This window comes from Tamandua tetradactyla, chromosome 25, assembly GCF_023851605.1.
Source record: "Tamandua tetradactyla isolate mTamTet1 chromosome 25, mTamTet1.pri, whole genome shotgun sequence".
NCBI classification, from domain to species: Eukaryota; Metazoa; Chordata; class Mammalia; order Pilosa; family Myrmecophagidae; genus Tamandua; species Tamandua tetradactyla.
Window position 1 is genome coordinate 41,535,466 of NC_135351.1, and position 72,089 is coordinate 41,607,554.

Genomic DNA, 72,089 nt, shown 5'->3' on the forward strand with positions numbered 1-72,089 from the left:
TTTTTTGAAATTCTTTTCACGGGAGATCTGTCTCTGGTCCCCTTTTCATTTATTTGTTCAATAACATATTAATATTAGTATGGGATCAGGTATATGTATTTTATATTTGGGATTATATAGAAAACATTTGTTTTTGCTCCTTTTGTTCCAGCTATTACCATTCGAAGATCTTTCAGTTAGTTCTTGAGTCATTTTGTTGTTTTGTCTATTGGGTATGATTTTATTAACACTTCCTGATTTTCTGGACTATAAGTTGCTTCTAGCTCATCTTGTTTATTTCCACCCAAGTCTTAGAGTCAACCATTTCTCCAAGGAGACCAGGATCCTTTTCTTAGAGAATGGCACTGGAAGCCAAGTTCTGGCCACTAGTTGTGTGTTCTTGCCTCTAGACACTTTTAGCTCACAGAGTAAGGAAATATGTTTGTATATGAATGCATACATTTATAATTATTTATAAATGTTTCCATATGTTATCTTAGTAATTATGTTAAGCTAAATAAACATGAGTTCATATTGATGTCTCAACATTACCAAATGGATCATTCTAGCCTCCTCTTGCTAACCCCACCTGAGTGATACCCATTATCCACCATCCATTTACTTAATTATTCCATTCTAGTACACATGTGTAGCAACATCTGAATTGTTAATCTGCAGCTTCATGGATAACAACTTTATCAAGTAGAGGATACTGCTTAAGTGCATTTCCTTTTTCCATTATTCTTACAGACTCCACTCATTTCCAAAGTTATGTATGCCAGTCTCTTTTTCATCACCCTCTTCAACAATGTTGTTATATACATTTGTAAGGTAGTTATAGTGCTTGCCAGAGTCTGCATTCCTCCCTGGGATCCTCCACTCTCTTAAGCTTAATATTTTAAAAATTTGCACACATTAAAGTTCAATTCCCCCTGTCTTGATTACTGTGGGTTTATACTAAATCTTGAAGTCGAGCAGTGCCAGTTATCCACTTTTTTCTCCTTCAGTATTCTGTTGATTCTTCTGGTCTTTCCTTTTAGAAGCAGTTTTTCAAAATTCTCAAAATAGCTTGCTGGGATTTTCATTAGGATTGTGTATAATCTATAGATCAAGATGGAAAGAATTATTATCTTAAAAAAGTATTGTGTCTTACAAACCACAAGTATTGACTATCTTTCCATTTATTAGTCCTTGATTTTTTCATCAGAGTTTTATAGTCTTCTACATATATTTCCTGTGTGTATTTTGTTAGATTTATATATAAGAATCTTATTTTTATATTATTGTAAATAGTATTGTGTTTTCAATTTAAAATTCAAATTGTTTATTGCTAATATATAGAAAAAGTAATTGGCATTTATATTAAGCTTATATCCTATATCCTTCTATGATCATTTATTAAGGATTTTATTGTCAATTCTCTTGGACTTTCTACACAGAATATCATGTCATCTGTGAACAAAGCCAGTTTAATTCCCTCTTCTCAATCTGCATCATTTTCACCCAAGATATTCATACGAAATTTTCAATTTATTAAATGATGTGCATCAAAATAAAGGATCAGAGCATATATAGATATATATGCTTATTGACGCAGGGTTTTTAAGTTTTTCTGTCTCTGATTTAGCTGCATGTAGTTTCTTGTGGTGGGGGAAGAGATCTCTCGTCACTTTAGTCCTTGGGTGCAGACATGGAGTGAAGGGAAAAATAAGAGAAGTCAAAGCAACAGCCTTGCAAAACCTCTGCGGACTCAGAACATTGAGACCTGTGCGTTTTGATGGAATGTTAACTTTACAACACTAAAGTTAGCCAAAGTTGAGAAGCATCCACTTGGCTATCATTCCAGTGAAGACAGAGCCAAAACATGTTCTTTGTCCCATATTACCCCAGTAATGAAGGAACAGGCACTCTCTCTGTCTGCACGTACTGTTAAAGAACAAACACAGACAAAAAGTAATTTCTGTGCACTCCCTGCTGCACTGAAAAAATAAATACGGTGCTGAGCAAGCGTTCAGGGCTGTTGTCCTTTGAGACATGAGTCCCCTGCTCTCATCTTAAAAGACCCTTCTGTGTGACTGTATTTTTCAGGTCCGTGGTGCCTTCCTCGGCCGTTTGTGCTGAGCTGGTCTCAGCAAGTGTCCCCCAACGTGGGGCTCAAAGAAGAAGATTCACAAGAGCAAAAATGGAAATTGTCTCATCACGAATTCCCGAGTGGATTTAGAGGCCTTTTGAGTCCGGGAAACAGAAACTAAAGGTACGGACACTCTCGGGTAAAACAAGCAGGGCAGTCACGGGGACTAGTGACAGCACTAGCGATATTTATCGCCCCTGTGTCTGTCTTCTGAAACATCTCCTCCAAGCAGGAAGAGCTAGGGCCAGTGAGCCCGATGGAACTTTTGTAACTTTGGAAAAGCATTATTCCTGGTTTCCAACATTGGGCAGTTTAAAATTAGGGGATTGAGAACGAGAGGGTAAAGACTTTAAATAGCTACATGTCCCACTCCCCGTCACTATCTGGCTGACCTGGACTAGTACTAAATCTGTTCTGAATCTTTGCAGACTGAGGAGGAGGAGAAGGAGAAAGGGAAAAAGGTATTTGATGAAGTTTGTCCTATTAAATCTTCTGAGGATTCTACTGCTGAAATTAACAGGGCAGGCCACGGTGACCCGGATTCGATTCCCGGTGCCTGCCCATGCAAAAATAATAATAATTTGCCCTCAGCCCCTACGTTAATTAATTTTGGAGAAGCTGATTTGCCTCCACCTCCTGCCCCAACCCCTCAACGGATGCCTGGAGATACCGGATACCCCAAATTTGTGGCTTCCCTTTGGTTTTATATTCCCTATTTTTAAATTGGAGAAGCTGTTTAATATTGAGAAACTTCTTGCTTGCAAGTTTTATCCTTACAGTTTTTCTTTACCTTTAAGTTGAAAAATCTGTTGACTTTCCATTATATAAATTGGGCATCAGTGAAAAATTACCTAAGGTTGAAACTTTAAATTTCAATAGCATCTTGTAATTAAGTTTGTTTTATAAAAGAAATATAATAAAAAAGTTTGAAAAAGTGAAAATTCTTGTTAAAAATTGTACGTTGATGTTTCAAATATGCATTGACTAAAGCATTTTAAGTATTTGACATTATTCTGACAATTTTAATTTTGGTGGTAATTGTATCAGTGAAATGTTTGCTTGAAGTAAAGACTTAAGTCTGAAGGATAGTGTGCTGGTTTGAAAGGAAGTATGCCCCCTAAGAAAAGCCATGTTTTGATATAAATCCCATTTCTAAAAGGTAGAATAATCTTTATTCAATACTGTATATTTGAAACTGTAATGAGATCATCTCCCTGGTTGATGTGATTTAGTTAAGAATGGTCGTTAAACTGGATTACGGGATGACATGTCTCCACCCATTTGAGTGGGTTTTGATTAGTTTCTGAAGTCCTATAAAAGAGGAAACATTTTGGAGATTCAGAGAGACTCAGAGAGAGCAGAATGATGAAGCCATGAGATGCAGAGAGTCCACAAGCCAGCAACCTTTGGAGATGAAGAAGGAAGACACCTCCCGGGGAGCTTCTTGAAATAGGAAGCCAGGAGAGAAAGCTAGCAGATGACGTTGTATTCGCCATGTGCCCTTCCAGCCAAGAGAGAATCTCTGACTGTGTTTGCCATGTGCTGTCTCACTTGAGAGAGAGACCCTGAACTTCATTGGCCTTCTTGAACCAAGGTATCTTTCCCTGGATGCCTTTGATTGGACATTACTATAGACTTGTTGTAATGGGGACATTTTCTCGGCCTTAGAACTGTAAACTAGCAACTCGTTAAATTCCCCTTTTTAAAAGCCATTCCATTTCTGGTATATTGCCTTCCAGCAGCTAGCAAACTAGAACAGATAGTAAGGATGTGTTTTTATTAGTAAGAAAGAAAGAGTAGTTTTTTGTCCTAAGATAAGATAAATGGCTGTTACGGAATGAGGAAAATGTAAGACAGAGCCTGAACAGATAAAGCAAGTTGCTGAAGGTTTGTAGAAATGGAAATTATGGTCCAAGTTAAGAAAGATTTAATGGGTCTATCTAATTTTTTTTAAGTTTAATATCAAATAATATAGCAATGCAAGACTAAAGTTTAGTTTTCTCTTTGTTAAAGTGACAAAGTTTTCTTGAACGGTTGGCCTGCTCTAGTGAAAAGTTATAGAAGTCTTTTCTAAGTAATCAGTGTAAAAAGCAGAGTCTGTGTTTTATCAAATGACTTCTTATGTTAACTTTATCATGTCCTTGACTACATAAGAAAAAAATAAATCATCACACTGTTTGAAAGGGATTTACTGGTTCATAAACAGTGGCCAGTGGATTAACTATTTGATTACCTATCTGGAAATAAAATAAGAAATGCATGGAAGGAAATTATGGGGAAAAAACATTATGGAAAAGGAAATATGGGGAATTGTTCGATGTGCTAATGTATCTGGTTTTCACGTAGATGCCTACTGCATCCTCAGTTCACCTGAACATGACTGCAATGCCACTGCAGGTGCCTGGGCAAAGGTTGCTGTGAATGCTGTCACTGAAGGGGACTCTGCTCCTCACGGTGGGCGCACCAGCAGCCTGGACATTAGGTGCACACGCTGTGTACAAGCAGGCACAAGCCAAAGGGATTAATTTACCGTTTTCTATTTTAATTCAAATTAAAAATCAGTGTGAAATAAAAAAAAAAAAGAGAGAGAGAGAGAGAGAGAGAGATGGCTTGGAAATAATACTGATAATAATAACAGGGGAATTGGCAAGAGGCCCTGCTCAAATGTGAAAATTAATTATATTGAACCATTGCTTCATAATAGAGAGTGTCAGTACATATACACCTGTATAGACACCTCCTCTGTAGGGCTTGTTACTTGTGCATACTAACGTGCCACCCATAGAAGTACTTGTAAAAATTTATATCTCCTTTTATAAATCCAAAGTGATAATGGTTCTCATTTTAAGAGTAATTAATAATTATTCCTTATAAAAGGGAAACTGAGAAAAGTTAAATCATGCTCCTAATGTAATGTGGATTTGGCTCCACTGATAAAAAAATTAGCTCTAAAGTCTGAATAAACAAACACACTCAAGACAGGTCAAGGGTCATTGAATAATAGCAGAGGGAAATAATAATACAATGGTAATGATCCATGCTAAAAAACAGAATGAATTAAAAATATTGCCTATTAATCAACTTTTTCTTCATGATGAAGTAGGTTACAGTATTCACAATCTTAAACTGGATGATTGCTAGAGAAATGACTGATAGTCTGACATATGGGCTCATACATATGCCCGAGTGCATGATATCTCTCACTGCTGAACCTGCACTGAATTCCCAGCTAACACAGCTGAAGGTTGTCCGGGACAAATAACATCAACCACTGAACAGAACTGGACTGGGCTAAGTCTGACAACTGCTCAAGGAAGAACTTATGCTGTTATGCATGCAAAATGTATAAATATATCCCAGATAATTAAGATTGAAAATACTTTACAAAAAATAGGTGAGGCAGTAAAAGTCATACACTCTTTCCCCAGGCCCTTCACACTCATAGTGGAACACCCTTACTGGTGCTCGGCATTCAATATTAATAACATTGACTGGTATAGTAGCGTCTCTGATTCTGCTCTGTTGTTTGTTGTTGTACTCTTTGGAAAATCTTTAAAGGGATTCTATTAATCTAGGATGCCATGGCAAGAAAATAGAAGGAAAGTTTAGGAAGAGTACTGTACTTGGTGTTTAGTGTACTTGGCTGGGTAATGCTTTATGTGTTTGTTTTTGTCCCAAACAAGGCTAGCTAGCATAAAAATACTGTACCGGCTGGGTAAAGTGTTTGTCTGTCTCTTAACATATTGTACTGTGTGCAAATCTGGGTAATATTTCTTTTGTATTTTATAAATGTTATACTGACTGGAAAATGTTTCTTTTCTTGCCCCAAACCAGGTGGCTCAATCTATTAATCTAAAGTAATATTGCTGTAAGTGGATCTGTTCTTAATGTATATTCTTGTTGTACTGGCTAAATGATGGTCAAATCATGTAAAGACCTAAGTTCCTTTAAGCCTGTATAAAAATATTTTAACATTTTGTCCTGTATTTATATACAAATATATGTATAAACTAAATTTACCCCCCAACATAACCCTGGCTTATGTCATGAACAGATCAGATTCTAAGGGGGAATGTAAGGGAAAGATACATTTGTGGAGTCTGTTCTGTTCACCTGACATTGCCATCACATGCAACTGATGTTATTGCATGACCTTGGTAAGAAGCAGTTAAAATGTGCACTCTTAGCTGGGAGGCCTGGCTATCCTCCTGGAAGGAAGTGTGCTGTGATAAAGTTATGTAGGTCCCAGGAAGCTCCTCTCAGTCCCTAGCCTGATCCTTCAAAAACAAAAAGGGGGAAATGAAGGGAAAAATAAGAAGTCAAAGCAGCAGCTTTGCAAAACCTCTGCGGACTCAGAACACTGAGACCTGTGGGTTATGATGGAAGGTAACTTTACAACACTAAAGTTAGCCAGAGTTGAGAAGCATCCACTTGGCTATCATTCCAGTGAAGACAGAGCAAAAAATATGTTCTTTGTCCCATAATCATTACCCCCATAATGAAGGAACAGGCACTCTCTCCGTCTGCACGTACTGTTAAAGAACAAACACAGACAAAAAGTTATTTCTGTGCACTCCCTGCTGTACTGAGAAAATAAATACGGTGCTGAGCAAGTGTTCAGGGCTCTTGTGCTTTGAGACATGAGTCCCCTGCTCTCATCTTAAAAGACCCTTCTGTGTGAGTGTCTTTATTTTTCAGATCCCTGGTGCCTTCCTCAACGCCTCGTGTTGAGCTGGTCTCAGCAATGGAGAGTCATTTTTCTCAAGAGTCTGCACCTGTGGAACTTACCTGCTGCACACCCACGTCTGGACCGGATGAGAAGGATGAGATCCCAGGCCTCAGAACAGATCTAGAAGTGGTAAGGCACAAGGCTTGAAGGGGCCTTGAGAAAAGATGAGGACCTGTTGAATGCATGAGGAATGTAATCATTTTGTGGTAGACTAGGGCAGATTAAATATGTCCACAACCAATTTGCCTCATCTCCATTGAGAGCTGAAGTCAATTTCCCCTGCCTAGAATAAGGGTTGGGCCTGTGAGTTGCTTTGACCAACAGAATGCAACAATGAGAGAGATAGTGTGTGACCTCCAAATCTAAGTCATAAGAAGCTTCCCATTTCCACTTGGATTTCTTTCTTATTTCCTCCTGGCGCACATGTTCTTGGGATGTGCCCTGCCAGAATCCAGAGGTCATACCGTAAGGAGTCCAAGCCATGTGGATTGACCTGTGGGTTGCTCCTGCCAGCAGCCGTGGCTGAACCTGCCAACAGTGGACAGAGTCAATGGCCAGCCATGAAGGGTGAGCCACCAGAGCCTTCAATTTCTTGCAGAGCCAGCCATACCTATATGAGACACCCGAAATTAGAGTCTACTCAACATGCAGACCCAACACACATAATAAATAAATTGAAGGGCTCAGCCTCATGGATATGGATGGTTTGCTAAGTGGTAATAGACAAGCCAACATCAGGCAAAGGTGCAGCAATCTTCTCATAAATATTTTATACTACTGCAATGGGAGAATCTTAAAATTGCCAGAGCAAGCAACGGAAATATAAGGGTGCTTGTAAGTGAATTTCTCTTTAATTTATTAAATGTTGTTCTCTTTAGAAGAAACATTTGTTCAGTTAGATTGTGGGCTAAGCTAAGAGTTCAGATTTCAAATTTATTAACATCTTGTTTCTACCACATAAAGCATTTTCTCACATACTGACTTGACTTATTTATGTATTTCTAAGGGAATTTACTATTTTCTTTTGAGATAAGAGAGAGAAAAAAATGTGCACTCTGAGCCCTTCAAGTTTCTCCAGATGTGGTAATGCCCTAGACAGGTCAGAAGTAATCAATCCCATATAATTTTTATTTCCATTCTAAAACATATTTAGGCTGACCCATAAAATTGTTTTTTTAACCAGGCAAATCTCTTACAGAACTCAGATCTCATCATTTTCTAAGCCACATAAAACCGGTTACCACTTTTTAAAATCACACGTATTTCTCCCTGGTAACAAAAGATATGTCTTCGAATTAGACAAGCTTGCAGTATAGACAAAGTGTACAACTTTTTGCTAAGTAATAAATACAAGTTAATTGAAACAAAGGGAGATAAGAGGAGGAGAGAGAATAAGCAGGCTACAGATACCGAAAGGGCGACAGATGTGTCCACAGCACCATAAGAAGCAGAGTACCTTCTTGTTTGAGATGAACAGAGCCTCTAATTGCCTGTTTTCTGCATATAAGCAACCATGCAGGATTAGGAATTGATAGGCTTGGTGCTATGACTTCAGCCACAGGTCTATATAAAATACCATTTGTTGAATCTCAGCAAAATGCATAATTGGTTGCATCAATTCCAGAACTGGGCAGAGACTGACACAGACAGTCTCCTGGGCACAGTATCTGGATGTTTCCTCACCTGGGGCTGCTCTTCATTCCAGTGGGCACAGATTATTTAACCTTTCTATTTCTTATTCTGGCTCATTTGAATTCCTGGTGGTATCCAAGAACGTGAACAACCCAGGACTCTACCGGGGGTTGAAAGACAGCAAGGCAGGGGTGCAGGCAGTGAGAGAAGCAACCTCTAAGCCTTTGATCCTCAACCTGACATACTTTTGAGCCATTATGAAACAGGTGACAGAAATGCCAGGAGAAGTCAGAGGTCTCAAGACAAACAGAAAACAGCAACAACAAAAACGAACACTTCAAAAGATAAAGACGGTTGGACGATATAATCAAAACCAGATTCCCACTAATTATCGTCACCAAACATGGGGAATAAAAATGGTGGCCCAATAAAAGCCAAATCAGATTCAGAACAAGGAAGAGACTCAAGAAAGAACTGAAGATAATCCAGAAAGAGAGTCATTGAGAGGCAACGCACCTGATCCAGGAATCTGAAGCTGGGTCTGAAATAGGAACAGAGGGTGTTTTGGTTTGCCAAAGCTGACAAAATACGTTAGAAGTGAACTAGCTTTTAACAAAGGGGATTTATTAGTTTACAAATTTACAATTCTAAGGCCATAAAAATGTCCAAATTAAGGCATCAACAGGATGATAACTTCTCAGAAGACCAGTTACCAATGAGTTTGAGCTCCTCTGACAGATAGCAAGGCACATGGCAACGTCTGCTGGTCCTTCTCTCCCAGGTTTCATTGTTTCCACCTTCTGGCTTCATGGCTTCCTCTCAGCTTCTCTGGGTGTTTTTCTCTATTTTCTGTGTCCTTTATCTTCTCATAAGTGGCTCCTGTAAGAAAATTAAGACCCAGCTTGAATGAGGCGAGATACTTCTCAGTTGAAATAACTTAACCAATAGGTTCCACCTACAATGGTTCCACACCCACAGGAATGGATTAACGGAATGTGGCCTTTTTGGGGGGTACATAACAGCTTCAAACCACCACAGAGGAGAAGGTCTCTGGTGTAAGGATGGACTCCATTCTCGGGGTTGAAGGATGTATAGGCAGGTGAAGAGGCTCACAAGTGCAGCCCTCTGCAGCAACCATATCTCAGGAGGAAAACCTCTTCTTTTTTCCCTCTTACTCTAGATGTAGGGTGTAGTGAGAAAACATCCAATACTGTCACTGAGGATGTCAGTTTTCTTTGTCAATATGCTTAGCCACTGTTTTCTAAGTCAGCTATATCAGGGTTGCTGGATGTTTAGATCACATCTGCCCAAACTAGCCATCTCAAGCCAATCCCGTGTCCTTTTGTGGGTCTTGTCTACCAGTTCAGGCCTTTCCATCCATGTTATTAAGTTCCTACTAGGACCCTTGATATCCATTTCTCCCCCTTTTCGTCCAGTGACTTGCCCAGTGCCACCCTTAACTTTTCAGTGTGAGGAATTGGGTATTTGGTTTCAATTTTTAACAAGTCCCTTGGCAACTAAACTTATACAAAATCTTCTATCCTCTGACGAGATAATCAGAACAGAATGTTTTTACAGAACATCACAGCAGGTCTTAATATATCAATCCCTCAAAGCAAGGGGAGTTTTGCTTGCCTTATATTTGCCTGGTGAGGTTCTTTAAAGTTATTTTATTCTCTGACAAGAAGATGTACATAACTTTCTTCCATGCAGTTTGGAAAATTGAGTGAATGATGAGAAATAAAACTATAAAGTTAGGCAGAGGCAAGATCATAAAGATTGTATTTATACTAGCAACAATAACAATGGCAATCAAATGATCATGAAAAATCTATATTAATTGTTACTCATAGCTGGATACTTAATACGTGACAAAAAAATGTACATGCATAGCCACAATTTTTCCTTACCATAAACCCATGAATTACAAACTTCTATTATGGTTCTTATCTTGTATTTCTGAAATAAAAGCCTCCAATATTAAATTCACGAAGTGACCAATTTGTTGTAGATCCAATTAACTAATGACCTATATGTAGAGTCCCAATTTGCTCAATTTGCCAAATTAAAACTTTTATCAGTTCACCAAAAAATTTTTAACAGAATTAACAGGAGAATAGCAAGTATATTAGATATGTAAAAGGTATAATATTTATTGTGAATACTAAAAATATCACATTTAAGATTTTTATTTATGATAAATATATTTCATTATTTTTAAAAAATCATCTGTAATGGTGGGAACATTTTTAATTAGTAAAATTTTTGATCATCTTTATCATTAGTCTTGCCAAACTTTTTTCACTCATCTTGGGTATTTTTAGAATGTTAAACATGCTTCTCATCCTTTTAAAAATGGTTTACTTACATTTAGATATATAAAATTTGAGGTACAAAAAATTTGAGGTACAAAATATATAGACCATTACATTTATATCAACATTCTTTACCTTACTTGCATTGATAGTTCTTTTTTTTCCTGCCAACTGTTTCCAAGTTGACTTATCCAACCGTTCTTTTACAGAGGAATGGCATTTCAATATATCTAATGTATCCCAGATATTTGTAAATTAAAATTTATTGTAATGGATATTTTTACTTCCCAGAAATAAAAATCAGGGATGATACTAAGTGCTTTACATTTGGAGAAAAAAAAACAAAAAAGAAAGTAATATTCAACCATTTTAGATTAATGATAAATAGATAAACCATTCTATTAAAGCTGGGTAAAATGCCCATTCAATGAATTACATTTTGGCAAATTGATTTTTCTTAAATGTATTTTAAAAAAGTGACTTTTCATAAAATTATATATTCAAGAATTGGCTTTCAGCAAATTTCTTTCAGTGAATTGGTTTGTTCCCATTACTGCACTCACTCTATGGACGTGAATGTTGAGACATGGCTTACAGTGGCTTGCCCAGGTTTCTCAACCAGTAAGGGGCAAATCTGGTTTTCAAATTTCTGTCTCTGATTTGGAGCTGTGCCCTTAATCACCACCCAGCCCCTCATATTTTGCAGTTTTGAAACTAATCCATTTCAGTTTTCATTTTATTGCTTAGACTTCAGGGACTTCAATAATGCCATCATAAAGTTTGAGAATATATTGCTTCCAACTGAAAAATTACTCCGTGACCTCCTGAGGATCGGGTAGAGGGGAGAGGTTCTGGCCTGAGCATCTGGGTAAATCGCATGGCTTTCCATCAAGATGGAAAATTGAGATGGAGTGACTTTGGGGAGATGATGAGGTCAGCTGTAATCTGTTAAGTCTGAGTGAGTCCTGGCTCATTCAGTGCAATGCTCAGTGGGTATCTTCATGTGTGTGAGAGAGAGAGAAGGGTCAGAGAGAAACTGAACTGGTCTCTAGAAATGTCTTGAATCACCAGCAAATATATGATAACTAAAGCCATGGATATGTTTGAGACTACAAAACAGAAAATCAAGAAAAGACATGAGTCAAAAATGCAACTTTGGCAAACTCCAATATTTAAAGCACAGTGGACCAAAAGGATCTTGAGACATTGAAATATGAACCGAAGGAGCAGAAGGAAATCTCTGAGATAGTGGTGACTTAGCATCAACTAGTAAGCAGAAGGTGCTGCTCAGTTAGGACAGCTCTGGCAGCAAAGGACAGAAATCCAAGCCAAACTGACTTCAGCAGAACCTGGGATCCATTGGCCCACTTGGTTATTGTTTCCCATAAAGATTGATTTGGGGGCTCGAATGATGTCATGCGGGTTAGTCTTCATGTCTTGGCTCAGCCTTCTGCTGTTAGGAGTAGTTCTTAGGTTTCAGCTGTGGAATGTGGCAGAGCAAAACTCAATATCCCACTGGATTTTGTTCAGGTTTCTCACACACATCTTGGATGTTGCTCTGATTGGATCACTGTGGCCTGGAGAATGGAATTCTACTATTGAAACAGGCCTGTCTTGTGCTCACCCCATCAGGACTGTGGGTGGAGAGGAAAGTCTGCCCTAGGACATCCCAAGCAGTCCTGCCAGCAAAACAGAGCAGAGATTCAGGAGAACAAAATTAGCAAATGTCCACTGCATAGTGAACAGCTATATCAATTGCTGCAGAAAAGTGAAATTCAAGGGACATGGAGAAAGGGTCATTGCCTTTCTAAGTAAACCACAGATACTCTTAGTGAGGGTAATTCCCACAGGAGGGTGGGACTAGCTGTGGACAACTAAGACAATCTCAGGCCCCTTCATTTCTTCTGGCTAAGAAGAAAGATATTATATATATCTTTGCAAGAAATTGCAATTAAAAATTTGGATAAGATGATACACAATGGGCAAGATACGTATCGGACACTTCAAAGTTACCATCTATTATTTTTGTCCCAGAATTTTAACCTTCAAAGTTATAATTTCCTGAGATGTAGAAAGTGAACCAAAAAAAATGACAATTAAAAATCAGGAAATTGTTCAATATGCAATAGGAAATTATTGGATTTTATAAATATATCTCATGGAAATTAAGATAGATTATTTAACTGCTGAGCAATTCATTTAATTAATAAGCATTTATATAGCTCTTATCATTAAAACACTTTATATGTATAATAAACATTCACTTATAGAAGACAGAAATTACTGTCTAAGTTTTCAATCAAAGGGAACTATAAAAAATTCATTGAGAAACACATACGCAATAAAGAAGCACAGTTATGATGTAATACTTTAAACCTTAATAGCAGAACAAGAATATCTTTTAAGTACACTGCAGAGAGATCTACCAATTTCATAATAGTAAAGTTGAGTTGAAATTTTAAAGCTTACCAGAAAAAAAGAGATGCTTTCTTCCACTTAAAGACATTAAGTTATCTTATTATATGACAGGCATTTATGTTAAGCATCAGTGGTTAGAAAGAAGAATTTAAAAAATTGTTCTATGCCTCTCCTCTTTATAAGTTTCATCAGTACGTTGAGGGGAAGGCAGGAAGACATTCAAATAATTATTGCTACTAGTGTGATTAGTGTATTAAAATGTAATCATCAATCGTATAATATTTTATTTTATATAACATATTTATTATCAAAACTAGTCTATGGTAGGCAAGCATTATATATGCTTAGAGATGAGGAAACTGAAGTTCAGGGTAGTCAAGTAGTTTCTCTGAGATTACCATACTAAAAATGGCATGGCCTGTATTTACCCAGGATCATCTGCCCCAAACCCAGTGCTCCTAACCTTCTATGTTGAAGACTGGGAGTATAGAAGGAACTAATGGCAAGCCTGAAACTCATACACCTTTAGGGGGGAACAGTTAATAAAAGGTCTGGATCAACCCCCTGCCCCCGCAAATGTCCTCTAACATGCTAACATAATAGAAAGCAGAGAGTTCCTACACGCAAAAGAATCCTACATGACATGTTTAGTCTGTTCAAATTATTTATTGTAAATAAGCCTGGAATCGGAATATATGGGGCATAGTTGGCTGGAGAGAACAGTTAGTCCTGCAAACATTTTTCTGCTGTGCAGTTTACAGCATGTAAGACAGAGGAGTGAAAGGATCAAATCAGCTCTGTATTGTGGCAATGTTTCCGCAGGCATTGCTCAAAATCTCAGCCTGCCTCTCATGCCAAACCTAAACCAGTCCCTCCAGTTTCCTTGAGGGCAAAGGGGTACATCTAAGGAACCGGGTCTAGTGGGTTGTACCCCTCAAAGAAAGGAAGTATCCTCTGTGGTTAATACTTGCCTGTAGTTTTTAAATCACTAGGAATTTTGGTGTGGGAAAGATCTGTGACTCTTGTGGTTGGATTTGACATCTCAGGTAGCCTTGGGTGCACACAAGATAGAGTAGCACCCTGCAGGAAGCAGAATTACCAAGACCCTGGCAGAGGAGACAACATGAATACAGTTTGCCAGCTAGGGAAGTGGGTATGGGGGCAGATGGCTGAAGAAAACCATGACAACTATCCCTTATTATTTGCAATGAAAGGCACCCCTGATAACCATATGTTTAATAATCTTTTTTCAAAGTCAAAGATATGTTTGTAATTGAAAAAGGCAGATTGTTTTCACAGACTGACATATTCATCCATGAATGACCTCAGCCTAAAAATAAAACAAAATCAAATTAATGGATGAACTTGAGAGCAATTATCATTCATCATCATTGTAATTACTATGTTATTATAACTTATATTAATTATTAGTCACTGTCTTAAGTGCTTAACATTGATTGCCTTTTATAATCATTGAAATATTTCTGTTTATTGTTACTACTCTTATACTTCATTTTACAGGTGAAATAAAAAAGCATTTTAAGAATCAAACACTCAAAGAAAAAAAATCTATTCTAACACAAAGAGAAGAAAATAATTTTCTCAAATAAATAAAGTCTATCTAAAATTTTTTTAAAAACCTTACAACTAACATCTTTAACATTTGTGGAACATGAAATCAATTTCCTTTAAAATTAGGAAAAGGAAAAGTATGTTGCTCTAACTGATTTCACCGAACTTCTCACAAGAAGCTTTAGTCAGTGCAATAAGTAACATACATATAAATATATACACATAAATAAACAAAATGCTAATAGAAGAAATAAAGCTTGTTTACATAATATTTGCATAATAATATTTGCATAATATGATTGGCCACATGAAAGGCCATAAATAATCTGTAGAAAAGTTATTAAAGACAAAAATGTTGTGTATAAGAGCAATTTTATGAAAGTCAACTGCAGTTATTTATAACAACATACAGCTAAATGGTGTAATTTTGAGGCCATTTACAATACAAACACAAAGAAAAAAGTCTTCAAGAATAAAAATATGTGTGTATGCATGTATTTAGGATCTGTTTAGAGATCGTGAAAAACTATACTGAAAAATGTCAAGGAAGATGTAGATAACGGGAACATTATACTATTTCTATAGGTAGTCTCAGAATCAACAGATCCCTATTTTACACTATTTATTTCTTTTCCAATAGATTAAGGTGAAGTTTCTTAGTAGAGGCATCATTGGCAATTTTGACCAAATAATTCCTTGTCCTGGGGATTGTCATCTGCATTGTCGGATGTTTAGCAGCGTTCCTGGCCTCTATCCAAGAGATGGTAGTAGAAACCGTCCCCAAGCCACATTTTAGTGGCCAAAAATGTCTCCAAACATTTGCAAATGAAAAGGAAAAAATTCATCCTCAGTTGAGAACAACTGAGTTTATAAATATGAATGACAAAATGTCTATAAAACATGAAGATACGATTGCTTTTTTATTTTTTCTTTTGTATGCTGTGTGGTGCAGGTCACATTTCATTCTTTTTCATGTGAATATCCCATTGTTGCAGCAGCAAATATATAATTAATTTTAAAGCCTTCATGTAAGCAAATATTTATAGCATAAACATAAAGAAAAGTATTGATAGATTAAGAAATTAATTTTATTAAATATACCATGAAGAAATTGTAGACAAAGCAGAAATCTAGAAAGTACTTGCAATTTATCTAAAGGGAAAGATTACTTTTTAAACTTTTTACCTTGAAATAAATTCAATCTTGCAAAAAAGTTGCAAAAAAAATACAAAAACAATACAAGATGGGCCATAATGACTTAGCAGGCAGAATTCTCGCCTGTCATGTCAGAGACGGGGTTCGATTCCCGGTGCCTGCCCATGCAAAAAAAAAGAAGAAAAAAAAAAACAATACTTAGAGCTCCAATATACCTCCTCACCCATATACCCAAATTTACCAACTTTTAGCATTTTATGACATTTATTATATCATTTTCCTTATCTATCTATCCATCCTTTTATCTATCTAAATATTTGTGAACAGGTTGCATACATCATGTTCCTCTAGCACTTAACACTTCAGCACATTTCTGAGGACAAGGACAGTGGCTGTGTAACCACATTAAATTCAATTATCATGTCCCAGGCATTTCACATTAGTGTAAAGCTTACACTCCATATTCCAGTTTTTCAGTTGTCCCAAATAATGTGTTTTTTTCTGATTCTTTGTAATTTTTATTTTATATATATATATATACACACAGACATATACACAACCTGAAATTTCCTCCTTTAGCTATAACCTGATATATAATTCAAAGGGGTTCATCGAATTCACAGCACTGTGCTCCCATCACTGCCACCCAGTACCAAAACTCTCCATCACTATGAACAGAAATTCTGTACCAATTAAGCTTTCACTCCCCATTCCTTATTCCCTCCCCAGCCCCTGGTAACCTGATTCTAGCTGATGACTCTATGAATTTTCTTATTCTATCTATTTCATATTGGTGCGAGCACATATTATAATATGTGTCCTTTTGTGTCTGGCTTATCTCAGTCAACATGATGGCTTCAAGGTTCAACCATGTTGTACTAAGTGTCAGCACTTGGTTCCTTTTCGCGGCGGCATAACATACGATTGTGTCATACATTTTTTTTATCCATTTATCTGTTGATGGACACTTGCATGGCTTCCATCTTTTGAAAATTGTGAGTAATGCTGCTATGAATATCGCTCTGTTCAAATTCTTGTTGTTAATTCTTTAAAGTATAAACCTACAAGTAAGTGGGATATCTCGGTCATATGGCAATTCTATACTTAACTTTCTGAGGAACCACCAAATTGTCTTCCACAGCAGCTGCCCCATTTGACATTCCCACCAAGAATGAGCAAGTGTTCCTATATCTCCACAATCTATCTGTTATTTGTTATTTATTATTTTTTATGGTAGCCATTCTTGTGGCTATGAAATGGCATCACATATTGATTTTGATTTTGATTTCCCTGATGATTAATGATGCTGAGCATCTTTTCATGTGCTTTTTTTGGCCATATGCATATCTTCTTTGAAAAAATGTCTATTCAAGTCTTTTGCCTATTTTTTGATTGGGTCATTTGTCTTTTTGTTGTCAAATTTTAAGGTTTTCCTTATAAATTCTTATTATTAAACCCTCAATTTCATATGTGGTTTCCAAATATTTTCTATTATCTTGAATGCCTTCAAGACTCTTAACAAATCAATAAAAGTAAAGATAAATGAGCTAATAGGAAAATGTAAAATTAAACCATGATTGCATAGCATTTTATAACCCCTGCAGCCACATACACTGATCCATGGAAATGTAAAAGCCTACCAGCTTTTGGTAGAGAGGTACAATATGGTACACCCAAGCTCTGCTAATTGTAATGTAAATTGGAACAACCACTTTGGACAATAATCTGGCATTTCGTAATAATATTAAAGTTTCATTTCCCACTCTATCACAGATATATTGTCACACATGAACATGATGTATATATCAGCAGTGTGTGATACATAAAATTGAAAATAATACACATACCATTCAAGAGAAGATTTAATTAAAAATCTGGAACATAGGAAGAAAAATGCCATATGATAGTAAAAGTGATGAACTAAAGATATAATATCAATCTGGATCTATTTAGGAAACAGAATGAGAGAGAAAAATCACAAAAGGTCAGATAGAGCAATAGATTGATATAGAGGTATCATGTTTCTACTGATATAAAGTTCAAACTTGCATAATGAAACAATAGGATTAACCAGTGTATGAAATGTGCATACGTAAGTGGCAACACTACAAAGGGAAGGATAAGCACACAATTCAGGTTTGCAGTTACGTCTGGTGTCAAGGAGAATCCACATGTTATTGTTCTATTCCTTGAGCTAGAATTTGGTAAAATGGTATTTGCTTTACAATAATTATTTATTTAGGTCACACATGTAAATTATAGATATTCTTTTTAATATAAATATTTCATTAAAACCATTCAACAGCCTCAGCACCTTAGAGAGATTAAAGACATATTTTAAGGCAGTAGTTGGCAAGGATTATTCCTCCTTTGGTGCACTGTGCCTTCAGAAGCTAAAGAAAACTGTGTATTCAATAACTGTGCAAAGCTAAACACTTATTTTGTTCTCCTTTTGTGCTACACTGATGCTTAGTTTATATATAAATGCAGACCATGCCACTCAGTTTTGGGTAATTCTCAATTGCCACTCAAATAAGATATAAATCCTTTAGTTACGCATTTAATTCAGATCTCTTACTTAAATATCTCAGTGAGTTGTTGTGACAGCCTGGTTTTGTATAACCGAGTGGCTATACTAACAGCGAACACCGTAGCCTGCAAAATAAAAAGTATTACTGAAGAAAACGAAAGCTATATAGTAATGATAGGAGAGAACTGGCCTAGAAGCCGTAAGAATTCTGAGTGTGAATGAAATAACAAAGCTTCATCCAGCTTGAAGCGAAACTTGACAGAATTGAGAGGAGAAAAAGTCATATCCACCATTGTAGTCCGTGATTCCAACACTTCTCTCAACAAGTGTTAAAATGAGTAGACAAAAAGAAAAAATTCAGTAAGGATACAAGAGAACTGCACAACTGTATGAACAATGTAAACTTACTGATCCAAGAAACAGAAAAATAAACACTTTTTAATGTACAGATTTTCACCAAGAAAGAGCAAAAAAACATATTTTGATTAGTATAAAAAGTTAGAATCATATAAAATATGTGTAAGCATTACAATAGATTTAAAGTAAACAGTAAGAGTAAGATATCAGGAAAATCCCCAAATATATAGAAAACAAGCAATATAGACGTCTAAATTAACTTTAAGTCAAAAAATAAACTACAGGGTGGGCCATGATGGCTCACTGGCAGAGTTCTCACCCGCCATGTCAGAGACCTGAGTTAAATTCCCAGTGTCTATCCATGCAGAAAAAAAAAAAAAAACATAAACTACAGGGAACAAAATAATATGTTTTTTATGATTGAATAAAAATGAAAACATTCATATAAAAATTTGTAGAATACAGTTAAAGCAAGTGTAAAAGAAAATTTATACAATTAAATGCATACATTAGGAAATAAGATATATCTGAAGTCAATGAGCTAAGATATCATTTTGAGAAAATGCCATAAAAAGAACATTTAAACCCAAAGTAAGTACAAAAAGGAAATTTAAAAGATGTAACACAAATGAAATTGAAAAAAAGAGCTCAACTCTTAAAATTGGTTCATATTTGCATGTAATTTTACCTCCATAAATTCTACATAATACTTATAAAAGGCTGTCAACATTCAATTTATTGGAAAAAGTTTCTGGTGACCCTGATTGTGAGATGTTTGGCCCCAAGGCAGGAAGCTATGTGGATGGAAATATCTTAGTACTTTCTCCAGCATGACAGTCCTTGTTCAAAAGAAGAGCTCACCAGGATACCAACAGGAGTTGCCTAAACCAGGCCCGTTGTGTGTTTGCTGTAATCCAGCCCTCCTGCTTTTGCCTTGACTTTTATGATTAGATGTTTGAGAAACCTCTAGAAAAAAATGCCACATTGATACATTGGCACACATACATTTACGATTATAAAGCAACACAGAGAGTGAATCCTCTTGGCTCAATACCCAGCTAGTAATTTACATGGAATAGTAAATTACAAATAAAAATTTCATAATGCTACTACATGCTAAATAAGTACTTGTATGTTTTTTTGTTGTTGTTCAATTCTCAAAACCTCCCTATTAATGTGAAATCTACTTTACAACAGAGGGCCATGAAATATAATCTACTTAAGCAATTCACTCAAGTCACAGCAAACTGACCATGTGTCCCACAGGCTGGATCATCTACAAATCACAATTGCCTTTTTCTTAAGTGCATATTTTATCTGATTTCTGCTCTCATATACAGCCAAGATACAGATGATACTTAAACAGTCATAACAATTTACGTATACAACTATTCAGAGGGTTTCATTAAAATATAATTATCAAAGGTAAATTTAGAAAAAAAAATAGCTATATAATTCTATTTTTATACCCAAAGGAGGTTCTAGATTCAAGTCAAATGCTTCTTTTTGTAAACTGAACTCAGCTGGGAGAAATTCTCTAATTTAGAGACGATATAGTTATATCATGGACACTATGGCAAATTGAATTCCATACCCCAGAAAAATGTTCTTAATCTTAATCCATGTGGGTGGGTGTGAACCCACTGGAAATAGGGATTTTGATGGTGTTATTTTAGTTGTAGTATGGCCAACTGAACAAGCTTGTGTCTTCATAGACTACTACTGGAGATCTACAAGGAAGGTCATAGAAAGCCACAGAAGAAACCAGAAGTCAACGTAACATTGAGGAAAAAGGAGAAGGCGCTGCCGCATGCATTGCCATGTGACGGTAAAGCCAAGAACTGAGGGTCACCAGCAGCCAGCCCTGGAATGCTACTGTCTTCTGGGAGAAAGCATCACCTTCCTGACAACTCAAATTTGGATTTCCCCTAGCCTCAAAACTGTGAGCCAATAAATTCTCCTTGTTTAAGTCAACCCATTGACTGGTGTTTGTTGTAGCAGCTAGGAAACTAAGATAGACAACTAATTTCAAGATGATAGGTATATTTCATATAGTTTTAATCCAACTAACCTTGATAGAGCTGAGCATCAGGAGCTAGAATTGTTTTATTAATGCATAAGGGATGGAAGATCAAAATTAGGAATTCCATTTTTCTTTAACACATGATTTTGGTCATTGATTTAAAGCCATTTTGACTTTCCAAAGTTATAAGGCTACGTACCAAGATGATTGAAACATAGACTCACAGAGTTTACAGCATAGTAGGGTAAAAAATATGGAATCAAGTATTCAAATGAGAATGTGAAATGTTACAATAAATTATGGACAATGTACAATATTGATGCCAAGCAGGAAGTGATTAATTCTATATTAGAGCCTTAGGAGGAAAGGTGCTGAAGAGTTGATATTCAATGTGAATTAGAGATGGAATCCTTAATACAAAAGGAAAGTACCTGTTTAATCTAATCTAATGTCTAAATACAGAAGTTAATATTTTACAGTTTTGAAATTACTATGTTCAAACATGTTTCCCATTATTAGTCAATCAATCAATGAGATTGATTTTGAAAAGCAGCCCTTATTCTTTAAATATTTTCTCCTATTAACCCTGCCTTGTCCCTGACTTTGAACATAGCAGGATTTGTTTGTGGACCTATAGATATATTCATAAGAAATGTTCTATAATTTGAGATCTTTATTCCACTCACCTTTGCCTTTTTCTGTGTAAGACTGTCTGAGTGATTATTTAGCAAAAGAGCATATTTGCCTTTAAAATCTCTTCTCTGAATCATTCTCAGTATTTTTATTGGACATTGAAAAGCCAGTTCCCAGGCACATAACATTTCATTCTGGATAGGATATCATTTTCTTACCCCTTCCAGTTACTGCTTGGACCTTTGAAGAACAGGTATAAACATTCACTGAGCAGGGAGCACACACCACATTGTAGATACTGAGCAAGGCGTATACCACGTGCTGCCTCGGGACAACCTTTCAGGAGGAATCTAATCAGCACCTGTCCATAGATGCTAATCCTTAAGGATTTCACGGTTTTGTCCTATTCTATGTACCATACTGCAGTGCTCTTCACAATCTACAGGGACACATGTAGACTAAACCTGAGAAACTGGCAGTGTAGACCTTAGAAATCTAGAGCTGATGGTTTCAGGGAAGTGGTTGATGTCTGCTTAATTCTTTGATACCCTCTCCTTTGCCTGCTTTTGTTGTTTCCTATTGAAATGGAGCTCGAAGGATATCAAGGAATGATAAGAAAGGAAGAAGGGAGGGAGGGAGGGAAGGAAGGAGAGAGAGAGAGAGAGAGAAAGAGAGAGGAAGGAAGGAAGGAAGGAAGGAAGGAAGGAAGGAAGGAAGGAAGGAAGGAAGGAAGGAAGGAAGGAAAGAAGGAAAGAAAGAAAAAAGGAAGGAAGGAAGAAGGAAGGAAGGAAGGAAGGAAGGAAGGAAGGAAGGAAGGAAGGAAGGAAGGAAGCAAGGAAGGAAAGAAAGAAAGAAAGAAAGAAAAAGAAAGAAAGAAACAAAGAGACAAAGAAACAAAGAAAGAAAGAGAAAAAGAAAGAAAGAAAGAAAGAAAGACACAGACGGGTTCAGAGGGTCTGAAACTTAACTTTAACAAACAACAGACATCAGAAACTTTATTCTTATCCAGATCCTGCTTATATACTGCAGGTGACAAAAGGCATGCATGCATTTCTTGAGGGAACAGAGTTTATCTTTCAGTGCTCTCTTCCTTCATACTCAACATAACCATTTGGGGTAAACATTCTCTTCCACCCAGACTGCTCTACGTAACAATCTCCACAATTTACTGCCACCACCCTGAGGCCAGCTGTTCCCAACAAATTCTGCAGGTCTTGTTTTAACCCTTGGCTCCTACATGCTCTGTCCTTCCAGTTTTTCTGTGTTTGTTACTATGGTAACATCTCTCACCCTGACGCTCATGATTGTTTGCATGGTACTATGGGTTTGTTTTAAAAGATAATATGTTTTTTTTTAATGTAACAGCTCATATTTCTAATTTGGTAAAAAGGAAGACTGTTTGCCAGCAGCAAAATTGATACACACTGAGACAGCTGTTCTGTTTCAAACATAGAAAATATACCATGAGTTCTTTGTGACCTCTGGAATAATCTGAAACAGAGTTTTAAAATAACTCTACATTAAGTGATCATGAAGGTGACACTCCCTTCAGAACAATTCAAAAAAATGGCCAAGGATTCAGAAGTCATCATTCAATTTAGGAAAGAGTAATCATACAAGTTAGCTGATTTTCTCTGAGGAATGATGATATTTTGTTTTAGTCAGAAACCGTGGAAGCAAGAAAGCAATGATATGAAATATTAAGTGCTGAAAGAAAACAACTAACAGACAAGAATTTTATATCCAGTGAGACATTTCAAAAATGAGGAAGAGCTTAAGACATTCCCAGATAAACAAAATCAGAGTTCATCATAATTATATCTGCCCTACAAGTAATGCTAATGGAAGTTCTTCGGCTGTAGGGAAAGGACACTTAGGCAGTGGTTCAAAGCAGCATAAGGAAATAAACAATGTGCTGAAGTTAATCATATGGGCTGTAGTAAATATCAGTACTGTTGTTTTGTTTTGTTTTCAGTAACTATTTTTTTTATTTTTTATCAGTTCTAAAATGCAACTGTATTAGCATTTATGATGAATGTACGGTTTGGGATATATAATGCGTAAAGATATAATTTGTAACAAGTGCAACAAGAAAGTGAGGGCTTGAAGGGTAGAGAAATAACGTATGTGTATGGTATTGAAGTCAACCCAATATCAAAGAAAACATGATTGTATTATATTTAAGATGTTAAATTTTTAGTCTCATGGTAACCAAAAAGAAAGTACATGGAAAATATGCAGAAAAGAATTAAAAGTTATTCAGAATGATGCAACATGCAAACATCAATATATATGAAAGTAGGCATTAATGGAAGAATATTCAGGGGCCCTGAATAGCATAAACCATCTTGTGAGAGAGGTGTGAAGTTAGGGGACACACACCTTACCAATATTAAAACTTATGACAAAGACACAATAATAAAAACAGCATGGTGCTGCTACAAGGTCAGAAATAAACCCTCACATCTATGTCACTTGATTTTTGACAAGCATTCTCTGATGTCTTGGAGCTATATATTCCAGAAGAAAAAAAAAAAGTTCTTAATCCATTTCCGTGGGTGTGAACAATTGTAAATAGGATGTTTTGATGAGGTTACTTCAGTTTAGGTGTGTTCTAGCTGAATCAGCTTTGGCCTAAATCCAACCACTTGAAGGCCTTATAGGGAAAGTCAGAGAGAGGGGGAGGGAAAGAGAGAGATTGAGTGCCTGAGGCAGTAGTCAGAATCTGAAGTCAATGAGACTTGGAAGGGAAGAGGCAGACCAAGGGCAGCTGTCACGTGCATTCCATGTGACACAAAACCCAAGGACCAAGATTCACCAGCAGCTGGTCCCACAATTCCATGACCTTCTGGGTCAAATGGACAGAATATAAAAATGCCCCTCATCTTATACCTTTCTTATGTTTAGAGGATAAGATATTATAAGAAAAGACATAGCAAATAGAAAAGAAATGAAAAATATGTGCTTTTTCCTGAATATTAAATAACCAAATCTTTGGGAAAATGCCCTGAGACATTAATTATGGGGGCTGGAAATATGAAAATGGAAACAAAACTGAATGCCAGTGAACCTTAACAAATGGAGCATTTTAGCTGCTTGAAGGGATCAGAAAGGTTAATTGACCTTCACCTATCTTCTCTTCTCTCTGCAGCACACTGTTAACATCTTGTTTTTCAAGTTCCCAGATATTTAATATCTAAATAAACAACTGCCATTAACCAGGAAACTGGTCAGTCCCCACATTAAAACTTTCCCAAATACCCTAAAATTTGGTCAAATTGGCATCTAAGGTTTCATATCCGATCAGGTTATATAATAGAAGGATGTGGCCTGTTTTGTTATTAATTTGTACTGTAGATTCTCTTTTAAGTGACATTCATGTAATGATTTTGCTAAACGAACTCACCCTTAAATGTCCCCCACTGAACAAAAACTGCCCATGGGACATTGAGCCCTGATGGCTTATTATCTGCTTTCCTCTAACCCATGTCCTTCTGCTTCCACGGGCTCCATCTCTTCATGGCAAGATGTTATTGTGACTACGTGATTCCACTAGATGTGACGTATACTGATTAAATATAAAGATGACAAATTTCGTTGTTCGGGGGACAATTACATTGAATGATTAAAGAGACATGGTAATGTCCTATCTTGCTATCTTGTCACAAATAGTACAGTTTAAAATGTACTCACCATTAGGAACCACCCTAAAAACATAAGAGCTGATTGGTAAATTAAAATAAAGATACTTTAATCAGATTACATTGTACCTCCCATGACATCTAGGCATATTCAATGGTGTGGATATGCAAGATATGCAAAGAGAAAAATCTCTGCAGACTCAAAACTAAAACTAGGTTTCTATTGTGCATCAAAACATTGGCCAAAGAATATGTTCACGGACATGGCTTCAGTTATCATCTAAAATTCCAGTTATGGTGGGTTCACAAAGTATGACCCCATGACTGCTATCCTGTGTGTCCCCATTCACTCTAGAGATGTATATTCTGGGTGTTTTTTTTTCTTCAACAAATTTAGAATTTCTAAATGACTAAATTGACAGAAGACCACAGGAATTGTTGATTAACTTGATAAAAGCTATAACTTACTAAGTAGTTAAAATTAATAGTCATAATCTGATTTTGAATTACTCATTGTAAATCCTTTGAGAATAACAACTTACCCATTAGTCACATTAATTCTGTTACTGCCTCATAGATTTACTTGAGAACTCCGAAGAGGCTATTTCCTAGATGGTGCCCTGGGAAGAATTTTATATTTTATTCTTTCTAACTGCTTAATATCACGTCACATTTACCCACCATTAGTCACTGTAAATTGAACCACATCTATTACTCATGGGTCTTCATGAAAATTAACGATTTGAGAAATGGTGGTGTTTGCCAAAAGTAAACATTTAGGCTTTTGAATAGGCCTAGATTCAAGAGAAATTAAAATATTTGGCATTTATTTATTTCCAGGTTTTAAATGATTTTCCAAAGTTAAAAATGAAGGCTATTTGGGATTTAAAATAGACTTAGTAGTAAACGTGTTTATCATTTTGGGAGGGGTCTAATGCTATGTATGGCCAGCGACTTCTCCCAGCTTTGGTGCCACAGGTGGAGGGAAATGGCACGTCTTCCCAGGCAGGCCGGGGTGGAACCAGCTCTGGCCAGCCGCAAAGGAAGCAGACATCTTAGCTTTTAAGTTCAATGCATTGGAACATTGTGCTCGTCAAAGCAAAATGTCCAAATTACAAAATCCTGGCCACACATTCTGACCATTAAACTATCTACCTCCTATTTTCAGTCTGGGAAGCTTTTACTAAATCATAAAAGAATTGTTTCAGCTGATAGAAATTGGAAGCTGGCCAAACAAACAACAAAAACAGGTCTACACATTTTGCAGTTGAAAGATTTGACCAGATTCCATATGTGAATTTCTTCTGAAAAATGTCTCTATCATTGATGACTATATATATGTATATATATATATATATACATATATATAGTTAATGTTTTAATATGGATATTTCCATGCCTTTTTATTTGATTGAATTTTGATGAATACTTTTCATTTATCATGCTGTAAGCATAGTTCATTACATATTATTCCAATATAATTTTTCACCTTTTGTTAAGGTTAAAAATAGAGCCAAAGTGAAAGTATTACCCAGAGCAACAAATGATAACCTCTAAGCCTGAAACTGTTCAATTTTCCCAGAAAGCTTTTTCCACCACAGTATAATCAAGGTTATAACAAGCAAACAGTGGGACATCATACCATCTGCAGTACAACCGTTATTGATAAGTATAAAAATGCTAAAGGTGATGACAAGCTGAATAAAATGAACTTTTCTGTACCCATTTGAGTTTTCAAAAGTGAATCATTTTATATAATTAGCTATAAATTTCACAAAATATGTAGACCTGTTATTTGAGGGATATTATACCTCCACAAATTGCATAAAGGATCTTATTCCTTAGTGCATGGCTCAGAGATGATCGTATCTATATACTGATAAAATCACCAAACTGGGAAAGTTTTTTTCATGGTGAGTACCAGTTGTTCATTCATGTTGATTGCTGTGTGATAAACCTGATTATTATGCCACAATGTATTTTCTAATAGCTTGATTGAGATATACTTTGCATAATATAAAATCCACCCTTTTTAAGTTCTAAATTCAGTGGATTTTAATATATTCTCAAAGATGTACAATCTTTAGTGCTATTTGCTTTTAGAACACTTTCATCACCTCAATAACAAACCCTGTACCTTTTAGCCAACACTTTCACATCCTTTTCTCTTCCAGCCCCTGGCAACCACTAGTCTACTGCCTCTATGGATTTTTCTATTGTGGACATTTAGAATAAATGGAATCATAAAAAATGTACCATGGTTTATTTTTTCATTCACCCACTGATGGAGATATGGTTTTTAATTGGGGGCTATTATGAATAGTGCTACTATGAGTATTTTTGTGCATGTCATTTTGTGATCATTCATATTTCTGGGTCATGTAAAATGTAAGCTTAGATCACTTGCGACTGGCCATTATAAAGGATATATAGCACAGCAATAAGGTTTTAATTACATAAACCTGATAATTACTGATGCTGAACATTATTAATTTGTATATTGGCTAATTATCTATCGTCTTTATTGACATGTCTGTTCAAATATCTGATTATTTTTATTGAGTTCTTTGTCTTCTCCATATTCAACTGTTTTAAATATCCTTGCTATAGGAGTTTGGTACATACATGTATAATTAGCATTTTCTCTTGTACTTCCATGCAATCAAAGTCAGCATTCAAATTCTATTATCTTGTTCATAGTTTACTTAGGATTTATAGCATCATAATTATTTTGTCTGTAAATTAAGGTTGTTTTGTGTTTTTCCTTCTCATCTTTATGCCTCTAATTTCTTTCATTTGACTTACTGTACTTGCCAGTACCTCCAGTACACTGTCAAATAGAAATGCTAAGAGTAGGCAGCCTTTGTTTTGTAAGAGAATGTAGGGGAAACATGCAAAGTTTCAACATCAAGTATTATGTTTGATGTAAATTTTTTATAGTTTCATGTAATTCATTTCAGAATTTTCTCTTCTATGCCTAATTTGCCAAGGTCATTTATCCTGAACGGTGATAGATTTAGTTAAATGATTTATCCTCAGCTGTTGAGATGCTCAACATGGTTTTATACTTCCATCATTTTAAATGGTGAATTATTTATAGTGACTTGAAAGATGGTAAATCAAACCTGAATTCCTGAAAAATACTCAATTTTTCATGATAAATGATTTCTATTATATATATATATATGTATATGATATGATTTGGAGATCTATGTGAGGTTTTTTTCTTGAGGCTTATTGTTTTTTTCCTTAAATATCTTTGTCTCTTTACTGTGTCAGGATAATTTTGGCTTTATAAAATGAAATGAGAAGTGTTCCATTATTTTCTATTTCTTGAAATAGCTTTGTGGGATTTGAATTATTTATTGTTCAATATTTACTAGAACTCACCAGAAAATCTTCCTGAGTGTGAAGCTTTTTTGGGGGGAATTTTTTATTACAAATTCAATTTCTTGAACAGTGTTAGTGCTATTAGAGTTTTTCCTTGATTGTCTAGAAAGTTCTTGTAATTTTTTTATAATTCAAGTAGATTTTTTTTCATTTCATCTAATCTGACAAATAAATCATCATAATATTTTTATTTTTATGTCTGTGTGTTCAATAGTACTATCCACACTTTCCTTCCTAATATGGGGGGGAGGGAATTGTTACTCTGCTTACAAGCCTAGCAAAGTATATACTTTTGAAAAAAAATTGGTTTTCTTTATTGTTTTATCATTTATCTTATTAATTTTTTGAAAATAATTTCCTTCCTTCTACTTACTATGCGTTTAATCTTTTTCATACTTTTCTAATTTTGTAAAGAAAATTTAGTTTATTGATATTAGACCTTCCTTCTTTTCTGATATAAATATATAAAATTATAAATTTCCCTAAGAATACTGTTTTGGTTTCAACTCACAGATTTTGCTATAGTATGTTTTCATTTTCACATTCAGTTCAGAACATTATTCAAATTCTCTAGGCATTTCTTTCAACATTATCACAGAATGTGAGTATATGAATATTAATTAGACCAAGTTGATTAATAGTGTTGTTCAAGTATTTTATATTCTGAGTATTTGATCTACTTATTCTATCAGTTTCTGAGAGAGGAGAGTTCAAACCTGAAGCTACAGTCCAGATTTGTGTTTTCTCCTTTTAGTTCTTTGAATTTTTGTTTCATTTATTTTGAGGCTATGTTATTAGATGCATAAACATTTAGGGTTACAACTTCTTCTTGAAATTGATTATTTTATCAAAATGACATGTCCTTCTCTTTCTCTAGTAAGAGATCTTGTCTTAAACTCTACATTAACCAATGTTGTTATATGCACCTTAGCATTTTAATCATTATTTATCATATTGTGTCCTTTTCAATCCTATTGCTTTAAACCTATGATTTAATACTTAAAATAGGTTTCTTTAAAAAGCATAAAGCTGGATCCTATTTTAGTTAGTTTGTTCTTATCCAGGTTGAAATCTCTTTCTCTTAATTGGTGTATTTAGATCATTTTAATATTATGTGATATTTATATGGTTGATTTTTTTACTTGCTGTTTGTTTTTTCTATTTATCTCCTGTTTTAGTTTTCCAGGATACTTTGACAAATACTAATCAATGGGTTGACTGAAACAACAAGAATTTAGCAGTTCATGGTTTTAAGGATAGGAGAAATGCAAATCTGAGGCATCAGCAAGGTGATGCTTTCTCTCCAAAATCTGTAAATTTTGATGCTGGCTGCCAGCTGTCCTTGAGTTCCTTGGCTTGTGTCCCTGCTTCATTTCACATGATGATATCCTCTCCTTTCTCCTCTGGGCTTTGTTGACTTCCAGCTTCCCCCTGTGGCCTTCTCTATGTTTGAATTTCTTTTGTTTATAAAGGATTTCAGTAATCTAGATTAAGGTACACCCTTAGTTAGCTGGGCCACACCTTAACCAAAATAACATCTTCAAGAGATCCTATTTACAATGGGTTTGCAATCACAAGAATGCAGATTAAAATTAAGAACATGCCTAAATTGGGGCACATCATTCAATTTACCACACAATTCAATTTACCACACTTATTTTCTTCTTTATTATTATGTTCTCATGTATTTTATAGTATTCTCTTTATCTTTACAGTTTGCTTGTTAGATAGACCTTTTGTTTCATTTTTAATAGCTGTTGTAGTGTTTAAAGCATGCTTTTCAACCCATCAATGTTTAACTTCAAGTGATTCTATATAATTACACATATAATAAAGAACTTCAGCACTGCATACTTTCATTTGCTCTCAGATTTTTATTTTTTCTGCTAGCTATGAATAATTAGAAACTAGTTTGTCTAAAGTGGCTTTACAATAATCTCCCCAGCATACTTCGGTATAAGTCTAACAAAATTTGCATAGGACTGATATGCTGGAAAGAAAACACTGATCAAAGATATAAAAAGAACCTAGAGAGACATATTGTGATCATGGATTGGAAGATTCAGAATAGTCAAGATGTCATTAATACCCCATGTTGATGAAGATATTTAATGCACTAGTTATCAAAATCCTAGCAAGTGGTTTTATAGTTGTAGAAAAGTTGATTCTACCACTTACATGATAAGGCAAATGAATTGGGATAGTCCAAACAATTTTTTCAAAGAACAAAGTTGAAGGAACCACATTACCCAATTTTAAGACCTACTTCAGAATAACATTAATCACAGTAGTGTAGTAGTATTGATGAGAGGAGAGATCCAGATCAAAAGAACTGAAGGAAGATTATATAAATCATTTCAAAAAATGAAGTCCATTGATTGTTGACAAGGGTGCAAAAGATTGTTGACTCAATCTAGAGTGTATAACATTTTTAACTAGTGAATATTTAAGCATTCATAAGCAAAAAAAATTAAACAATTTTAAAAATAAAAACGTTTTAATAGTGCAAACATTACTTTAAAATAGGTCATAGACCTAAATGGAAAACTACAAAACTCTTAGAAAGAAGTCTTAGACGAAAATCTTCATGAGCTTGGGTTAAGCCACAAGTTCTTAGATTTGGCATCCAAAGCATGATCCATGAAAAAAAAAAAAGCATTGGTGAATTGGACTTCAACAAAACTAGAGCATTTGCTTTGTAAAAGACATTGTTAAGAGAAATTTTTAAACCACACATCTAAACAAAGTGAACATGTGAGGGACTCTAAAATACAAAAGCATGGTTCACTAGGGGTGATTAAATTGTTCTGGATCTTTTTATAGTGGTGATTACATGAATCAACCTACCCAAGTGTTAAAACTCAGAACCACTTGGTGAGGATGCAGAGAAACTGGAATGCTAGTGCTTTGTTGGTGACAATGTGAAATTGTGTAGCCATTATGGAAAGCCATATGGTGGTTCCTCAAAAAGTTTAATATAGAATTCCATTTGACCCCACAATTCAACTACTTGGTATACACCCACAGAAAGTGAAAACAGGGCCACATGCAGATATCTGGCATGTCTATAGCAATGTCTATAGCAGCATTATTCACACTAGCCCAAAGCTGGAAACAACACAAGGGACTATCAACAAATAAATAATATACCAAATGAGGTGGATACTCACAACTGAATATTATTTGATCATGGGAAAAAATGAAGTCATAAGACATGCTGCAACATGAAGGAACCTCAAAAACGTCATGCTCAGAGAAACAAGTAATGCATGTAAGAAGAAAAATTGTATGATATCCTTTATAAGAGATGATTAAAAATAGCAAATTCACAGAGATAGAAAGCAGATTAGCGGTAACTGTGGGTAGGGAATGTGGGGGGAAAGGGGAATGTAGAGTGTTTGTAAAAATAAAAGATTAAAATTAAAGAAAAACCAAACTCAGAACTGCACATCAAAAATCAGGAATTTTTGAATATATAAATTTTAAATGTTGAAATCTATAAGAAACTTTCACTATTTTACTTTCATGCTTTCAATGGTCTCAATTTTTACTCTATTATCAAATATCTTAAGGGCAAGAATTGTCATGTGTTTAATGCGTGCCCTCCCACTGCCAGGACTGACTCTGTGATCTGTTCAAATATGGCATTTTATCCAATATTTCCATCCCAGCAGTCAGCTAAAGTTCAATGAGAGAGAACTGGTATCTGCAATTATGTTCCCTGGATTTCACACCGCCACACCAGCCACAGCAGCAACCCAAAGCTCCAGCTTATATTTCCCCAGCAGACTCTTCCTGCTTCTGGCAAGTCTGACCCTCAGTTCATGGGCACATCTGCAAATGCCTTCTGAAAAAAAAAGGAGGTTGGTTTCCACTCTCTTGGGGAGACTCCTCTGCATGATTTCTTCAGGAATACTTTGATTTTGGCAAAAATCATTTTCCCAAGTTTAAATAGTGGAAACGATGGTCCATCATGTGATGAACAAGTGGACCTCAGTCAAGTTTAGGGAATATGGTCACACAGCCAAAGGCTATCGCAGCACCCACCCTGACATAAACCTATTAACACACTAAAATTCAACTAGTGTTGAGGATGTTAGTCAGAAACATGCAGAACTTTGTAAATGCAATCACTTACAAAAAAAAAGAATACTGAATATGAATTTCATAAAGAATATGAAAGAAACATGCATATAAACCATTGGAATTCCTGGATGCCAAGCAGTAGTTATAAAAATGAGGATAATGGACACATAATTTTATAGCATCCTTTCCTCACTAATACTCTCATTTATTTTTCTAGTTGTCCTCTAATTGCCTGCCTGCCCCCAGCATTTATTAAGTGTCATGGTAGTCTACAGAACAGGAAAATACAGAGAGAAAGTACAAAGAATGACTGAGATCCCAAAGTTAAAGATAATTCCTTCTATGGAATAGGTTAGGTAAGCTATTCCATGTTTACTTCAGGCCATAATAAATAAATTGGCAGTTGTTAATAATCTTCCCTGGTAGACTCACACATAATTACCTTTGCCATTTCTCCTTGTTCTAGTTCTCCTACTCATCCTCCTCTTCTTTCTTCTTCTTTTAACATTGACCCTTAATCTCTACAGTGTAAGATGTAAGGTGTTCTAGTTTCCTAGCTGCCGGAATGCAATATACAAGAAATGAATTGGCTTTTTAAAAAGGAGAATTTATTAAGTTGCTAGTTTATAGTTCTAAGGCTGTGAAAGTGTCCAAATTAAAACAAGTCAATAGACATGTCCAATCTGAGGCACCCAAGGAAAGATACCTTTTGTTCAGGAAGGCCGATGACGTTCAGTGTTTCTCCCTCGGCTAAAAGGGCACATGGCAAACATGGCGGCATCTGCTGGCTTTCTCTCCAGGCCTCTTGCTTCATGAAGCTCCCTGGCAGCCTTCGCCTTCTTCATCTCCAAAGGTCTCTGGCTGGTGGACTCTGTGGTTCTCACATCCTTCTGTTGTGGTTCTGCGGCTTTCTCCTCATTCTCAAAAGGAAATTTCCCAAAAATGTCTCTTTTATAGGATTTTATAGGAATCCTCTTTTATAGGATTCCAGTAAACTAATCAAGACCCGTGTAGAATGGGTGGAGACACTTCTCCATCTAATCAAGTTTAATACCCACAGTTTATCGAGTCACATCTCTGTGGAGATAATCCAATCAAACTTCCAATCTATAATGTTGATTAAGGATTAGAAGAAACTACTGCTCTCACAAAATTGATTAGGATTAAAACATGGCTTTTCTACAGTACATAAATCCTTTCAAATGGCACACAAGGAAAAAGCAAAATTAATCAAGAAGCACCCTTAGTTCAGAGACGTGGCCTTGGCAGTCCCTTATTCTTAGAGCAAATGAGAACAAGCCTAGCACAGCACAGCTATTCAATAAATGTTTGTTGAACAAAATAATCACATTAAGTGAATATTGGAGTAAACAAATTAGTGTATGAATAAAAAATATATTTCATAGTTGGGAACTTCAGAGAGAATTATTATTCATTTCAGATCATATCATATTCTGAAATCATTTTATTCCCTCCGTTCTGTATCATTTGATCAGAATGAGATGTTTATCACCCCTGCTATTTAACATTCCATTTGTATCCTTGCTGTCTTTTCCTAAAACCAGAATATCAATTGTTCTTTAATGGTTTTCTTTCTGTTTTGTCTCGGTTATATTTAAATGCATGTGACAACATTTATAATGCTGTCTGTAGTAGCTGGGGTTCCATTAGCCATCCCTTTATACTTGAGGAGGCGCCTGTGATTTTCTACTTGTCTTATGAAAAGTTTGCCATCAAAATATGTACTGCGCTTGTGACTATATCCTCCTACCAATATTTTAACTATTTTCATTTCATATTAAATGTGTGGGCTAAGAAAAAGCCCCTATATATAAAAGAAAAAGTGATAAATTGAACTTCATGAAAATTAAAACTTCTGTTCATCTAAAAACATAATTAAGAAAATAAATTGGCATGTCATAGACAGGGGAAATGTCTGCAATTCATAAGCCAGATAAAGGCCTTGTACCCAAAATATATAAAGAACAAGATAACCCTAAAGGTAAGCAAGATGTTAAAAAGGAAACACATTCTCTTAAAAGAAAAAAAGAAAAGCACGAAGGATCGAAGAAAGGAGGGACGGAGGAAGGAAGGAAGGAAGGAAGACAGCCGAAGAAATGACGTTATGGTTCACATAACCAAAAGAAGAAAAGACTGAGAGGAATCATAGATATCTTGAAATGGTTCGTAGATTCCTATGAAAATGAATGAGAAAATTAGATATGTGTTTATCTGGAAGGGTGAATTTGATCAAATAACAAGAGTAGCAGAACTTACATAAAAGGAACCTATTAACATAATAGGCAGAAATGTCTGCCTGAAACAATAGTTCTCAACACGGGGTTTGGCCCCATGGGACAATTAGCTATATGGGCACAGGATGGTCTCCACAACTGAGCTCTCCAGCCCCAAATGGTAGATGCTTCAAGGTTGAGAATCTCTGGTCTCTTATAGGGGGGCAATCAACTACCCAGCATGCTCGAAGAGTTCCCTTAAAATGGAATTGACTCAAGATGAAACTCAGCAGCTTTGTTTGGTTTCACTTCATATGATTCTTCTTTTCCACTTTAAGTAAAAGAATGTGTGAATGAATACAGTGTACTTTGTTAAGTAAAATTAATGTGTAAATAGGTAAGTAAAAGTTCAGAAGAAAACTAAATTAAATGAGTACTCTGAGACTTCAAAGAAAAAGAAGACATCAAAATGAGGATTAAGTACTTAAAGATTCCGGAAACTGAATTCCCATCCCAGCTTCACCATTTTTTAGTCTGAGCTGTAGGGCGAAGTCAGGGGCACATCAGGCTACACAGATGGCTGTGCACAAGCACCCCCTCCTCCAAACTCTTCAATCACCCCTGAGCTCTACTTTCATCTCTTCTCACCAGCACTCCTAAAATGGTCATTTCCGGCCTGTACTCAGATGCTGCATAGTTGGCTAGAATAAGTAGGAGAACACAAGAACAAGATCAAAATTCTCTTTTTTATATCATGAAATATTTTTTCTGCATCCACATGTCAATTTATTTGGATTGCTAAAACTAATTTTTTTGTTGTTTCTGAACTATTTGTAACATTAGTTTAGGTGTCAGGTTATGCTCACAATCTTTAAAAAAAGAGGCATTAATCTAGCATAGAAGGAATTAAGTTCATTCAACTTTTCAATCAGAAATAAAAAGCTACATGGTTCTCAGGGTCATGACAAGATATCATAGAAATCTTGAAATGATTTGTAGATTCCTATGTCTCCAGCATGGGTTTGGGTCTGTTGTGGAAGAGGGCTAAGCCACGTGTTAAACTAAATTCCAAAATAAAACTGCCTGTATCTCATTCAAACATCCCTACATATCATAATTTATCTTCATCTGGAAAATTGAAGAATTCTACATATACCCCAAACTGAGGCAGTATAATAATAACAACAAAGAAAACCAAGTGCATTAATCTATATACAGACAATTTTTAAAAGAAATGAGCTTCAATCACAAATCTTGTTTTCCTAGCAAATAAATACAACTGGAAAACATAAGCAATTTCCTCTAAAGTCTTTCAGCACAACATTTTTAATGGTAGAATCAGAAATGCAATCTCAGGTTGCAACAAGATTTTCGCACTTGTTGAGTCAATAAGCACCATGGGTTGCTTTGGGGACCAAGAACTACAACACTTGGTCAAGGATGATGACACAAGTAAGTGAACACCTGTTGCAACCAATTTCTTGGGAGTTTTTGCTTCCCCAAACCAACAATTCTAGATAATTCTGCTTATTTTCATCCGTTCAATGTTCTTCTACCTATTACTTATGTGAGTGAAAATGCTGTTCATAAAAACCTTCAGAATGCTATCCACACTTAGCTATTTCAAACATTCTCAAAAATATTTTTGATGAAGAGAACCGTATAATATAAACAGTATCAGTGGAATGAGCAGTAAGCAAATAAGTATGGAACAAATGGAAAGCTGTATGAGACAAATAATTTTGAATGGTGATTTAAAAGTGCTCAGCAAGGGAGGCCTTATGCTATGTATGTGTGCATACCTGCATCTTCTGTGTATTCATTTTGTGGGAAATTGCCAATGCAGTACTGCCTCTTTTAGCTCAAAGGAATAGTTGAATCATTAGAGTCTTTCTACTTTAAATGTCTGAAGATATTTTCGAGGAACAATGTAAATTGATTTTACTGCTCTGTCAATGCAGCCATAGTTGAGAAATAGAGAAAAAATGCATATGAGTTACATAATTTTGCAAATTGGTAACATCTCTGATATTATTTTCCCCCCTCTTAATGGATTTAAATTAGAGACACTAATGACTCTGTTAGCATATTTTGTGCTCAGTAGGAGACTTCAATAGAAGTGTTCCTTGGCGCATTTGGAGAAAGATAAACAGTTGAGTATCATTAGCACCAAAAACCAAAATAATATTTCACTGAAAATATGGTGTTTTAAAGAAATGCTTAATGTTTCTCACAGCATTTTAAATAAGTGTATGAGATCATTGTAAACCATGCTGAAAGGGAGAACTTGCTGAAAAGCACAATTCTCCTTCCACTGTTTTAAAATTTTTTTAAAAACTATGTTCCCTTGTGACTCATGCTCAAATGAGCTCTGCTAATGTCCTGCATTAAGAAAATATTATCTTAGGCATATTTATTCAGCACTCATATGGCATAAGGCTGTTAATATTATTTTAGTAGATATCATTTGCATATATTTATTTCTTTGCTTTATTTTACATGAACTATTTAATATTTAAAAATTGGCATGCGCAAACTGGAGGAGTCAGGGCATGTTTGGTTCCTCAAACAGAATTATTCTCAATCGGGATTTCATGACATTCACAAACAGAGGAATTTCACAGAACGTAAATGCGGAAAACATAGCAAAGGGGACTGGAGCTAGGAATAGAAAAAGCAGGCATTAATGCCTCTCTTTCTCAAGCACCACATGTTCTGCAGCTCTGCTTCTCTTGGCAGGCCTGTGGCATTCTTGTATTATTTTTCTTTCAGGGAAGCTTCATTTGGCTGCACACTCCAGACCTCCTGCACCCAGACATGTAAACCACATGCTTGTAGAAGTCTGCCTCAACTCTAACTGACCCAGAGTTCTGGTATGCCACGGTTTCTAAGGAAGAGGCAAAAAAGTGTTGATTTACCTCAGCTCTTACATCAGCTTCCAGAGGACTGGGTGCCTGCACCTGGCCCACTCAATTATAATCACATATATTTAGTCTCAAGAAGCAAAACCCTTCATTCATTACTTAGCCTTACTAGTTGATGAACATGGTGCCTAATGCAGAAATGAAAGGCGGTCTTTGATTTCAATAGTTCACAGTTCAGTGGAACAGACAATGCTATTCAAATAACCATACTAATTAAAGTACAAATATCTAGCAGAGAAAAACTCAGAAGTAAAGGAAATCATTTCTGAAAAAGTGAAGGACAAAGGATATCCACCTCAATTAGAACGTCAAGGAAAGTTTGAGATGGGATTGGAAGGATGAGTAGGAACTCACCAAGTTAAAGACAGAAGAAAGGGTTAAAGCAACATTCTTGAGAAAGGAAACATGCACAAAAGCTCCGTGGTAGGGGAGATGGCATGTCCAATGCATGGTGAGAAGGCTTCAGTAGCTGCCAAGGAGAGCAAGACTGTGACTGGATTTGTTAAAGGCTGATGAGATATTCAGGATCTATGTCACTTGGACTTACTAGAGTTTGGTCTCTATCCTTTGGACAATAGGACGACTTAACAGAATTTTAGGAAGTCAGCAAATGGATGGGACTTATGATTCAAGGACACCACTTATTATAGTGATGAGAAGAGACCATGATGAGAAGTAGATGCAAAACCAGTTTGGTGGGCACTTTACAAATAGGATGAGAGATGATAGAAGTTTGGCCTGAAATCATGGTAATATGAATGAAGAAATAGAGTTTTACTTTTCTTGAAACAACAGCATTCTAATCATAATGTCTGTGTGGGTTAGGAGTCCAGCATGGCTTAGCTGGGTCCTCTGTCTCAGGGTGTCTCGCAGGCTGCCTTCAGGGTATCAGCTAGAACTAGTCATCCAAAAGCTCGAGTGCAGAAGGCTCTGCCTCTGAATTCACTCACAGGCTGTTGGTAACATTTAGTTCCTCGTGGACTTTGTACTGACAGCCTCAGTTCCTTTCTGGAGCTTCTCTCAGATCCTTGCCATGTGGGCAACTCCATAGCTGACAGCATGGCAGTTTGTTTCATCAAGATGAGCTATTCAGAAGGAGAGAGAGAATGCCAGCAAGAGAGCAATCTAGCATCACAAATGCCTTTGTAACCTCAGAGAAGTGGCATCCTATAATTTTTGCCATTGTTCAGAAAAAAGTCACTAGGCACAACCCACAATCACATCAGAGATGGGGACCATTGGGGGGCATCTCAGAGGTCTGCCTACCAAATAATGTTTCTGTGTTTTCCTAATTCTCTATAATGAATATATATATATATATTCATTCAGCTTTAATATAGAGATCAAAGATCTTTATTACTAAACCCAAAATAGAAAATGTAATCATAAAACTCATGTTTTGTGTCATAATGAAGTGAAAGCTGCCTGGTCCAGGGTTTCCAACATATTCCGCTCATGACACTGAATTTAGCATCAAGGTGCTCAAAATATCCAAGGAAATATGACACAATTGATTTTATACAATGGAAAGTATAGATTTGTATACCTTCCACAAGCCATCGGTTTAACATATCTGTTTTTAGTTCCAGTTACCAAACTAGATATAGAAGGTATAATTCTGTAATATCTACTCTCAATTTTAGAAAATGGGTTACTTTGACTTGAAAGACATGCAGATTTTTAAGCCACCTAGAGCTCACTGAATGTGTCCTTTTAGATGGTCTGGTAGGCAGAATTGTGGGATACCTTAAACCTCCAGGCTCTGGAGTCCAGGCTTGGGTAGGCATGACCCCACCGTGTAAAGAGGGCTTGTCAACATGATAGAACTTCACCCTTGTGATTTGGATGCTTTATGTAGCAAATGGGTGGGAATTTACAGATGTGATTAACATTTTATTATATTGATTTGAATTGATGAAATCTGAAGATGTCCTGAGTGGGCCTGACCTAATCTGGTAAGTCCTTTGAAAGGAGAGCCAGGCCTTCCCTAGAGGGAGAGAATCCAAGTGCAGAGTGTCTCCTGATGGCTTCGAAGAAGCAAATAGCCATTCTGACCTGCATGGGGAGGGAGCTGCAAGGCAGAAACCTGAGAGTGGGCTCTAGAGTATATATATATGTATATATATATATATATAGCGATTTGATTCTCCCTAACTTCTTTTTTTACTTCTCTAACTCATCCTTTGGTGATGTCCATAAATCAAAATTCTAGATTATGAGTCTATTGCAAGTCTTACAAGTTATCACAGCTTGCACGTAGCTCACCTTGCTCCCCATATCTTCAAGTGTTGCCCCCTGTTTTAATTGCCCATTTATCAGGGGCCCCAAGATTGCATGGGGAGCAGTTTAGACTTCTAAGGGGGATCATAGCACAACTTCATATATCCCTCATGCGGCACTTAGTCTAAGTCTTCCAGGGCTGCTAGAAAAAAAAGTCACACAGTGGATTGGTTTAATTTACAAACAACTGTTGTCCCCTAGATTCATCGGCCAGTAGTCCAAAACCAAGATGTCGATAAGGCCATGCTTTCTCCGGGGATGGCTACTGTCTGTGTGGCCATCCTCCAACACACGTAGCCATGTAGCCTGTCTCTCCTCTCTGGCTTCTTCCTGGACTTTCTCTGACTGACTGTTAGAATTTCTTCTCTTTAGGAGGCTTCCAGTCATACACATTTAGACCCATCTGATTCACTTTGGCCACAGCTTAGCTAATACTATCATCATCAAATGTCCTCTTTACAAATGGGTTCACACCCACAGAACATGGATTAGAAACCCAGCATGTATTTGGTGGGAGGTATGATTCGATCCCCAACATTCTTTTTTAACTATTTTTAGTTTTACCTGCACTTGCATTGCAGAAGTTTACATAACCAAATCACTGAGACTTCATTTACTTGCCCTCAAAATAAATGTATAGAATTTGTCATTTTTTAAATCTTTTGCCTGTTTCGTACTAGTATTGATAAATATATGAAGGTTTTCAAAATTATTTTTAAAATCACCATTACCCACTACTTGGGTGTATTTGTCCACAAAGGAAAAGTAAATGCCTACACGATGGAAAAGGGTGGAAATTTTTAGGTCTCAGAAAGAAAATTCTAAGAGCAAAAGGAATTCTTGATGCAGAGTTCCCCTCAGCACCCCTGCTCAGCATCCTTGGCAGGTTCAAGAATCCAGATATAAACCTGTTACAAGCCCCCATCCAATCAGGAAACATCACACCACCTAGTGGGCACCCTCCCCTCCCTACATCACTGTCCCCTTAAAACACAGCTCTAAGAAAAAGAAACCAGAGTTATTTTCTCTTTCTTCCTGCTGGCTCACCAGGTGGGAGCCAATTTCAGGCTTCTACCTGTTTTCTCCTTTTTGCACTCCCATCTACTTTCTCCCTCCTTTATTCTTTCAATAAATCTATCGATCTTTAACTTGCTGTCGCGTGTGGAATCCTTAATGACTCTGTGCCTAACAGATGTCTTGGAAAGACTCATTTCCAGACATTATGATTCAGCAAAAGGAGAGCAGTATGTCAAGCTTCATTTCTTGAGGGATGAGGAGAAATGATTTGATTAAGCTGGAAAGAATAGAAGCTTGTGGAGTAGAGGAGTTTGACTAGATTGCTCATTTTGGAAAAAATGTAATGTTTTCCAGGATTTGCCTTGCATGGATGCCAATGCCCACAAATGGATGTGACCATCTTTCATCATAACAACATAATAAGAAAGCTGCTTAGCAAAGTTAACTAGGAAGTCATGGTCCCAAATCTGTTTGCTTTATAAGTTCCTAGGATAAGAAGTGGCATTGTATTTTGGTTTTCACAAAGAGTCATCTGTCTATAACTGAACATGGACCATGAGTAGTTCCCCTGCAAGAGACTAAAAATGTTAGGTAGTCTGGCTGAGCTAAATGGGGCCAGCATCAGTCAGGTCGACCAGCATTGTTACAGGTATAAGTTTCCAAGAAGATGCAGTTTGAAATAAAGATTGCAGAGTATCCATAAGATAAGTTAACCTGAGCATGATTTACAGAGGAAAAAGCCAGTATGAGGAACTCTGAGGAGGAAATGAAGTTGCTGTTAAAAGTACAATGTCCAAAGAAGAAAACTAATAGTTTTATTGTGACATTCCCTTAAAATCCTTTCTTTGTCCTATTCAAGTTCTTGCTTTTTTGCCTCTCTGCCTCACAACACAAGAATGGAGACGAGGGATTTCTAGGATGTCTAAAAATTTCAAAACATAATATACTACATAAAACACAAAAAGTGCCCTTTAAATTATCTCTCAACCTCCTCTCTTAATTTTCCTTCCTACCACCCTCAACTTCCCTTCTATTTTTTTTCTTCTTCACTACTTGGTTAAATATGTACTTAATATGCTCTTATCCTAGCTAATTCATGTAGAAAGTTAAAATACTGACTCAAGTATTGACTGCTCTTTGGAGAAATCATTCAGAGAATAGTCTGGCAAGGATTATCAGTCCTTGCACAAGGCTAAACTTCCTTTCCCTTTGCCCTTTGCTGTGCCTTTTCTGTCTCTGATACAAACCCTCTTCCATATAGACATCTGCTCACTTTCCCAGAGTTTCCACTGCTTTTACAAATTACTCTTCCCTTTGCATGGTATTTTAGCTCAGGTTTGAGATTGGGAATATATTTGAATTTTTCTGTAGATCTTCAAAATCCACGTATGCATCCTATTCATTAGCCTGTATTTTTGAGTCCTTCATAAACAAAATGATTTATTTCAATCTACAGAGAGTAAAAACTTTACCTTTTTTTATATCAAGGAGGTCCAATAGACTATTTTTATAAAAAAATATATTTATATCCATATATATATGCACACACTTTTTTTGATAGAAGCTAATGCTCATTTTTTAACAGTTTTATTCACATACCAATGTTTATTAAGTGTACAGTCAATAGCTCCTGATGTAATCACACAGCTGTGCATTCACCACCACAATCAATATGGAAACATTCCCATTTCTTCTGGAAAAAAAATCTCATACCACTTTTATCCCCCTGTTATTGACGTTTATCTTGGGTATAGTGCCTTGGTTACAATTACTGAATGGATATTATATTGTTAATATAATAAGACCTTAATTTGCATTAATTATATTTTTTCATATGTGCTATCCCATTATAAACACTTTGTAATAGTGACCGACATTTGTCCTAGTAAGAATTTTCTTATATTTGTACAATTTACCACTGTCATCATCCATTCTAAGTTTTGCTAAGTTATAGAGTCCCAGTTTTTATTCTATTTCTTTCCTTGCCTTCCTCTAGGAAGTCATACCAATCCTAGCCTTCCTCTTTCAACAATACTTACACTCCACTTTGATAATTACATTTACAATTTTGCGCATCCATCACATAGTATTGTGCTATCCATTTCTAAACATTTACAATCAACATAAGGTCCTTTACATAATGTCCTCAGGATTAATTCACATTGTTGCATGCCTCATGACATCATTCTTTCTTATAGCTGCATAAATATTCCAGTATATATATATATACACACACAGTTTATCACTCATCAGTTGATGGACATTTGAGCTATTTCCATCTATTGGCAGTCATCGATAATGCCACTAAATATTGATGTGCAAATATCTATTTGTGTCCCTGTTTTCAGTTCTTCTGAGTATATACATAGTAATGGGATAGCTAGATCATACGGTAATTCTATACTTAGCTTCCTGAGGAGCTGCCAAACTGCCTTCCAAAACAGCTGCACCATTCTATATTCCTACCAACAGTGAATAAATGTGCCTATTTCTTCCCATCCTCTCCAGCACTGGTAGTTTTCTGTTTTTTGATAGTGGCCATTCTGTTAGGTATGAAATGGTATGTCATGGTTTTGATTTGCATTTCCCTAATAACTAGTAAAGTTGAGCATTTTTTCATATGCTTTTTAGCTATTTGCATTTCCTCTTTGGAAAAATGTCTATCCATGTCTGTTACCCATTTTTTAATTGGATTGTTTGTCTTTTTGTTGCTGAACAGTAGGATTTGTTTATGTATTCCAGATATTAAACTCCTACCATATTTCTGAATATTTTCCCTCATTGAGTAAGCTGCCTTTTCACTTTTCTTGACAAAGTCCTTTGTTGCCCAAAAGTATTCAGTTTTGAGGAGATCCCATTTATTTATTTATTTTTTCATTTCTTGTGCTTTGGATATAAGATCTAGGAAACCACCTCCTACCACAAGATAGTTAAGATATTTCCCTACATTTTCTTCTAAGAGTTTTATGATTTAGGTCTAATGTTTAGGTCTTTGATGCATTTTTTAGTTAATTTTTGTGTAAAGTATGAGACTGATGTCTTCTTTCATCCTTTTGGCTATGGATATCCAGTTCCCCCAACACCACTGTTAAAGAATTTCTATCCCAGATGAGTGGAATGGCCACTTGTTAAAAATCAATTAGCCATAGATGTATATGTCTATTTTTGAACTCTAAATTTGGCTTCATTCATCATTATGTCTGTCTTTATGCCAGTACCATGCTGTTTTGACCACTGTATCTATGTAATATGCTTTAAGGTCAGGAAGAGTGAGCCTTCCAACTTCATTTTTCTTTCTTAAGATGTTTTAAGTATCTGGGGCACCCTGCCCTTCCAAATAAATTTGTTTATTGATTTTTCTATTTCTGCAAAGCAATCTGTTAGGATTTTGATTGGTATTGTGTTGAATGTATAAGTCATTTTGGGTAGAGCTGACATCTTAACTATAATTAGTCTTCACCAATCCATGTAGCACAATAAAATAATTACATGCCGTGATCAAGTGGGTTTTATCCCAGGTATTCAAGTGTGGTTCAACACAAAAAATCAATTAATGTATTACACCACATCCTTCCTTCCTCTTCGAACACAGTATGTTGTTTCATCTATTTATGTGGGTCTTGATTTCTTTTAGCAATGTTTGGTAGTTTTCTTTGTATGGGGTCTTTTATGTCCTTGGTTAAATTTATTCCAGAATTTACTTAATTCTTTTCATTGCTATTGTTAATGGAAAATTTTCCTTGATTTCTTCCTCAGATTGCTCATTAATAGTGTATAGAAACATTTTACTGATTTCTGTGCATTGATCTTATGCTGCCACTTTCCTGAAATCATGCACTAGCCCTAGTAGCTTTGCTGTAGCTTTTTTTCCAGGATTTTCTATATATAGGATCATGTCATCTGCAAACAGTGAAAGGTTTACTTCTCTCTTTCCAATTAGGATGTTTTTTATTTCTCCTTCTTACATGAATTGCTCTAGTTAGAACTTCCAGCACAATTTTGAATAACAATGATGGCAATGGGCATCCTTGTTTTGTTCCTGATTTTAGAAGGAAAGCTCTCAGTCTTTCACCACTGAGTATGAAGTTGCTGTGGGTTTTTCATGTATTCCCCTTATTTTGTTGAGGAAGCTCCTTCTATTGCTCTTTCCATGAGTTTTTATCAAGAAAAGACATTGGACTTTGTCAAATGCTTTTTCTCCACCAATCATGATTATACAGTTTTTCCCCTTCTTATTGTTAATATGGTCTATTACATTAATTGATTTTTTGTGTTGACCCACACTTGAATACCTGGGATAAAACCCACTTGATCACGGCGTGTAATTATTTTATTGTGCTACTGGATTCACTTTTCAAGTATTTTTGCTGATGATTTCTTCATCCATATTCATTATAGAGATTGGGCTGTAATTTTCTTTTCTTCTGTCTTTGGCTGCGGTATTAAGGTGATGCTGGCTTTATGGAATGAATTAGGCATCCTTCCCTCCTCTTCACATTGTTGGAAGAGTTTGCACAAGATTGTTACTAATTCTTCCTGGAATGCTTGGTATAATGCTTTCAAGCTATCTGGTCCTGGACTTTTCTTTCTTTGAAGAATTTTAATGACTGGTTCAATCTTTATACTTGTGATTAGTTTGGTTGATGTCTTTATTTCTTCTAGAGTTGGTGTAGATTGTGTGTTTCTAGAAATTTGTCCATTTCATCTAAGTTGTCTATTTTGTTAGTATACCGTGTTTCATAGTATCCTCTTATGATCTCTTTTATTTCTGTAGGGTCAGTAATAACTTTCCCCCTCCCCATTTATTTATATTCTCTCTCATTTTCTCTTCATCAATTTGTTTCATTAATTTAATTGATTTACTCAAAGAACCATCTTCTGGTTTTCTTGAATCTGTTGTTTTTTGTTGTTGTTGTTCTTGATTTCATTTATTTCTTGCAGGAGCTTTCCCTAGCTCCCGCCTGGGGTCTTCCTCGCAGCGAGACGGGGGAACTCGGTAGCCGACCGTCCCGGGGGCTCGAAGGTCTGGAGGACGCGCGAGACGAAGAACGACTCGCGGGAACTGGAGGAGCTGGCAAGGCTTGTGCACCAGAACGTTTATTAGAGGAAGTACAGAGCTTTATATAGTGGTGTGGTGGAAATGGGGGGGGGGGGGCCAGGGGAGGCGCACTGCGTGATTGGTGAGGAGGCTAAGGGGTGGCAGCGAGGGATTGGGTGAGCTGAGAGCAGAAAGGTCCAATGGAATAGCTTGAATATGTTGCTAGGCAGAGAGCTAGAGGAATGGGCCGAAATTACATCCGGCAATTTCTGTTCTAATCTTTGCTATTTCTTTCCTTCTGTTCTCTTTAGAATTAATTTGCTTTTCTTTCCATAATTCCTTCAGGTGTACTTTTAAGTCTTTTATCTTTTTCTTTTTTTTTTAGCATGGCATTTAGGGCAATAAATTTCCCTGTCAGCACAATGTCACTGCATTCTATAACTTTTAATATATTACTTTCTCATTTTCCTTTGTCTGAAGATATATACTTATTTCTCTAGTAATTTCTTCTTTGGCCCATTGGTTGTTTAAGACTCTGTTGTTTAGCCTCTATGAATTTGTAAACTTTTCTGTCCTCTGCCTTTTATTGCTTTCCAGCTTCATTCCATTATGATCAGAGAAAGTGCTTTGTATGATTTAAATATTTTTAAATGTATTAAGACCTGCTTTGTGAACCAACATGTGGTCTCTCCTGGAGAATGAACACTTGATAAGAATGTATATCTTGCTGTCTGGGGGTTCAATACTCCATAAGTGTCTTTTAAGTCTAGTTTATTTATCATAAGATGTCTGTTTTTGTATTGATCAATTGTCTAGATGGTCTATCCATTAATGAAAGTGGTGTATTGAAGTCTCCAACTACTACTGCAGAAGTATCTACTTCTCCCTTCAGTGTTGTCAATGTTTGCCTAATGTGTTTTGGGGCACCATAACTAGTGCATAAATACATGGCTGTTATTTCTTCTTAGTGAATGCTCTTTATTAATATATGTTGTCATTCTTTGTCTCTTTACATTTAAAGTCTATTTTGTCTCTTATTGGTATAGCTACCCCTACTCTTTTCTGGTTGCTGTTTATGTGTAATATCTTTTTCCAAACTTTTACTTTCAACCTATTTGTGACCTTTGGTTTAAAGTTAGTCTCTCATAGACAGCATATAGGTGGATCATTTATTTTTGTCCATTCCACCAGTTTATATCTTTTGACCAGGATGTTTAATCTATTACCATTCAATGCCATTACTATAAAGGCAATACTTTCTTCAGCCATTTTGTCCTTTATATCATATATGTCAGATCTTATTTTTTTCTCTCTTCTTACCCTTTTAGTTACCCTTACTGATGTTCTTCATTTCTATGCTCTCCTCAAGCCTCTCTCTCCCACCTTTCGCTATCAGCCAGAAGCATTCCCTTCAGTGTTTCTTGTAGAGCAGGTCTCTCTTGTCATGGGCTTTGTCTCTGTTTTATCTGTGGGTATTTTAGACACTCCCCCTCCCTTTTTGTGTGTGTGTGTGTGTGGGCAGGCTCTGAGAATCAAACCCCGGTCTCCAGCTTAGCAGCCAAGAATTCTTGACTCTCCCTCATTTTTGAAGGATAGTTTTGATGAATATAAAATTCTTGGCTGGCAGTTCTTCCCCTATCATCAATATATCCTACCAATGCCTTCTTACCTCCCTGATTTCAGCTGAGAAATCCACACACAATCTTATTGAGCTTCCCTTGTGTGTGATGGATTGATTTTCTCTTGCTGCTTTCAGAATTCTCTATCTGTTCTGTCTTTGCCATTTGATAATCTGATTAGTAAGTGTTTTGGTATAGTCTATTCAGATCTATTCCGTTTGGGACATGTTGACTTCTTGGACCTATAATTTGATGTCTTTCATAAGAGTTGGGAAATTTTCTTCTATTTTTCCTCAATTATTCCTTCTGCCCCTTTTCCCCTCTCTTCTCTTTCTGCGACACCCATGATGCATATATGTACGTGCTCAATGCTGTCATTCAATTCCCTGAGTCCCAGCTCAGTTTTTCCATTCTCTTCCCTATCTTTTTTTTTTGTGCATAAGATTTCAAATGTCTTATCCTCTAGTTCACTGATTCTTTCTTCTGTTTCCTCATATATGCTATTTCATGTCTCCATTGTCTTTTCATCTCTTCTGTTATACCTTTCTTTGACATAAGTTCTATTAAACTTTTTTGCCGACTTCCAAGTTCTTCTTTAGGGTCGTCCAGTGTCTTCTCTGTATCCTTCATATCTTTTGCCATTTTCCTTCATCTCATTGAACTGATTAAGAAGATTTGTTTGAACATCCTTAATTAGTTGTTTCAACTCCTGTATCTCATCTGAAGTCTTAGTTTGTTCCATTCACTGACCACATATTTTTGTTTCTCAGTATCCATGATTTTTTTCTGGTGTTCTAGGCCTCTGATATTCTTGATTAGCTTATTATGGAGTTGTTTTCTTTCTCATGCCTAGGGTTTTCTTATTGATTGGCTCTGTGCTTTAATTCTTCTGACATGTTTCAACTTATTCTAGACCTCTAGCATAGCTTTTGTTTAACTGATCAGACTATTTTCAGCTCTTATTTACCAGATCCTTGCCATGCATATAAAGAATGATTTTTGAGATTGTACTACCTGTGCAGCTGTTTTGCCCCCAGAAAAAAATATTTCTCCTCACTCCTCCTCTTCAGGAAATGTTAACCTGCTGTGTTTTTTGTTTGTTTTCTTTTCTTTCATATTTTGCTTCTGTATGGTTTTAACACTCCTTTTATTACTTCTAGCAATTTTTGCTGGAAGAGTTGATTCTGAGAGGAGGGTCTACCCTGAGATGCCTTACCCCAGTTAGTTTTTCCCAGACAAGAAAATCCCAGGATTCACGATAGGGGTGTAGATTGGTACCAAGGTTCTGCAGTGTGATAGTTAGATTCATGTGTCAACTTGGCCAGGTGATGATGCCTTCTTGTTCTGTTGCTGTGGACGAACTCATCAGCATATGAGATTCAGCTATGGCTGATTACATCTGCAGTTGTCTAAGAGTAGTGCCTTCCACAATGAGCAAGTTTAATTTAATTAACTAGAGGCTTAAAAGAGAGGTCAGAAGAGAGCTCAGCAGCTCAGCATCCTCATCTCAGCACCTGCAGCTCAGCCCAGATGCTTAGAGACGCAGAAGGGAATCATCCTGGGGAAAGCCCCTGGAACCCAGAAGCCAGGAGAGAAGGCCAGCAGACATTGCTGTGTGCCTTCCCACTGACAGAGAAGCTCAGATGAAAGCTATCTGCCTTTCCTCTGAAGTACTATAATTTTGCCACAAAACAAATCTCCTTATTAAAAGCCAATCCATCTCTGGTAGGTTGCATTCTGGCAGCTTTAGAAAACTAAAACATCTGGAAAGGTGACCCAGTAGGGTGTCAATCTTTCCTGTGAAGCATCCTATTTCTGTGCTTTCCGGTCCTGCCCAGCAGAGGGTACCCCTGCTCCCCACAGGCTTGAGGTAGTACTGTGCCTTTAATTCTCAGCAGATCCCCTCTCCTGGGGGCATGGTTGAAACAGCTCTGAGGGAAAGCTACTTGAAACTGTTACTGTATTCTTAACTCCTGGGGCTGAATTCTCTAAATGACAGCCATAACCTATGCTAAGCTCTGCACCTCCCCAGTCTCGTGGAAGAGCTGCCCTTGAATGATCTGTCTCTGCTCCCTGAGGGGTTACTGTGACTCTCAGTCAACCTTGCTTCTGCCTCTGCCTGGGGCAGGAGTGAAATGGAGACTGCCAGCCACTTTCTTTAGTGGACTGCTTAAATAAAAAAAAAAAGAAAAAATGTAGCTGCTCTCAGAGCTAGAGTACAGCAGCCTGTATTTGCCAATCAACAGCCAGAGTCTGTGTCTGACTGTCTCCCTTTTCTTAGGGTGTGCTGTAAATTTATCCATGCTCAGGGCTGGTATCCAGCAGTCTAAATTCATTCATCAAAAGCCACAATTGGTACCTGGCCAAGACCCTCTCCTCCTGATCTCAGGAGACAGAGTTTATATTTCCTATAGGGATTGACTCTGGAGGCGCTGGCCTCCACTGCGTGGAGATTTACTGACAGCTCTTCACCGTGACTCAGCAGGCTCACTCATCTACTCATTCCTGGCTTGTTTACCACGTGTGTCTGGTCTCCAGAGCCACCCAAACTGTTGTTTTATACTGTTCCTGGCTATTTGCCAGTTGCCCCGGAGGATGGACTAAATCCTAGTTCTCCCTACATGGACATCTCCTTCTTTTCTCTCAAAATTTTAGTTCTTAAGGTCATGCCTTAGGAAAACCAGAGGGAAAAATGACAGCAGCATGATCACATGGCTGGCCAAGCTGACACTTAAAGAGCAAGGCCACTGGACAGGGGCCCAGAGTCTAAGACACCACTGCTCAGTTTCCCAATTTACAGGAATTTATAAAAAGAGATTTTATTTCAGAGAAAAAGAGATTTAACTACCATAGACTTCCAAGGACTGTTTTGCTTCCTGGGCAAAGGTGCAAGTTAACTTATGTTTGGATGAAATTTTCTTTAATATCAAAATCAGCATTCTGCCTGGTCCCATAAAGAGAAAGAATGTCTTAAACGGTTAACACAATTGTAATGTTTGCTTTTGATGAGCATTTCCTGGGTTATCACGAACCATGGGAGACGCAAGGTGATCAAGATTCTGAGGCAGCCTGGAATGAATAGCCCATAAAACCCAATTTCAAGGAGAAAAGGGTTTCTCCTACAAAGAGAAGTGAAACTGTCTGGAAATTTAGCAAACAATGGCAGGAAGTTTTATGTATTTACTCAAGACTACTGGTGGCCACCCATAACTTCTAGAAGATTCCTTTCTCCACTTCCTCCACTCCTTTTCTTTATGATATTGGCTAAAATATTTTCAGAGATAGCTTTGTAACTTGTTTGTTAATCGAAAATAAATTGTATAATAGCCAAATAGATACATATTCCCTGACAATAAATAAGATAACAATCACGATAACAATAACTCTACTTACTTGTCTATTATTGTTCACCTCAAAGTCTGGGACCTGTGATGGTCCTGCGTGATAGTCACTGGCTAAATGTGGCTGTTAAAATGTAAATCAATATTAATTAAAATTAAATAAATTGAAAAGTTGTGTCCTCAAATGCACCTGCTACATTCCCAAAGCTCAATAGTCACACATGGTGAGAAGCTAACATTATGGGTGGTACAGGTATCGAATTCCCATCATCCCAGAGAGTCCTCTCAGTCTAAGAGCTGGCAGCACTACTCCCATCTTAGGTATGATAAATTGGTGCTATAGAACATGCTCCACTTGTGAAGGTCTCCCCCCAGTCCAGGGCAGCTTGGGGCTATGGATAGGGTTTGTCTTGCTTCCGTGGGGATCAGCTAGACACTGGCTGCTCCAAACAAAGGGAAAAGTCTCAAATACATACAGAGACTAAGCAGGTAAAGGAAAGTGAAGGAGATAAACGTTCATAGAAAATGTTGAGACCAGTGAAGTAAATTCTGTCTGTCCCACCTAAAAGTGTTTATAATTCATTTAAAAAAAAATTCTACAGTCCTAATCAAACAAATCTCATCTGACCTGAAACCAGGTGTCTAGCATGCAGTGGCTACTTTATATATTTACAGGTTAATTCAATTTCGTGAGAGTTTGAGACTTAAAGGAATGAAAAAGGAAAGATAGTAAGTTACTAGTGATAGTAGAGGAGAGAAGAGATGTTGGATCATTATTAAACATATAGGTGAGATTAACCCAAGAAGAAAATGGTACCCTCCAAACAGAACTGTATTTTAAAAATTTAGCTAAAATATGTAAAAGAGGCAGTACAATGGTGGCTCAGTGGCAGAATTCTCGCCTGCCATGCCAGTGATCACGGTTCGATTCTTGGAGCCTGCCCACGTAAAAAAATTCAAAAGAAAGTGTTCTAGTTTGCTAACTGCCAGAATGCAACACACCAGAGACGGATTGGCTTTTAATAAAAGGGGATTTATTTTGTTGGTTCTTCAGAGGAAAGGCAGCTAAGTTTCCACTGAGGTTCTTTCTTACGTGGAAGGCACAGGATGGTCTCTGCTGGTCTTCTCTCCAGGCCCCTGGGTTCCAACAACTTTCCCCGGGGTGACTTCTTTCTACATCTCCAAAGGCCTGGGCTGAGTGGCAAGTGCTGAGATGAGGAATGCCGAGCTGCTTAGGCTGTGCTACCTTGCGTTCTCTCATTTAAGCACCAGCCAATTAAGTCAAACCAGTCACTCATTGCAGCAGACATGCCTCCTAGCCGACTGCAGATGTAATTAGCAGCAGATGAGGTTCACGTACCATTGGCTTATGGCCTCAGCAACAACACTAGGTATGCTCACCTGGCCAAGTTGACAACTGAATCTAACTAACACAGAAAGTAATTAAAATATATAAAAGAAACTGTATATCAGAAACTGTTTTTGAGTGAAGAACTTCTCTGGGAAATTAGCTGCATAGTTATGGGAAGAGAAATTGAGAGAGAGGTCAAATAATTCAGCCTTTATTGGCCAAAACAGCAAATAAAACAAAACTAAACTAAAACTAAAACATTTATAGGTGGTTTTGTTATTTCTCATAGGCTTTAACTCAAAAACAAGGCCAAACTCCTCTCTGTGAGGTGACGATATCACCTTCCAAGCCGTTTGCAATGCATGCATTAATAAGTTTAAAAATGCAACTTTCACAAATCAACATGGCGACATAGGCATTCCCTGGAAAAGTTTCTGTTCAGAATCAACTGATTAAAGGGCAAATTCCACTTGCTTGGAACTCGAGTAAGACAGAAACTGGAGAAGGACTCTACAACTGCTGAGTTGAAGAAAACATAAAAGAAACACCAAAATCAGGCAGGAGGTTTGCTTCCTGGACACACCAGGTGGGTCCGCTGCCCCCTCGCTGGGTCCGGCGCAGCTGCGTCCCTCCTGCCGCTGTTGGGGACAATACAGCCGGTGAATTAGAACCCCACACCCACCGAGGCCAGGGACCCAAGGCCACAGAGACCCAGCGCAGAACACAAGCCGCTGAGAAGCCCTGGGTTCAAAGAGCCCCCAGGAAAGAACTAGAGACCGAGGCAGAGCTGCTGGCAAGAGGCGCACAAACGCAGTCCGATCTCGGTTTATCCGACCACCTGAATGCAAAAGCCGGCTGTGGACTGACCCACCTGGCTCCCCAGAGCGAACAACTAACGGGGAAGAAACTGGAGACTGAAAAGCCTCATGGAAAACAAAAGGGGGAGGGGGCTGAACTATGAGGCAAGTGTAAGCTTGACAAGAAGAACTCGTTTGTGATTCTACTTGCAAAAATCCCAAATATAGGGCGGGCAATGGTGGCTCAGCGGCACAGTTCTCACCTGCCATTCCGTAGACGGGTTCGGTTCCCGGTGCCTGCCCATGTGAAAAAAACAAAAAAATCCCAAGTATAATATGACAAACACTCTAGCAGTGGACAAGTATAAAATGTTATGATGAAGCAAGACGTATCTCAGTAATTCAAGGGTGTGTCAACATTTTCAAATGCTATTAGACTAATCTGAACAGTACACAACGACATTTGAAAATATCCAACACCATCTCTGATTAAAAATTCATGATAAGTTAGACAAAAATTTCACTTTCAAATAAAAAATATTAATTGTATAGGCATTATAAAGAAAAGAAAGATATCCAGGAATTATCAAAGAAGAAAGTGTAGAGTTCTATATGTTCATTAATCTTAAATAAATCTGCATGCTACTTTCAAACACTTCCATTGTAAACTCTGAAAACATAAACAGCAATCTGAAAGTGGACTCCCCATGCAAAACTTACTCAATTCTGCTTTTATAATATGCGTCTGGGTTCCCAGAGACAACTCTCTGGCTCAAAGGACTCACAGGATTCATAAGAACTATTTTAGTCATACTTAATGTTTAGTTTCAGTGAAAAGTCACAGGTTCAAATTATCAGAAGGGAAAGGCACATGGAGTAAAATCCAAGAGATAGCAAGTACAAGCTTCCATGAGTTTCTCCAGTGGATTCACTCAGGGACGAGAGTATCTCCCCCAGGAATAATGTGTGACAACACTTGCAAACTGTTGCCAATCAGAGAAGCTCCCTGAAGCCTTGGTTTTCAGGGATGTTACTGGAGGTCAGTCATGCAGCTTTGCAGCCTCCTATTGCCGACCTCATCTGTTCAGACTCTAAACCCTCTTCCTAGAACAAAACCAGGTATTAACCATAAATCACATTGTTAGAACAAACTTATCTGGTCAAAATGGTACAGTTTACTTGAGAGTCTAACAATTATTGGCAATAATTTTTGAATACTGTAATATCCACTGGAAGTATGTGATGAAATTGTCATTCTTTATACATTAATATTGAGAGAATAAATTAATAAAATTTGGAAGGAACATTAGAGAGGATTACTTTAACAATGATATTTATTTATATAAATAAATAAAATAACAAATATATATTTATATATTAAAAATAAATAAATATTAAAATTTAAATATATATTAATATTTAATGTATATATGCACACACACTTCTAGTTCTAATTCCTAGACAGACAACCTCCATATCAGTCTTTCTTTCCTACAAAAAAATCACTGAAATATCTTAAAGGGTATCAATTCTTTAAGGCACTAAAAAACTGAAAGATACTTCAGCAGATCAAATATTATGCTGAAATTCAAGGGGATAAGGGTTAGTGGAACCAGACAGATAGAGCAGAGGTGAGGAACTGGAGAACCGATCATGTAAGGAAGAGAGCTGAAGCAGAGGTTGAACTGCATGAAATATCCAAAGCAAATGTTTGGAGGATTGTTCTAGTTTGCTAGTTGTCAGCATGCAATATACCAGAAGTGGAATGGCTTTTAAGAAGGGGATTTAATAAATTGCTAGTTTACATTTCTAAGGCCGAGAAAATGTCCCAATTAAAACAAGTCTATAGAAATGTCCAATCAAAGGCATCCATCCAGGGAAAGATACCTTGGTTCAAGAAGGCCAATGAAGTTCAGGGTTTCTCTCTCCAGCGAAAAGGCACATGGGGAACACAGTCACAGTTTCTCTCTCAGCTGGAAGGGCACATGGCGAGCAAGGCATCATCATCTGCTAGCTTTTTCTCCTGGCTTCCTATTTCATGAAGCTCCCTGGGAGATGTTTTCGTTTTTCATCTCCAAAGGTCGCTGGCTTGTGGGCTCTTTGCTTCTCGTGACTATGTCATTCTTCTCTGCTCTCTGTGAATCTCTTTCATTCTCCAAAATGTTTCCTCTTTTATAGGACTCCTGAAACCTTTCAAGACCCACCCAAATGGGTGGAGACATGTCATCATCTAATCCAGTTTAACAACCACTCTTGATTAAATCACATCTCCAAGGAGATGATCTGATTACAGTTTCAAGCATACAGTCTTGAATAGGGATTATTCTGCCATTATGAAATGAGATTTTGATTAAAATTTGGCTTTTCTAAATTCCATACATCCTTTCAAACCAGCACAAGAATCAGTTGTAGAACCACTGTGAAATTCACCCCTCACTGGCCCCCCAACACACATACCACATATACTACTTGCATTCTTGTTCTTTCAGTATTAGCATTTCTGTCTAGTAGAATCAGTACAAATCAGAGAATTAACTTCTAAATAAATTGATCCAAACGTTGAGGGGGGAGTGGAAACTGCAAATCCCAGAACCAGGGTTGACACTCCAGCCAAGATTGACGTTGACGTTGAAAGCCCACCTCTGACTCCTTACATTTTGCTGAAACGAAGTATAACGTGCCAAGAGATATGCACAGCTACCACCATGTGCACAGAAAGTTCCTTTTTCAAAGATGAATCTGTTAATTATGTAGGAAATCAACTAATTAATTGGGCAAGTTCACCGCTCATAAATATAAGCAGGCACCAGCAGATAACTGAGGAAAATCAACAACAAAAGTGATAAACAACAATATAACAACTGAAATACTATTCCAGGAATAAATAATTATAAATAATTTATTGAAGAGAAGGGATAACAAGAACAACAAAACCTAATTAGGATTATCTGATAGATTTTTAAATACTGCAATCAGAAACTAAATCAAGATAATGTGAAAAGAAAACTATTAGAGAGAAAGAGAAAAACGAAGCTGCATGGTGCCATATTTTAGGTTCAAAATACCTTCTTTTTCCCAGGACCATCCCTGTAGAGATACTCTTGGTGGGTATACTTCCCACCTCATTTGTGTCAAGCTTTGCCTTGTTTCTTTTTTTACTTATTTTGTCCAATAGAACGAGCAGTAGTGGTTCATGCAACGTATAAGAAGCAGCCCTAAGAGATATTTACTGAATGCAGCACTTCTTCTCACACTGCCACAGGAACAGCACGTCCCAAGTAGGGTTTGCTTCTTTATCCTGCGTCTCAAAAGGGGGAAGTTGCTTGAAGAAGAGTCACAACTGACATAGAACATTTTCTAGAAATACACCACCAGTTTGGGGAGCCGCTAAGATTCTAGAGTTACTTCTAACTGCAGTATTATCTAGAGAAAGCCTACCAATATAAAATTCAAGTAAAGATTGAGAGAAAAAGTCAAGCATATCATCTGGAAATAGAAAAAAAAGATGAGGAAAAAGCTAAGATTCATGGAGAATCAATTCAGAAAGTCAGTTTGAAGAGAGATCAAAGAAAGAACCTATGTAGGAAAGTAATCCCACAGAGAAGAGCATTTGCCAAGGCTGGGAGAAAGCACATTTCTTCAGATAATGAAGAACACCAAGCTGCAAGTGGATTTTTAAAAAGTGCTTATCTTTGTAAACATTCAGGGAAAAACTGAGAAGGATAAAATCTTATCAAAAATGAATAATTACAAGAAATAAAAATAGGACTGAAAATAATTTTCAATATATTAGATGCTAAATGGCAATTGGCTAAACCTTCAAGTTATTAGGGTAAACTATTTTGCATGTAGAATTCCATATTCAAACAAACAAAAGCAACAAAAAAATTTGGAGACTAGTTGCAAGAAACAACAACAAACAAGCAAAAGAGTGAGGCCAAGTTTTCCAGGGCTGCTCTGACAACCACCACAAAAAAGGCTGGTTTGGACAACAAGAATTTAACAGCTCAGAGTTTGGAGCTAGAGTCCAAAATTAAGATATTGGAAAGGCTGTGCTTTCTCCCAGGGTTGATAGATGGCATTCTGGAGATGGCAGTCCACTGTAACATGACCATCTCTCTCTCTCCTCTATGGCTTCTAGCTTCATCTCACCCACTGCATCTGAATCTCCTCTCCTGGTAAGACCTCCAGTCATGTGGCTTATGGCCCACCCTGATTCTATTTGGCTTCATCTAAATAGGATTTTGAGAAGATCCTATTCACTACTGAATCCACATCCTAGCTAACATCTCAGAGGTCCTTTCTACAAATAGGTTTCCATCCACAGCAATGTAGATTAAGACTTGATTAAGTCTTTTACGGGGGATCTGATTACATGGGATCCAAGATAAATTGGACCTAGATCTGGGAGTCAAATAAAAAGAGTTTGGAGCATAAGAGTTGTCGAGGAAGCTTAGAAATAATTCAGTACATGCTAAGCCACGTAGCAAATAGGGTCTTTAAACATCTGGAAACAATTAATGATGAGGGAAGATATAAATCTTTCTTTAGACAAGAAAAGAAGACACATTTAGAAATATTAGAGAAAAGTCCTTGCACAAGAAAAGCATGATCTAGATATAAAGTAAACATTAAAATTGCAAGGTTTGGAAAAAATATTGGAATGTAAGAAAAATAAACCATTCAACTTTGATATTTGAAATATAGCCCTGGCAAGGGATTATTTGCATGATTATATTTTATTCTCCATTAATCCATTCAAGATACGTTATTCTAAAATGAATAACATTCATATAACCTTAATATTATAGTTGTTTCTTGCCCTCATAGTTTCCCCTTTAAAGTGATTATGAAATAATTTAGACATATCAAAATTTAAAATTAATTGTTTAGCTCTTCATACCCAATATTAACTTAAGAAATAAAACATTTATGATCAGATCAAGGTGACTTATATACAAACTTTTCGAAGCCCATTCCTCTTTGCTATATCCCTATGGGGGAACATACCAGTATTTAGTGTTTGCCATTTTTACGTCCTTTTACGTGTATCACATATGTATAACTCTATAAATAATAGAGCTATGCAGATTTTAAACATCATATAAATTATTCTTCACTATAATATCAATGTGCAACCTTATGTTGTACATTAACATTCCCCAATGCTTTGAGAGTTATACGTGTTGATTCTTGTAGCTTACATCCATTTACTTAAATAGTGATGTTTTATTTCTGGCATTAAAAGGCCACAAGTTACTTATTTTCCTGTAATTATGATGTTTCCAAACTTTATCCTTATTAGAATGAACATTAGTATATAAGATTCCTGTGCACATACATAAACTTTCTTATCTGACAGTGTTTTTTAACCCAGTTAAATACAAACTCCCTTGTTATAGCTACCGTTTTTTTCACATGCCATTTATTCTTCTGATGATTTTTGTATATAATATATAATGCACATATCTGGATGAAAATAAATAAGTACATAGAGAAGATGCAAAAGGAGATCAATTTAAAATAAATAATATGCCTGTTAATATGCAAACACTCAGACACAGCTACACTTGGAGGCAAAATAAAATAATGAGATACTTGCACCTACATAGAGACTCATCATGAATGCAATACTATAAAAACACATTGATAAAGGAAGATTATATGGATAACTTTGATAGTCTTATGTGTCAATATGGCTAGGCTAGCATACCAAATTATTTAATTAAACATGATCTAGGTGTTGCTATGAAGGTGTTTTGGTTTGCTATAGCTGCCAGAATGCAATATACTAGAAATGGAATGGCTTTTAAAAAGGGAATTTATTAAGCTGCAAGTTTACAATTCTAAGGTTATAAAAATGCCCGGACTAAGGATACTAAGGTATCCAGAGAAAGATACCTTGACTCAAAATAGGCCAGTGGGCCTGGAACATCTTTGTCAGCTGGAAAGTCATGGGGCTGTCATCTGCTGGTCCTTTGGCTTCTCATTTCAAACAGCTTCCCCAGAGACCTTTTTCCTTCTGCATCTCCAAATGTCTGGGTCTTGTGTTGGCTCTGTCATGTCTGTCTACTCTTTCCAAAATGGTTCCCTCTTAAAGAACTCCAGGAGGCTGAGTAAGACCCACCTTGAATGGGTGGAGACACATCTTCACGAAAACCACCTAATCAAAGGTCTCACCCACCATTGGGTGGGTTACAACTCCATGGAAACAATTCAGTAAGAAAGATCCCACCCAATAATATTGAATGATAATTAAAGAACATAGCACAGAATGTTTGGGGTAGACATGCTTAGCTTCTACAATCAGTTGACTTTAAGTAAAGGAGGTCACCCTCGTTAATATGGGTGGACCTCATCCAATCATTTGAAAGCTTTAAGAACAACAGCTGAGGATTCCCAGAGAAGAAGAAATTCTGTCTCAAGAGTACTGAATAAAATCTTGCCTGAGTTTCCAACCTCCTGACCTGCCCTATGGATTTTGGACTTGCCATTCCCACAATCACATGAAAGCCAGGTCCTTAAACTAAATCATTATCTATCTATCTATCTATCTATCTATCTATCTATCTATCTATCTATCTATCTATCTATCTATCTATCTATCTATCTATCCATCTATCTATCTATCTATCTATCTATTGATTGATCTATAGATCTCACTACCTACCTATTTATCTATCTCTTTATCTATAACTATTATCTATTTATCTGTCATCTATCTGTCTACCTATCTGTCTGTCTATCTATCTATCTATCTATCAAGATTCCAATATGTATGCATATATGTGCATGTTTCCTATTTGATTCTGTTTTTCTGGAGAACCCTGATTGATAGTATAACTTAAAAACTATGAGCTGTTTTGCTATTGTTGGTAGTTTCAAATGGTTAACAACAGAATGGTAAAATTTTCAAAGGAAAATTTATGATATATTCAATCATGCAAAAAGGAATACATATTTTTATGTAAAACCGAGTTATAGTCTAAGCTCAGATAATTAAAAACACATTTTCACCTAGGAATATCCAGTGAGATATTTGAAAGATTATAACTGTGGACACAATAAATATATGTTGAATAGGATGTTCTTGTGCATTCCTGGATTTTTAAACTCCCTTAGCGCTTCTCACTAAATCCAAGAAGCATCTTGTACCCTACCCCCAAATCAACTACCAGTGCCTCTTAAAGTTTAAAATGCCCACTAGGTTGGGAACTACTCAGAGACCTGAATAGAAGAATGTCTCAGGAGACACAACAATTTTTATGAACTGAGAAACAGAATTACTGCATCAGAGGTGATACACATCTATCTGGTGATAACAGAAACCATCCAATATTTCTTCTCAGAAGCTGTCCTAATTTACACATTAAGTACAAGTATATGTGAGTTTCTATTCCTCAGCATCTTCATCAACAATTAATACAGGTAAAATTTTCCTCTTTTTTGCCAATCTGATATGTGAAAATGTAAAATAAATGTAACCTACAGTTCCCTGTATATTCGTCTCTTTGAGTATCTATCACGTTTATCACCACTGAAGTTTTCCTTTCTTTGAGGATTAGTTAAAACACAGTGTACAAGAGCAAATTTGTCAGTTACACAGAAGTTTACCAATAGAGAGATAATTAAGTAAATTTGAACAGTTCTTATAGTAAAAATAAAAATACTATGCAGTCATTTAAAAGAATGAGGTAGAAGTGTAAGTACCTGCATTGACAAATTGACTAGATGTATTGACGATGGAAAATAAAGGCCCCGAATATTATGAAGAATATTCACTCATTAAGGTATTATACATACGCATATATAAATGCATTGAAAAATTCTTGGAAGAATACAGTCCAAAGTAAAGCATTCTTAACCATTGGCAGGAGAAATCCAATTAAATAGAGTAAAATGTATCTTCTCCTTTTTTCCTATATTGTTTTATTTGAAATTTTACACAGAAAATGTAATTAAGCATCACTCTAAAAATCTAAAATAAGTAAAATAAAGTTGATACACACTTTTGTTAAGGGTAGCAAAAGGGTAAGAAATGGACAGATTTCAGTTTTTCTTTTCACTTGCTATATGTTCACACTCTTATGCACACCAAGGTTACCAGTGAACTGTGTGTACGAGACCAAATAGCAGAACAGAGGCCAACAAGATAAGGAAACAGCTCCCTTTAATGTGTTATCTGACATACACGTCATGTGTTATCAGACACGTAGTATCTGAGACTCAAATATAGAAACGTGCTGTTAAAAGACAAACACCAAGATAAACTTTCAAATGTAGCTATAATGTGATAAAATATTCCCAAATCCCTTTATTAGTCTCCCTTCATTTATCCAAGAGAAATTATTAGCTTTCCAAATTCTGAGATGCTGCTAAATTGTATTTATATATTTTAAGACTTCCAAATGCCATATGATATGTTTTATATATTAAATACAGTCCTTAAATGATAGATATGCATTCCTTTATAAAACAAGCAAACAATCCCAACAATTGGCATCATATATTATTTCCACAATGGGCACTACTGTGCGTTGTCCTCTGCCCTAATTGAACCACTTCATCTATGACCGTAGTGTCCAATGCTTCATGCCTTGTGATGTCACACCATTTATTTAAAGCCACCTAACTAGGCTGCAAATTCACCTCCCAGTTGCTTCACATCATGCACACGGGGCATATATCATAACCTCTCAGTAACCATCGGCCTGTGAAACCAGCAACTGGTACATGTACTATTAGAACACTTTTACTTTTCTGATATTTAAGGAGAGTTATTAATTCATATTTTAATAATTCTACCATATTAAATTTATTTCTATTAGTGTGTCAATGTAACTATTACACCTGTTGTGAGTGAAAAGAGGCATTTTGCTGTTCCCTGATTTTGAAAAGAAAATATATAGGGGTGAATTTCTCTCCAGTTGCCCCCTTATAATTACCTACAACATTAATAATAATTAAAATAATATTGCTGTGCTATCTACTATGTGCAAGAACTATTTCTAAGTACTTTATATGTGCGGATACATTTAATACCCCCCAAGAAATTTATAAAATAGGTATACTTATTCTCATTTACAGATAAGGAAATTGATGCACAGAGAAGTTATACAACTTGTCCCAGATCCCAAGGCTGTTAAACTGTAGAGAAATCAGAAGAATATGCATTCAAAATCAAGCAATATGAGCCAGAGCCTTCTCTCTTAAAGAAAATGTGATATCCATCACTAAGAGAAGTGATTGCAGCCCTAATACTGCCTATATATTATATTATGTATTATCCAGATTGTTATTTGCTCTGGCTGTGCTGTTTGCTTTCTTTTCCCTGACAGATTCCCCAGCACCAGATTATCTCTACCTCCAAGGCTTTCTTTCTAGGGATTTATCCACACATCAGGAGGAGGGCTGCTATTTTTTTTTTGAGGTTTTTTGAACAGGTTAGTAGGAAAAGCGATACATCATTCATATTTCTGAAAAAAAGATTATGCAAGTTTGAGGCCTGACAATTTGTAAAAATAAAATGTCATTGCTATTCTTTATATTGCAAAAGATCCCTGATCCCTGCTTTGTTTTTTCGTGTGACAAGTAAAACTTATCTAAAAAGCTAACCTTTCTCTGACCTAAGAGTGGGCTACACATTCTAGCCAGTTCTGCATCTATATTTTTCTTCTAATATTTCAGGAAGAATTCCCCATAAATCCTTACCAGTGTCCTCTGGAATTGTTATACAGGCATTAGGTGTTGCCAACGCCCCCAAACAGCATGCTGTAGAAAATTTATGCTCCAGCCAATATCCACATTGTCCAAATGTTATTCTTGTAGAATTTATCGTCCACCCTGCCCACTCGTAATTTCAAGCAGAAACATTGCTGTGAAGAGAAGGGAAATTGAGTTCCTAACATAATCTTGGATTTTTTAACCCCCACTAATGTTAACACAAGTTAAATTTATATTTCGTCAGAAAATAAATTATTTCGTAGCAGTGAGGAAGCTGAGAAAAAAATGTTTTTCTTGATGACAAGCCCATTATTATAAAGCAACAAAACTGTACTATGAGAATGTATTAGAAAACAGATATGAACATGCATCAATATTTATTTCTTCTTTGTCTATGAGATTATTATTTTCTGCTCAAACTGAGCTGTCAAAAAGATATATTTTCATTAAAACAGAGTGAGTCTTGTAGGCATTTTTCTCTTAATAGGCTCTTCTACCGTAATTTATTTTATAATTTTCTTAATGAACCCATCTTTCTTAATCAGGAATCATAGGCAAATAAGTTGATTTAAAAATCAAGATATAGAATAGATGATAACTGATTTGCTCCAGGGGAAGTTAATTCTGTTTTCCACCACAGATAGATAACTAATTCGTAGGAGTTCAGAGAGATTCCAATGTGTACTCAAGCAATTTCTGTTTAGTGTGGCCAGGATTCAATATGATTGTATAAAAATCCCACTACCTTCTAAATTTAATTTAAAGAATGAGAGAAAAAAAGGGAATATTCTGTTGGACAGTTTGACATATTTCCTCTTGAAATAACTTAAGCTCAGTTGACACAGATTATGTAGTACAGTGTTCAATATCCTGGAGAAGTTGTTTTGACTACTTTAGCTGCTGGAGTATGGCTTCAGGCAATCAGCCATTCATTTAATTGGGAAACAAATAATAATCATGCAGTGCATGGAACCCCCCAGCCAATTTTTTCAGTTTGAACCATAGCAACAATCCAACCATTTCTTTGGCATAACCAAAAAGCTACATCAGGGGGGTTCAATGGGTTTTCTCACTTTTCCAGTGGCATAAAAAGCCATTTCAATTTGAGCTTTTAATCATGTTCTAAGTTAACCAAAAATAAAGGAAGAATTGAGTTATAGCCCCAAAAATGTGAAGTCACCTTTATACTTTTATAACAGCACTATTCATCTAAATGAAAATGGGGTAAACAGGATGGCTATGGCATCAACTTCTCCTCATTCCTGGATCCCACCATAATCTTCCTAATTTTCAGTAGGAATGTACACTTCAGTTTTTGTTTTCACCTTATAATTAATATGTCCACGTCCCTATTCTTAAAACAGTGCCTGCTCCAGACTTCCCCATTTTAATTATGATTGTCATCATCTTCTAATTACTTTGATTCTTTACCAACTTTCCCTTATTCCCTAGATTCAAATCTTCTTGAGCCACAGTCCTGATGTGCCTCTTGATTATTCTTCAGTCTTCAATTCTGTCAGAATAAAAAATTGTAATATTCAAATTTTGCTTATATATGATAACTCAGAAACTGGCATGATCAAACTAGAGTTAGAAAATAAAGATAGTTTCTGCAGTTGGTAAGGCAAAATGCAGTAAGTTATTGACTTTGGAAACTTTAAGGAATAGGGGAACAGTGAAGAGGAAGTATAGGCAGACATGGATAACTGGATTTGTAGACTGCAGGAGAGGAAAGAGTTGTTTATGGTATCTAAGTATATGCTATCACTTTGCAATCACCCCAAACCAATGTTATACCATGTTTGTAATATCAAATATGATTTTAATAGTTATTGTAAGAGCTAGAGAAGTCTCCAAAACTTTTTACATTAAGTCACTAGGTAAACAGCTCCACTCCTGAATATGATGATTTGTCTATCTTCCAAATTATCAAAAATTCTTCACTAATACATGCCAATGATATTTCTATCTTTGGAACAATATAAAGGGGTTCTGCTTTTATATCCTTGTAAGCTATCCTCTGAATTTTGTCTTCATAGATTTTTTATTTGTTTTATAAAATAAATGAAATTCTCCTTTGAAAAAGTCCATTTTGAAATGAAATCCTGAAACCTGACATTATAAAATTTACTTGCCCATATTGACTGCAAAACTAGATCTATCTATCATCTATTTCTTTCTATCTACCTATAACCTATCCATCTTTCTATCTTTATAATTTAGAAGACAATTCATAATTTAAAGATGTTTAAATAATTGCTTTCCAATAAATCTTCAAGCCCATGCTTTTCTCCTTTGATTCTTTTTGTAGGGTATACTTTGTCTTCCCTTTCTTCACATTTTTTACAATATTTGGTTATCTCTTTTATACTATTCACCTCGCTTTCACCCAAAATCCAAACTTCCCAAAGAACTTTATTTAAGAATAAAGGGGAAAGATGGCAGCACAAGGAGTTGCAGGGTTTAGTCCACATTCCAAGGCCACTAGTAAGTAGCCAGGAACTGTCTGGAACAACTGTTTGGGGGACTTCAGAGATCAGATGTACAATGCACATCAGCCAGGAAGAATGAAAATGTGAGACTGATAAATTTCAGCTGTAAGTAAAACCTTCCACACTATGGAAGCTGGTGTCCCTTCCCCACAGGCACAGCAGGTTGACTTGGAGTTACTCCCTGATGGAAACAGAAGCCCTTTCTCATATTAGAAAGGAAAGGGAACTAAACCAGACACCAATTACATATTTGATTGGTGAATTAAGACTGCTGAATACCACCTCCAAGCACAAATAAATTTACAACACAATCAAGAAAGACACTGAGAACTCTGTTTGAGCCCTGCTCCCAGCAGAGAGGAAGTAGGATTGAAGAAAAAAATAGGCATTTGGATCTGGTTGAGCACAGAGTGCAGAAAAAAGGCTGTGCCCCAATAAAAGGGCACCTAGAGCCAGGTACCACTTCCAGCTCTTAATTGGTGAACCTGGGATACTGGGGTCTAGCTCTGAAAACAGTTATTTGTTGTTAAGCAGTCCAAAAAAAAAAAAAAAAAGCAGTCTGCAGTCTCCATTTTCAGCCCTGCACAAGGCTGGGATGGAAGTAAAGTTGTTTGAGAGACAAAGAATCTTAAGGGTGATTCTCCTCCAAGAAAGGGGAGGCAGGGCCCAGCTCAGGTGGTGACTTTCATTCAGGGAATTTAGATCCCAGGGGCTGGGATATCAGGAGGAGGAAACCCATCTACACCCCCTTCATGAATCCTGGACTTGTCTTGTCTGTGAAAATCTAATTGGGGTTGATCTACAATGGGGGAACCTTCCTTCCAGAATCATCCCTCCAAGTAAAAGTTGCTAGAGGTAATGAAAGAGTGTTAAAAGCTTATAGATGCAAAGAAGGAAATAAAGCAAAACATAAAAACCAGCAGCTCAACATTCTCTGATGAGGAAGAAGGTAGAGAAATATTTTCTTGAGGAAGAAACAACTGCCCCAAAAAGCTATGTCAAAATCAATTTTATATATGCTGGGAAAGATTTACAAAAATAAGAACTGAAAATTTTCTGACCACCTAAACAGAAGCTGAAACAAATGTCAAAGAACAGTGATAGCACAAAGCCAATCAAGAAGACAACAACCTCTAGAACAACTAATCAAGAAAATCAGATGTCTAGTTGCTAGTAAAAAATCATGGGTGACATAATGAAGCACAAAAATATGGCCACATCATAGGAGCAAACTAAAACTTCTGACAAGATACAGGAGTTGAAACAACTGATTAAAGATCTTCAAACTACCTTCTAAATTTGAAGGAAAATGTGACAAAAGAGATGAAGGGTATAAGGACGACACTAAGTGGCCATAAGAAGAACTTAGAAACTTTCAAAAAATAAAATGACAGAACTTATGGGAGTAAAAGCCACAATAGAAGAGATGAAAAAGCAGTGGAGACATACAAGAGATTATTTGAAGAGGCAGAAGAAAAGATAAGTGAACTAGAGGATAAGAGATTTGGAAACCTACATACAAAAGAACAGTTAGGGAAAAGAATGGAAAAATTTCAACATTGTCTCAGGCAGTTGAAAAACAGTAAGAAGCCAATGAATACATGCATCATGGATGTTGCAAAAGGAGGAAAAGGGAGGAGGGGGAAGGGACAGAAAGAATAATTGAAGAAATAATCACCAAAAATTTACTCTTATGAAAGACATCAAATTTCAGTTACAAAAAGTGTAACATACCTCAAACAGAATAGATCCAAAGAGAACTACTGCAAAACACTTACTAACCAGTTTGTCAAATGCCAAGGACAAATAGAAAATTATGAAAGTAGCAAGAGAAAAGCAATACACTGCATACAAGGGAGATTCGATAAGACTAAGTTCAGATTTCTCAGCAGAAATATGGAGGTGAGAAGGCAATGGTATGATATATTTAAGATACTGAAAGAGTAAAATAGCCAAACAAGAACTTTATACCTGGCAAAACTGTCCTTCAAAATGAAGGAGAGTTTAAAATATTTACAAATAAACAGACACCCAGTGAGTCCATGAACAAGAGACCTACACTGCCAGAAATACTAAAGATAATGCTACTGGCTGATAGGAAAAGACAGGAGAGAGACATTGGAGAAGAGTGTAGAAATGAAGATGATCACTAAGAGAAAAGGATGAAAAGAAGAAAAAACAAGAAGAGACATATAAAATACAAAAGACAAAATGGCTGAAGAAAGAACTGTCTTTCAGTAACAGCATTGAATGTTAATTGCTCAAACTCCCCAATCAAAAGAAACAGACTATCAGAAAGAATAATAAAAAAAGTAAGATCTACCTATTTGCTGTGGACAAGAGACTCATTTTAGACCCAAGGACAAAAATAGGTTGAAATTGAACGTTTGGAAAAAGATATCTCACACAAACAACAACCAGAAAAAAGCAGGTTTTTGCTCTATACTAATATCAGACAAATTAGGTTTCAAACATAAATCAGTTAAAAGAGACAAAGGACACTATGTATTTATGAAAGAGACAATTCAAGAAGAATTAGCAATCATACATATTTATCTACCTAGCTGGATTGTCCCAAAATACATGGATACAAACACTGGCAAAACTGAAGGGAGAAATAGACTCTTCTAAACTAATAGTTGGAAATTTCAAAATACCATTATTATCAATGGATAGACCATCTAGACAAGGGATCAATAAGGAAACAGAGATCTTGAATAACATGATAAGTGAACTGGACTTAACAGACATTTGTAAAACATTGTACCCAATAATAGTAGGATATACATTCTTCTCAAGTGCTCATGGATCATTCTCCAGGAAAGACCAAATATTGGGTCACAAAGCTGGCCTCAATAAGTTAAAAACATTGAAATTATATGAAACACTTTCTCAGGTCATAATAAATTGAAGCTAGAAGTCAGTAAATATCTCAAGGAAATTAAAATGAGAACACTACATATCAAAACTTACAGGATGTGGTGAAGGTAGTGTTGAGAGGGAACTGTATTTCCCTAAATGCCTATTTAAAAAAAGAAGAAAGAGCAAAAATCAAGGACTGAATTACACACCCAGAGAAACAACAACAAAAAAAGAACACAAACTAACCCCATGGCAAGCAGAAGGAAAGAAATAACAAAGATTAGAGCAAAAATAAAAAAAAATTGAGAACACAAAAAACAATAGAAAGAATAAACAAAACAAGAAGTTGTTTCTTTGAGAAAATCAATAAACTCAATGGACCCTTAGTTAGCCTGACAAGGAAAAAAGAAAAAGGATTCAAATAAAGAAAATCAGAAATGGGAAAGTTGGGACATTACTACTGACCCAACAGAAATAAAAGAGATAATGAGAAGATACTATGAACAACTCTGTGCAAACATATTAGGCAACTTAAATGCAATGAACAACCTCTTAGAACACATGAACAACCTACACTGACTTGAGAAGAAATAGAAGACATCAACAAATCAATCACAAAGAGATTGAATCAGTCATAAAAAAATCTCCCAAGAAAGAAAAATCCAGGACCAGAGAGATTCGTATGCGAATTCTACCATGCATTCCAGGAAGAGAAGGTACCAATCCTGCTCAATCTCTTCAAAAAAATGAAGAAGAGGGAAAGCTTCCTAACCTATTTTATGAAGACATCACCCTAATACCAAAGTAAAACAAAGATACTACAAGAAAAAAAATTATAGACAAATCTCTCAAATGAACATGTATACAAAAATCTTCAACAAAATACCTGCAAATTGAATACAGCAATACATTAAAAGAATTATACACCATGGCCTAGTGGGTTTTATTCCAGGTATGCAAGGGTTGGTCAACAAAAGAAAATCAATTAATGTAATATACTTCATCAGCAAAGCAAAGGGGAAAACCACATGATCATCTAGATTGATGTATAAAAGGTATTTGACAAAATTCAGCATCCTTTCATGATAAAAAAAACACTTTGAAAGATAGAAATAGAAAAAAATTTCCTGAACAAGATGAAAAAATCCACAGCTAACATCATACTAAATAGTGAAAGACTGAAGGCTTTCCCTCTAAGACCTGGAAAAAGACAAGGTTCCCACTGTCACCAATGTAACACAACATTGTGCTGGAAGTTCTACCTAGAGCAATTAGGCAAGAAAAAGAAATGAAAGACATCCAAATTAGAAAGAAGGAAGTGAAACTTTTACAGATTGCAAATGACATGATCTGATATGTAGAAACTCCTGAAAAACCTACAACAAAGCTACTATAACTAATAAACAAGTTCAACAAAGTGGTAGAATGAGATCAATGCACAAAAGTCGGTAGTCTTCCTACAGACTAGTAATGAGAAATCTGAGTAGGAATTTTTTTAAAATTTTTAATTTATAATAGCAACCAAAAAAATCAAACAGCTAGAAATAAATTTAACCAAGGACATAAAGGACCCATACACAGAAAACTACAAAACATTGCTAAAGAAAATCAAGGAAAATATAAATAAATGGAAGGACATACTCTGTTCATGGATGGAAAGACTAAATATAGTTAAGATGTCAATTCTACCCAAATAATTTATAGATTCAACACAATATCAATCAAAATCCTAACAGCTTACTTTGCAGAAATTGAAAAAAAATCAATGAACAAATGTATTTGGAATGGTGGTGCACCCCAAGTAGCCAAAAAGTCTTGAGAAGAAAAATTAGGTTGGAAGTCTCACACCACCTGTCTTTAAAGCATATTACAAAGCTACAGCCTGGTACTGGCTTAGAGATGCATATACTGACTAATGGAATCTTTGATTAGGTGGTCAAGCCAACTCAACTGGGACAAAACAGCTGCTTCAATAAACAGTGTTTTAGAACTAGATATCCATGTTCAAAATAGTGAGCAAGGATCCCTATGTCACACCTTATACAAAAATTAAATCAAAATGGATGGAAGACCTAAACATTATAAAACAAAGACCATAAAACTCTTAGAAGAAAATGTAGGGAAATATCACAAAGATCTTGTGATAGGAGGTGGTTTCCTAGGCCTTATACCCAAAGCATGAGCAATGAAAGAAAAAATAGATAAATAGTATCTACTCAAACCTGAATACTTTGGTGCATCAAAAGACTTTACCAGGAAAGCAAAAAGGAAGCTTATCCAATAGGAGGAAATATTCAGAAATCAGATATCTGATAAGGGGTTAATATTCAGAATATATAAAGAGATCCTATAATTCAAAAACAAAAAGACAACAACACAGCTAAAAAATGGACAAAAGCATGTCCTTAATCCTGAGGCTTACTCTTGTGAAGCTTATGTAGGTAGTGGAGAAGCTTAGACTACCTATAGGCATGCCTAAGAGTTACTTCTGGAGGACCTCTGTTGTTGCTCAGATGTGGCCTCACTCTCTCTAAGCCCAACTCTGTAAGTGAAATCATTGCCCTCCTCCCTCCCCTACACTACATGGGACAAGACATCCAGGGGAGAAAATCTCCCTAGAATTATGGGCAATGACTCCCAGGGATGAATCCAGCCCTAGCACCATGGGATCCACAATTACATCCTGACCAAAAGGGGAAAAGGAGTGTAACTAATAAAGTATCAGTGGCATAAAGAATTCAAACAAAGTCAAGAGGCTATTCTGGAGGTTAGTTAGACCTTGCTATCTATCATAACCTGCCAACCCCCAACCAGGACCATTCCAGACAATCCTAAAGAATACCTAGAGCAATATGTAAGATTGGGTTCCAGACACTGAAACCTACAATCTCCAGATGGCTCTCTGATCCAGATAAGTCCTGAAACCAAAGGACCCAGCCTCTCCAGAACATCAGATAATTCCATCTCCCTACCTTGTATTAGTGCCAGACCCCTCCAATATGAAAAATTTAGAATTGTCATAGCCCAAACACCCCTATAGAGAGGGATGGAAAGATCAAAGGTGATGGTGAAGTTATACAGAGAAGATAGGATTTAACAAAAGAATATGAATGCCGAATCATTAAACTGATGTCTCTTTTAGTCTCCAGTATCTTAGAGCAGCTAGAAGTAAAAACCTAACATTGTGGAATTGTAACCCTTGTCTATCTCTGAAATATATTCTACAACTAATCATGGTGCTGTGCTTTGGAATTTATTGCTTTTTTTTTGTATATATGCTAATTTTCACAAAAAAAGAAGGAAAAAAAGTTGATTGTGATAAGAAAAAAATATTTAAGCCTTCTTGCCTCCTATATTCTGGAGCAGCTAGAAGGAAAAACCTGAGAAGATCGTGTGGTAGCCCATGACAAAGTCTGGGTTAAGTCCTGTAACTACTTGTTGAAAAGTGCTTTGAAAACCATTGCTTTTTTATTTCTTTGCTTTGTCTATATGTTATACTATACAATAAAAATTTTTTTTTAAATGGGCAAAAGACAAGGATAGACTCTTTTCTGAAGAGGAAATACAAATGGCTTTAAAGATATGAAAAGAAGCTCAACTTCATTGGCTGTTACGGCTATGCAAATCAAAACCATAATGAGATGCCATTTCAAACCCACTACAATGGCCATTATCAAAAAAAAAAAAAAGGAAAAAGGAAAAAGGAAAAGAAAACAACAAGGGCTGGAGAGCATGTGGAGAAATAGATACACTTATTTACTGCTGGTGGGAATGTTGAATAGTGCAGCTGCTTTGGAAAGCAGTTTGGCTGTTCCTCCAG

General features: G+C 36.3%; 1 long non-coding RNA gene across 1 annotated transcript; it reads right to left on the minus strand.

The window, feature by feature from the left end:
- Nucleotides 1-9,246: 9,246 nt before the first annotated feature.
- Nucleotides 9,247-53,982, minus strand: LOC143669328 (uncharacterized). The gene is made up of 3 exons (XR_013168860.1): nt 53,913-53,982; nt 53,456-53,489; nt 9,247-9,350 (listed from the first exon to the last, which is right to left on the minus strand). It is a non-coding gene; the product is annotated as an uncharacterized LOC143669328 (long non-coding RNA).
- Nucleotides 53,983-72,089: the final 18,107 nt, after the last annotated feature.